Below are 68,061 nucleotides of genomic sequence, written 5' to 3'. Positions count from 1 at the left end.
AGAGTGGCGGCCTCCAAACAAGATGTTGTCCATTCGCCTTGGAGCTGCTACCCATAAACCAAGCAGCTTTTCCATAGGCTACTTGAGAGCTGTCTCTGGGACCCTGTCCAAGTGATGATAGAATTCAGCACCTCCTCACCAGGTCCCAAGTCAGTCCTACGGGAATAGAGGCTCCTGCTTGTGCACATATCCTCCTTGCATTTTCCTGGTAGCAGGATCCTGTAGAAACTCTTTCACTATTTGTTAAACTGTCACCACTATGTATATATGTATTTTTAAATTTACATCCAAGTTAGTTAGCATATAGTGCAATAATGATTTCAGGAGTAGATTCCAGTGATTCATCCCCTATGTATAACACCCAGTGCTCATCCCAACAAGTGTCTTCCTTATTGCCCCTTACTTATTTAGCCCACCCCCCACCCACAACCCCTGCAGCAACCTTCAGTTTGTTCTCTGCATTTGAGTCTCTTATGTTTTGTCCCCCTCCCTGTTTTTGTATTATTTTTGCCTCCCTTCCCTTAATGTTCATCTGTTTTGTATCTTAAAGTTCTCATATCAGTGAAGTCATATATTTGTCTTTCTCTGACTGACTAATTTCGTTTAGCATAATACCCTCCAGTTCCATCCCTGTAGCTGCAAATGACAAGATTTCATTCTTTTTGATTGCCGAGTAATACTCCATTGTACATATATACCACATCCTCTTTATCCATTCATTCATCAATGGACATATGGGCTCTTTCCATACTTTGGCTACTGTTGATACTGCTGCTATAAACATGGGGGTGCATGTGCCCCTTAGAAACAGCACACCTGTGTCCCTTGGATAAATGCCTAGTAGTACAATTGCTGGGTTGTAGGGTAGTTCTATTTTTAACTTTTTGAGGCATCTCCATACTGTTTTCCAGAGTGTCTGCACCGATTTGCATTCCCACCAGCAGTGCAAAAGAGTTCCTCTTTCTCTGCATCCTTGCCAACATCTGTTGTTGCCTGAGTTGTTAACTTTAGCCATTCTGACTGTTGTGAGGTGGTATCTCATTGTTGTTACTGCTTTTTAATGGAATTCTTCTGGGCATTGTCCTCTCCATTAGAGTGTTTTTCCAACATTAACCAAGACTACATGGATATATCAGGCTCAAGATTATTATATGTCCTTCAGACATAGGGTAGTTTTAATTAATGTTCAGTAAGGGGGACCTGGGTGGCTCAGTCGGTTAAGTGTCCGACTTTGGCTCAGGTCATGATCTCACAGTTGGTGAGTTCCAGCCCCGCATCGGGCTCTGTGCCGACTGCTTAGAGCCTGGAGCCTGCTTCAGATTCTGTGTCTCCCTCTCTGTCTCTCTGCCCTTCCCCTGCTCATGCCATGTCTCACTTTCTCTCTCTCAAAAATAAATAAACTTTGAAAAATTAAAAAAAAATTAATGTCCAGTAGCAAGCTAGTAACTTTGAATGGAAATACTCTAGTTCACTTTAGTAATCACTGAGAATCACTCAGAGGCTTCTGCTGTAAGCTCCAGGACCTGCTGCGCATAGTGCTACTGGACAGAGTACGCCTTTGCACTGCACTCCAGCTTGTATTGTATGCTGTTTGAGCTTGGGCAGTCTTATTTTCACGTACCCTATCCAATTAGTATTGCTTATAGGGTGGATTGACATGCCTTCTGCTTTATAGTACTAGATAGAGAAGCGCTCCCCAGTCAGACATAATACCCATTCTCATGAAACATTCAGGCAAAGGAGACAGACTCTTCACTTAAAGATCATTTAAACATTCCAGTTCCCACCCCGAATTTCTACCTTCATCCTGTAATCTCTTATTTTTCTGTATTTTTCAATCTAATCATAGGCCACATTAGTGCATCAGGAACAGGTTATCGTGCCGCCTTTGCATGTGGCTCCTGTGTAATGGAGTCCTGGAATCTTCTGCTCTCTATCCCCTGATCGTTTTACCCACTCTTATGTACAAGGCTTTGGATCCCCAGCAAGGGGTCAGGTCAAACTACCTTACCTATCTTGTCAATTTTATCTCAGGTAATTTGCCTGACTGTTCCTGATCAGAGTTTTCATTGTGATCTTTGCTTTCTTACTTTTTAAATTCTTCCAAACTGGGGTAATAAGAGCCATCTTATTTGGGGCTTAAAAAAAAAATATATATATATATTAATGTTTACTTACTTATTTTGAGAGAAAGAGAGAGAGTGCACAAGTAGGGGAGGAGCAGAGAGTGAGGAAGAGAGAATCCTAAGCAGGCTCCACGCTGTCAGTGCAGAGCCCAATATGGGGCTTGAACTCACGAACTGTGAGATCATGACCTGAACCGAAATCAAGAGCCAGATGCTCAACCAACTGAGCCACCCAGGCGCCCCTTGTTTGGGGGCTTTTTAACGTTGGGGGCAAGCATGGGGTCTCTTTGGTTTACCCAACCTTCCATAGTGCTGTTTTAAGACCTGTATTTTAACTTCATCAATGTTTTATTTATCCCATTGCTTAATAGACATCTGTATTAGGATTCTCCCAGTCAATGGATAAAGAAACTGTGGTTTATATACACAATGGAGTACTATGTGGCAATGAGAAAGAATGAAATATGGCCCTTTGTAGAAATGCGGATGGAACTGGAGAGTGTGATGCTAAGTGAAATAAGCCATACAGAGGAAGACAGATACCATATGTTTTCACTCTTATGTGGATCGTGAGAAACTTAACAGAAACCCATGGGGGAGGGGGAGAAAAAAAAAGAGGTTAGAGTGGGAGAGAGCCAAAGCATGAGAGACTCTTAAAAACTGAGAACAAACTGAGGGTTGATGGGGGGTGGGAGGGAGGGGAGGGTGGGTGATGGGTATTGAGGAGGGCACCTTTTGGGATGAGCACTGGGTGTTGTATGGAAACCAATTTGACAATAAATCTCATATATTGGAAAAAAAATGAAAAAAAAAAAAAAGGATTCTCCCAGTCAAGTATCTTGGAACCATGTCACCCAATCAAGTTGACACATAAAATATACAAGTCCATACTTTGTCTACTTGCCACTGATAATGCATCTCCTTAAACCGTACTTAATTTCCAAATAAAAGCAATACCAGGGTCATAAGTTTATTTAAAATTATTCAACTATCCTGAATACAGCTGAAAACACACTAGTGTTACTGCCCTTCAGACCCAAAGACACACACTGACAGAAAGTGAAGGGATGGAAAAACATTTACTATGCAAATGGGAATGAAAATTTAAAAAAGCAAGTGTAGCAATACATAGACAAAATACACTTTATTATTTTTTAATTTAATTTAATTTAATTTAATTTAATTTAATTTAATTTGACTTTTTACTTAAATTTTAGTTAGTTAACATACAGTGCATACAGTCCTAAAACTATTGGTTTTAGGAATAGAATTCAGTGATTCCTCACTTACATATAACACCCAGTGCTCATCACTAGTGCCCTCTTTGATACCCATCCCTTATCTAGCCCATCTCCCCACCTCCTTCCATCAGCCCTCAGTTTGTTCTCTATCATTAAGAGTCTCTTGTGTGGGAATGCAAGCTGGTGCAACCACTCTGGAAAACAGTATGGAGGTTCCTTAAAACACTAAAAATAGAGCTACCCTACACCCAGCAATTGCACTACTAGGCATTTAGCCACAGGATACAGGTGTGCTATTTCGAAGGGACACATGTCCCCCATGTTTATAGCAGCACTATCAACAATAGCCAAAGTATGGAAAGAGCCCAAATGTCCATCGATGGATGAATGGATAAAGAAGATGTGGTATATATATATACAATGGAGTATTACTTGGCAATGAAGAATGAAATCTTGCCATTTGCAGCTATGTGGATGGAACTGGAGGGTATTATGCTAAGCGAAATTAGTCAGAGGAAGACAAAAATCATATGACTTCACTCATATGAGGACTTTAAGAGGCAAAACAGATGAACATAAGGGAAGGGAAACAAAAATAATATAAAAACAGGGAGGGGGACAAAACAGAAGAGACTCATAAATATGGAGAACAAACTGATGGTTGCTGGAGGGGTTGTTGGGGGGGGATGGGCTTAATGAGTAAGGGGTGTTAAGGAATCTACTCCTGAAATCATTGTTTCACTATATGCTAACTAATTTGGATGTAAATTTTAAAAAATAAATAAAATAAAAAAAGAGTCTCTTGTGGAAAAATAAGATAAAAACATAGAGGGAGGCAAACCATAGGAGACTCTTGAATACAGAGAACAAACTGAAGGGCGATCAGAGTGGGGGAGGTTAAATGGGTGACAGGCATTAAGGAGGGCACTCTTCAGGATGAGTACTGGCTGTCATATGTAAGAGATGAATCACTGGGTTCTACTCCTGAGGCCAAGACTACACTGTATGTTAACTAATTTGAGAATAAAATAAAAAGTAAAACAAAAAATAAATGGATAAAGAACAAGGAATGAGTGAAGTGAAAAAAAAGAGTCTCTCATCTTTTGTTTTTCTCTTTCCTCTTTTTTCCCCTTCTCATATGTTCATCTATTTTCTTTTTTTTAAGTTTATTTATTTTGAGAGAGGGAGGGGCAGAGGGAAAGGGAGAGAGATTATCCCAAGCAGACTCTGTGCTGCCAGTGCATAGCCTGATGCAGGGCTCAACTTCACGAACTGTGAGATCATGACCTTAGCCAAAATCAAGAGTCAGACACTCAACCGACTGAGCCAGTCATCTGGTTTATTTCTTAAATTCCACATATAAGTGAAATCATATAGTATTTGTCTTTCTCGACCTGACTTATTTCACTTAACATAATACACTCTAGGTCCATTCACGTCATTGTAAATAAAAAAGAAAAATATTTCATTTTTGATGGCTGAGTAATATTCCATTGTATATATATGCCACCTCTTCTTTATCCATTTATCAGTTGGGCATTTAGGTTCTCTCCATAGTTTGGCTATTGTAGATAATGCTGCTATAAACATCGGGGTGCACGTACTCCTTCGAATCTGTATTTTTGCATCCTTTATGTAAATACCTAATAGTGCCGTTGCAAAATTATAGGGTAGTTCTATTTTTAACTTTTTGAGGAACCTCCATACTGTTTTCCAGGTAGGTACACCGGTTTGCATTTCCACAAGCAGAGTAAGAGGACTCCTCTTTCTCCTATCATGCCAACACCTGTTGTTTCTTTGTTATTAATTCTAGCCATTCTGACAGGTGTGAGGTGGTATCTCATGGTGGTTTTGATTTGTATTTCCCTGATGATGAGTGATATTGAGCATCTTTTCATGTGTCTGATGGCCATCTGTATGTCTTCTTGGACAAGTGTCTATTCATGTCCTCTGCACATTTCGTAACTGGATTATTTGTCTTTTGGGTGTTGAGTCTGGTAAGTTCCTTATAGATTTTTGATACTAACCCTTTATCCAATATGTCATATGCAAATATCTTATCCCATTATGTAGGCTGCCTTTAATTTTTGTTGATTGTTTCCTTCACTGTGCAGAAGTTTTTAACTTGATGAAGTCCTAATAGTTCATGTTTGCTTTTGTTTCCCTTGCCTCTGTGTCTAGTTAGAAGTTGCTCTGTCTGAGGTCAAAGAGGTTGCTGCCTGTGTTCTCCTCTAGGATTTTGATGGTTTCCTGTCTCACATTCAGGTCTTTCATCCATTTTTAGTTTATTTTTGTGTATGGCATAAGAAAGCAATCCAGTTATGTTCTGCATGTTGCTGTCCAGTTTTCTCAACACCGTCTGTTGAAAAAACTGTCTTTTTTCCATTGGATAGTCTTTCCTGTTTTGCTGAAGATTAGTTGACCATATATTTGTGGGTCCATTTCTGGGTTCTCTATTCTGTTCCATTGATCTATAAGTTTGTTTTTGTGAGAGTACCTACTGTCTTGATGATTATAGCTTTGTAATATAACTTGAAGTCTGGAATCATGATACCTCCAGCTTTGCTTTTCTTTTTTAGAATTTCTTTGGCTATTCAGGGACTTTTTTGGTTCTATATAATTTTAGGATTGTTTTTTCTATTTTTGTGAATAATGCTGGTGATGTTTTGATAGGGATCACATTAGACATATTTTTTAAAAAAATTTTTTTTTCAACGTTTATTTTATTTTTGGGACAGAGAGAGACAGAGCATGAACGGGGGAGGGTCAGAGAGAGAGGGAGACACAGAATCGGAAACAGGCTCCAGGCTCTGAGCCATCAGCCCAGAGCCCGACGCGGGGCTCGAACTCACGGACCGCGAGATCGTGACCTGGCTGCAGTCGGACGCTTAACCGACTGCGCCACCCAGGCGCCCCTGATAGGGATCACATTAAATGTGTAGATTGCTTTGGGTAGTATAGACATTTTAACAATGTTTGTACTTCTAATCCATGAGCATGGACTGTTTTTCCATTTCTTTATGTCCTCTTCAATTTTTTTCATAAGTGTTCTGTAGTTTAAGAGTTCAGATATTTTCCCTTTTGGGTTAGGTATCTTATGGTTTTTGGTGTAATTATAAATGGGATCGATTTCTTGATTTCTCTTGCTGATGCTTCATTACTTGTGTATAGAAACACAACAGTGGGGTGCTGGGTGGCTCAGCCAGTTAAGCGTCCAACTCTTGATTTAGGCTCAGTCATGATCTTATGGTTATGAGATCAAGCCCTGTGTTGGGTTCTGTGTGAGCATGTAGCCTTCTTGGGATTCTCTTTCCTCTCTCTCTCTCTCTCTCTCTCTCTCTCTCTCTCTCTCTCCCTCTGCTCCTCTCCCCTGCTAGCACTTTCTCTCCCTAAAAGAAAAAAAAAAACCCAAAAAACAAAACAAAAAAAGAAATGCATCATATTTCTACACATTGATTTTACATCTTGTGACTGCTGAATTCTAGCAATTTTTGGTGGAGTCTTTCAGGTTTTCTACATGGAGTATCATGTCATCTGTAAATAGTGAAAATTTGACTTCTTCCTTGCTGATTTGGATGCCTCTTTCTTTCTTTCTTTCTTTCTTTCTTTCTTTCTTTCTTTCTTTCTTTCTTTCTTTCATGTTTTTTTTCAATATATGAAGTTTATTGTCAAATTGGTTTCCATACAACACCCAGTGCTCATCCCAAAAGGTGCCCTCCTCAATACCCATCACCCACCCTCCCCTCCCTCCCACCCCCCATCAACCCTCAGTTTGTTCTCAGTTTTTAAGAGTCTCTCATGCTTTGGCTCTCTCCCACTCTAACCTCTTTTTTTTTTCTCCCCCTCCCCCATGGGTTTCTGTTAAGTTTCTCACGATCCACATAAGAGTGAAAACATATGGTATCTGTCTTCCTCTGTATGGCTTATTTCACTTAGCATCACACTCTCCAGTTCCATCCGCATTTCTACAAAGGGCCATATTTCATTCTTTCTCATTGCCACATAGTACTCCATTGTGTATATAAACCACAATTTCTTTATCCATTCATCAGTTGATGGACATTTAGGCTCTTTCCATAATTTGGCTATTGTTGAGAGTGCTGCTATAAACATTGGGGTACAAGTGCCCCCATGCATCAGCACTCCTGTATCCCTTGGGTAAATTCCTAGCAGTGCTACTGCTGGGTCATAGGATAGGTCTATTTTTAATTTTCTGAGGAACCTCCACACTGTTTTCCAGAGTGGCTGCACCAGTTTGCATTCCCACCAACAGTGCAAGAGGGTTCCCGTTTCTCCACATCCTCTCCAGCATCTATCTTTCTTTCTTTCTTTCTTTCTTTCTTTCTTTCTTTCTTTCTTTCTTTCTTTCTTTCTTTCTTTCTTTCTTTCTTTCTTGTCTTATTGCTGAGGCTAAGACTTCCAGTACTATCTTAAATTGTAATGGTGAAAGTGGACATCCCTGTCTTATTCCTGACTGTAGAGGAACTGTAGAGACTGTTTATCCCCATTGAGGATGATATTATCTGTGGGTTTTTTGTATATGAACTTTATGATGTTGAGGTATGTTCCATCTATACTTTCTTTGTTGAAGGTTTTTTCTCAAGAATGGATGCTGTGCAAGCACCTGGGTGGCTCAGTCAGTTAAGCTTCAACTTTGGCTCAGCTCACGATCTTGCAGTTTATGAGTTCAATCTCCGCATCAGGCTCTGTACTGACAGTGTGGAGCCTGGAGCCTGCTTCGGATTCTGTGTCTCCCTCTCTCTCTGCCCCTTCCCTGCTCACACTCTTTCTCTCAAAAATGAATAAGCAGTAAAATATATTTTAAAAAAAAGGAATGGATACTGTATTTTGTCAAATGCCTTTTCTGAATCTATTGACAGCATCATATGGTTCTTATCCTTTCTTTTATTAATGTGGTGCATCACATTGATTGATTTGTGAATATTGAACCACCTCTGCACCCCAGGAGTAAATCCTACTTGATCATGGTGAGTAATTCTTTTAATGTTGGATTCAATTTGCTAGTATCTTGCTGAGAACTTTTGCATCCATGTTTATCATGGATATTGATCTGAAATTCTCCTTTGTAGTGGGGTTTTTGTCTGGTTTTGGAATCAATATAATGCTGTCCTCATAAAAGGTGTTTGGAAGTTTTCCTTCCATTTCTATTTTTTGGAACCGTTTGAGAAAAATAGGTATTAACTCTTCTTTAAATGTCTGGTAGAATTCCCCCGGGAAGCCATGTGGTCTTGGACTATTGTTTGTTGGGTAATTTGTGATTAATGATCAATATCTTTGCTGGTTATGGGTTTGATCAAATTTTCTTCTTGTTTCAGTTGTGGTAGTTTGTATGTTTCTAGGAATATATCCATTTCTTCCAGATTGCCCAATTTGTTGGTGCATAAATTTTCCTCGTATTCTCTTGTGATTGTATTTCTGTGGTGTTGGTTGTGATCTCTCCTCTTTCATTCATGGTTTTGTTTATTTGGGTCCTTTCTCTCTCTCATAAGTCTGACTAGGGGTTTATCACTTTTATTAATTCTTTTAGCCCCTAGAGTGAAAGCTTCAGGACATGTGTTTACCTTACACCCAGTCACTCCTCAGGACACTCTTCAGAAGCTGGTCTGTGTTGCGATCTATTCACCTCCTGAACACTGCTGGTTCAGAGTTTCCTGGGTACCTGAAGGGTGTTACACCAGTATGGAACTCAGTATGGAAAACTGTAATCCTTAAATTTCTGTATGATTTAACTTTCTTCTTTATAAGTCTTGCTTTATAGTAATAAAATTATTTTAATTAAAAAATAATTCTTCCAGAGAACCAGCTCTTAGTTTCATTGATCTGTTCTACTCTTTGTTTGCTTCTATATCACTTATTTTTCTCCTAATCTTTATTATTTCCTCTTTTTCTGCTGGCTCTACACTTTATTTGCTCTTCTTTTTCTAGCTCCTTTAGGTGTAAAGTTAGGTTGTGTTTTGCTTCTTGAGGTAGGCATTATTGCAATATACTTCCCTCTTAGGACCACCTATGCTGCATCCCAAAGGTTTTGGACTGTCATGTTTTCATTTTCACTTGCTTCCATGTATTTTTAAAATTTCTTCTTTAATTTCTTGGTTAACCCATTCATTCTTTAGTAGGATATTCTTTAATCTCTATGTATTTGTGGTCTTTCTAAATTTTTTCTTGTGGTTGACTTCAAGTTTCATAGTGTTGTGGTCTGAAAATGTGCATGGTATGATCTTAATCTTTTGTACTTGTTGAGGGCTGATTTGTGACCCAGTATGTGATCTATTCTGGAGAATGTTCTTTGTGCACTCGAAAAGAATGTGTATTCTGCTGCTTTAGGATGGAATGTTCTGAATATATCTGTTAGGTCCATCCAGTCCAGGGTGTCATTCAAAGCCATTGTTTCCTTGTTGATCTTCTACTTGGGTGATCTGTCCATTGTTGTAAGTGGGATGTTAAAGTCCCTTACTATTATTGTGTTATTATCAATGAGATTTTCAATGTTTAGTATTAATTGATTTATATATTTGGGTGTTCCAAGTTAGGGGGCATAATATTTATAATTATTAGATCTTCTTGATGGATAGACCCTTTAATTATGATATAGTGCCCTTCTTCATCTCTTGTTACAATTTCTGTTTTAAAATCTAGTTTGTCTGATATCAGTACAGCTACTATGGCTTTCTTTTGATGTCTGTTAACATGATAGATGGTTCTCCATCTCCTCAGTTTCAATTTGTAGGTGTCTTTAGGTCTAAAATGAGTCTCTTGTAGGTAGCATATAGATGGATCTTGTATTTTTTATCCATTCTGATACCCTATGTTTTTTGATTGGTACATTTAGTCCACTTATATTCAGAGTAATTATTGATAGATATGAACTTAGCCACTGCCATACGGTGTTTCTGGTGATGTTTTCTGTTCCTTTCTAGCCTTTGTTGCTTTTGGTCTTTCTTTCCCACTCAAAGCATCCTCTTTTCCCTTTAACATGTCTTGCAGAGCTGGTTTAGTGATCACAAACTCCTTTAGATTTTGTTTGTCCGAGAATCTGTTTATCTCTCCTATTCTAAATGACAGCCTTGCTGGATAAAGTATTCTTGGCTGCATGTTTTCCCCATTCAGCACCTTGAATATATCATGGCACTCCCTTCTGGCCTGCCAAGTTTCTGTGAACAGACCTACTGCAAATCTGATTTGTCTTTTCTTGTAGGTTAATGACTTTTTTCTATTGCTGCTTTCAGGATTCTTTTCTTGTCTGTGTATTTTGTGAATTTGACTATGATATGTCTTGGTGTGGGCCAGCTTTTATTCATTTTGATGGGAGTTCTCTGTGCTTCTTGAATTTTGATGTCTGTTTTCTTCCCCAGATTAGGGAACTTTTCAGCTATCATTGCTCAAATAAACCTTCTCCCCCCTTTCATTCTGTTCTTCTTCAGGGACTCCTATGATACCAATATTAATACATCTTAAGGGATCACTGAGTTCCCTAAGTCTACATTCATGATCTAATACTTGTCTTTACCTCTTCTTTTCAGCTTCATTATTTTCCATAATTTTTCTTCTATATCACTGATTTTTTCCTCTGCTTCATCCATCCTCATTGTAATTGCGTCCAGTCAGTTTTGCATATCAGGTATAGTACTTTTTATTTTGGCCTGAGTAGTTTTTAGTTATTTTTTCTCTTCAGTAAGGGACTGTCTAGTGTTTTCTATGCTTTTTCAAGGCCAGCTAGTATCTTTATGATTGTTGTTTTCAATTCTAGTTCAGGCATCTTATATCAGTTTTCATTAAACCCCTGGCCATTACTTCTCCCTGTTCTTTCTTTTGGGGTGAATCCCTCCATCTTGTCATTTTTTCTAGGTCACTTCTTTTTTGTGTGAATGTTAGGAAAGTCTGTTATATTCCTGCTCTGAGAATAGTGGCTATATTAAGAAGAGGTCTTATACCGTCTTGGGCCTGGTGCTTCAGGAGGTGTTTCAGATTGTGCATTCTGCTGTTGTGTTTTGGCTGTTCCTTCCCTCAGGTCAGTCCTCTGCAGAGTTTCTTCTTGCCTGTGTGTGGGGTGTTTGGACCTTGTCCACTGTGTGGCAAATTTTAACCAGGTATGTTTTGGTCTGCTTGGTAGAAGAAGCTAGATCCTGTTTTCCCTAGAGCTGAAGCTTTGAAGCACTCTATGATCATAGACTTGGTGCATGCCAGGGGTTTGTGCTGGTATTCTGGGGGAGGGGCCTGCTGCACTGATTCTCTGGTGGACATGCCCTTCGTGGAAATGCACCTGCAGGACACAGGGGGATGGGGCTTTGTGTAAGCCTTCACTGGGGGGTACTGTGTTGCTCACTGAAGTCAGTCAGTGCTGATGGGGGGGGGATGGCATCGTTCTGTTCTCTCCTCCAGGGAGCAGGGAGTTCACGCCTGCCAGTCTTCAGAAAGCCCCCACAGAAAAGCACACAATGACCCCTCTTGTGTCCCTGGTTTCCATCAGATCTCTGCCTTCACCCTGTCTGTGTCTAAGCTGTCTGTCTACCAGGCTGCACAGTACTCCCATGTTTCATCTCAGGCATGCAGCCGGGTTTCAAAACTCCAGATTTTAAGGATCCGTACAGCTCAGACTCATACTGAGCCTCTGGGAGGATCTTGCCACACTGTGATCTGTGCTGGTTTGTCCCAGAAAACAGTTGCATGAACGCACAGAGGTTTGGTGTTTATGGTAAAGTGCAGCAAAAAGCTGGTACCAAGGTTTGCTGCCTTCAACCGGTGTCTTTGTTCCTATGCTAGTGAACAGGGCAGCACTTTGGTGGTGCTAGTTCTTTTGTCCTTGGAGATGCCATGCCACTACTCCCAAATACACTCCTAGAAAGGCAACTGTTTCAACCTGAGCGATCCAAGGGATCCTCAGACTACACTGTCTGCTCCTGGGTCTCCACCCTCCTTCCCTTCCAGAGCACTACTGAGCCTGCCAGGCAAGACCCCAGTGATGGTGCAGATTTCTAAAACCTCAGAATTCGAGCTCCACTGCTTATAAAAACTTGCAATAGTGAGCCCCTCTCCTTTGGTTTTGGGAAGTGTTTTTCTTGTGCAATCCCCTACGCGTGCTTTCTCTCTCTCTCTGTCTGGCTCCTCTCTTCGTGACCAGAACTCTCTCCCCTCTACAACACCTGAAATTCTCCCCCCATCCCATCAACTTTCCATAGCTCCTATCTTCCATGATGTGCTGTTTTTCTGCCTCTGGTTGTGTAGTCTTTAGATTAATTTCTTGGGTGTTCAGAATGATTTGATCTTTATCTAGCTGTGTTCAAGGGATAAGGTAAGCTTAGGGTTGCCCCTACTCCTCTCCCATCTTAACTCCTTCTCTTGCAAATTATATATCTGATAAGGGGTTAATACCCCAAAGATATAATTAACGCATACTGTTTAACATCAAACCTCCCAAACAATATGATTAAAAAATGGGCAGAAGATGGGGCATCTGAGTGGCTCAGTCAGTTAAGCATCCAACTTCAGTTCAGGTCATGATCTCATGGTTCAGGAGTTAGAGCCCCGCATTGAGTTCTGTGCTGACAGCTCAGAGCTTGGAGCCTGCTTCAGATTCTCTGTCTTCTTCTCTCTCTGCCCCTCCCCAACCTGCACTCTCTCTCTCTTTCTCTCTCTCTCTCTCTCTCTCTGTCTCTCAAAAAGTAACTAAACATTAAGAAAATTTAAAAAAATGGGCAGAGGATTTGAATAGACATTTTCCCATTGAAGCAGGCAAATAGCCAACACACAAATGAAAAGATGTTCAAAATCACTACTCATCAGGGAAATGCAAATCAAAACCACAATGAGATATCACCTCACACCTGTCAGAATGGCCAACATTAACAACTCAGGCAACAACAGATGTTGGCAAAGATGCAGAGAAAGAGGATCTCTTTTGCATTGCTGGTGGGAATGCAAACTGGTGCAGCCACTCTGGAAAAGAGTATGGAGTTTCCTCAAAAAATCAAAAATAGAACTATCCTACGACTCAGCAATTGCACTACTAGGTATTTATCCAAGGGATACAGGTATGTTGTTTTGAAGGGGCACATGCTATAAACCAAAGTAGTCCTAAGAGGAAAGTATATTGCAACACAGGTCTCACTCAAGAGAAAGAAAAGCCTCAAATACACAACCTAACCTTATACCTAAAGGAGTTAGAAAAGGAACAGAAAGCAAAGCCTAAAGCCAGCAGAAGGGAAATAATAAAGACTAGAGCAGAAATAAACAATATAGAAACAAACAAAACAAAATAAAACAACAACAAAATAACAGAAACAGATCAATGAAACTAAGCTGGTTATTCAAAAAAATTAATAAAATTGACAACCCCCTAGCTAGACTTATCAAAAAGAAGAGATATAACCCAAATAAATAAAATTGTGAATGAAAGAGGAGCGATAACAACCAACACCATGGAAATGCAAACAATTATAAGACAATATTATGAACAATTATATGCCAACAAACTGGGAAATATGAAAGAAATGGATAAATTCCTAGAAACATACAACCTGCAAAAAAACTGAAACAAGAAGAAGTAGAAAATTTGAACAGATGCATAATTAGCAAATAAATTGAATCAGTAATCAAAAATTTCCCAACAAACAACAGTCCAGGGCCAGATAGCTTCCCAGGGGAATTTTACCAAACATTTAAAGAAGAGTTAATACCTATTCTTCTCAAACTGTTCCAAAAAATAGAAATGAAAGGAAAACTTCCAAACTCATTCTACAAGCTTAGCATTACCTTAATTCCAAAACCAGACAAAGACCCCACTAAAAAGGAGAATTATAGACCAATATCCCTGATGAAACTGGATGCAAAAATTTTCAACAAAACACTAGCAAATTGAATTCAACAGTACATTAAAAGAATTATTCACAGGGGCGCCTGGGTGGCTCAGTCGGTTGAGCGTCCGACTTCGGCTCAGGTCATGATCTCACGGTTCGTGAGTTCAAGCCCCGCGTCGGGCTCTGTGCTGACTGCTCAGAGCCTGGAGCCTGTTTCAGATTCTGTGTCTCCCTCTCTCTCTGACCCTCCCCCGTTCATGATCTGTCTCTCTCTGTCTCAAAAATAAATAAACATTAAAAAATTAAAAAAAAAAGAATTATTCACAATGACCCAGTGGAACTTATTCCTGGGCTGCAGGGCTGGTTCAATATTTGCAAATCCATCAAGGTGATACACTCATTAATAAAAGCAAAGAACAATATGATCTCAATAGATGCAGAAAAAGCATTTGACAAAATACGCCATCCTTTCTTGATAAAAACCCTCAAGAAAACAGGGATAGGAGGAACATACTTCAACATCATAAAGGCCATATATGAAAGACCCATTTGGAATTCTCTGTCTCTCTCTCTGCCTCTCCCCCACTCACTTTCTCTCTCAAAATAAATAAACAACAACAAAAATATTCTCTCTTTCCCTCTGCCCCCTCCCCAACTCGTGCAAGCACTGTCTCTAAAATTAAAATAAATCTTAAAAATAAAATACAACTAAGGGGCACCTGGGTGGCTCAGTTGGTGAAGCATCTGACTTCAGCTCAGGTCATGATCTTGAGGTTCATGAGTTCTAGCCCTGAGTCAGGCTCTGTGCTGACACCTCAGAACCTGGAGCCTGCTTCGGATTCTGTGTCTCCCTCTCTCTCTGCCCCTCCGCTGCTTGCACCTCTGTCTCTGTCTCTGTCTCTCTGTCTCAAAAATAAATAAAACATTTTTAAAAATCTAATAAAAAATAAAAACACAACTATGAATCCTCTATTTTATTCCCCCTTTGCTTCTTTGTTTTGTTTTTTAAATTTCACATATGAGTGAAATCAATTAACAAAGAGAAAAAGGGAGAGAGAGAGAAACAAAGAAATAGACTGTTAACTATACAGAACAGACTGATGGTTACCAGAGGGGAAGCCGGTGGAGGGATGGGTGAAATAGTTCGTGGGGATTAAGAATTACACTTGTGATGAGCACAGAGTGATGTATAGAATTGTTGAATCACTGTATTGTACACTTGAAACTAATATTACACAGTATATTAACTAAGTAGAATTTAAAACTTAAAAAAATTTTTTTAATATTTATTTATTTTTGAGAGAGAGAGAGAGAGAGACAGAGTGTGAGATGGGGAGAGAAAGAGAAAGACACAGAATCCAAAGCAGGCTCCAGGTGCTGAGCTGTCAGCACTTAGCCAACGTGGGGCTTGAACTCACAAGCTACAAGATAATGACCTGAGCTGAAGTTGGATGCTTAACTGAGTGAGCTACACACAGGTGCCCCTAAATTAAAACTTAAAAAAAAAACAACCATAAAGGAGACACAAATTATATATATATATATATATATATATATATATATATATATATATATATATAAAGTGCAACAACTTAGGAGCTTTATGAGTCTGATTGCAATATTCTTAGACACATTTCTACACCAAGGGGCTAACTAAAATCACCACAACCAGAGCGAGGCCAGTGAACGAAGCTGAGTGGATCGCAGGTCACGAGTCTCCCTATCTCCCATGGGCAGGACAGCGTCTTCTCTAGACTCTGGTTTGGAGCTTCCTCTGGAGGCCTCAGAATCCAACCCTGACCCTCCACCCAGGGAGACCCCGCAGGGATTCCTCCACTGTTGAATTGGAAACTGGTTGTGACCAATCACCACCCCCCATCATTGAGGCAGGCAGGCAGGGGGGGTGCTTCAAGGGAGTGGGACTATGTGCAGGGCTGACTTTGGGGGCATGGTCTGGGTCTCACCTTCCAGGTGACCTATGGTTGCCCGGTGGGTTCGTGGGTTCTTATGGACCCCTGCTCAGTAGACATTGGCAGTTTGCCTACAACTGTGCCTGAATGAGGACCTGTGTTCCTGAACCGTGGCGGACACACACAGGTCACCTGCCACAAGTGGCAGGCGGCCAGTGTGGCGGAGCATCAGAGGAACTACCTGGAGGTCAAGTGCATGCGTGGTATAGGCTCCGTACGTACCTGGAGAAAGGGAAGGAGAGGTTGCAGCGCGCAGTTGGGAGGGTCACCTCAGCACTTCTGCGATCTCTCCAGAGACTAGGGCTGTGCTCCCTGGAAGAGGGGAGGAAAATGGAATAGATGCCCGAATACCATAGGTCAGGAGTCGAGGGATTAAGCCTTGGCTGTTCAGATCCTCTGCCAGAAGAGTGACTAACTAGCCTAGAGGTCCAGCTCTTCTCTCAGAAACAATGAAGGGATCCAGTCCCCCAGGGATGGAGGAAGAAACCATCCATCCCTGCAATAACCAACTAGCAATACCCTCTGGTTCTCTGTTAGCAGCTTTAAGAATTGTGGGGGACTTTCTCTCTCAGGCCTTGTTCTCTGCCCCATGTACTATGTGTTTGAACTTTTCTGAGTCACTCTGCTTCCACCCAGGTCAGAAGCAGAAATCCTTTTCTTCCCTCAGAGAGCTATAGCCTCCTAGTCTGTCCTGTCTTGTCTTCATCCTAGAACTTTTCAAGGAATAAGAAATGATCTCAGGTCCCTGTGTCCAGGCTGGCATCTGGGTTTTGTGCTCCCTTCCCCCACTTCAGTTGCCACATCCATTCTCAGGATAGTCACATGAATGCTGCTGGTGTGACCTATGACCAAAGCAATTTTTTTTTAATTTTCTGAGCCTTTTTCTCAGATTCCCCAAAGACACACATGACCTACCACCCCCTCTGACATGAGGTGACCCTGAGGTTCTGGGCCTTGGGCTACCCTGCAGAGATTACTCTGACCTGGCAGCATGACAGGGAGGACCACACCTGGACACGGCACTTGTGGACACCAGACTTTTGGGGGATGGGACCTTCCAGAAGGGGGCAGCTATGGTGGTGCCTTCTGGAGAGGAGCAGAGATACATGTGCCACAGGCAGCATGGTGGAACTGCCTAAGCCCCTCATGCTGAGACAGGATAAGGGGGGAGACCTGGACATAGACCCTCTTCTCAGAGGAATCAGGAGCTCTTGTGGAGAACTCCAGCAGGGTGGGGGCTGATTCCTGGGGTCAGGGCCCTCACCTTCCTTCCCCTCCCCAAAGTCACTTCTCAGCCCTCCATCCCCATCATGGGCATCATTGCTGGTCTGGTTCTCCTTGGAGCTGTGGTCTGGCATTGAGATCTGGAGGAAGAAGAGCCCAGGTAGGGAAGAGGTGGGAGGATCTGAGTTTTCTGACTCCACTGAAGGGTTTCAAGTCCAGGTGGCATATTGTCCTGCTTTGTTAATAAGAAGTACCATCCACATGCATGTGCTTGCTCCTTCTGGAGCTGACTGATGACACTCACACTTTTAGTAAATCACATGTGAAAGTGAAGGGCAAATTTTCACCCTAATGAATCTGATGATGGGGACCTGATTCCCAACAGTCATAGGACAGAAGGGAATTCCCCTGCTGAGGACAGACTCCAGAAGTGCAGTTGGTCTGGTCCACATACATGTACTTTTCTTATGTTTTCTGATCCTGCCTTGGGTATGGTTAAGAGTTCTGGAAACTTTCCTGGGATCCAGGACTAGGGAGATTCCTTTAGGACATCATAGCTTTCTCCCTGGCCTCTGTCATGATGTCTTCTTCCCACAGGAGGAAAAGGACTGAGCTACTCTCATGCTGCATGTAAGTATGAAGGGGGTGATCCCAGAAACCCTGGGATAGTGTAGACAGGACCCCATGGGGAGCTCACCCCCCACCATAGCTCCTCCTTTAGTCTCATTTCCCATGGCTCTGATCATGTCCTGTTTGTTCTACCCCAGGTGATGACGGTGCCCAGGGCTCTGATGTGTCTCTCACAACTCCTAAAGGTAAGGCCCTGGGAGACCTGAAGTGTGGGGTTGAGCAGAGGGGGCACGACTGGGTTATGGGGATTCTTTGAGTGGGACATTTTGAGCATATGGTGGGCTGCTCATAATGTCACCACTTAAAGCGACTGACTTGAATTTGTTCATGATTATTTTCTTTCACAGTGTGAGCCAGCCACCTTGTGGGGGACTAAGTAATACAAGGTTAGTTCTCAATCCCACTCCCCATTGTGACTTCAGGAATCTCTGACTGCACTTTCTTTCTGCAAAGTGTGTCTGAATGTGACTTAGCATAATGAGAGGAGGTGGAGAGACTGGCCCAACACGCTGCCCACCACGACACCTCCCCACATTGACCTTTGCCCCTTTCTAATCTACTTTCTTGTTCTAGCAGAGGCAGGACTAGATGTCTCTATCTCTGTCTTAACTTCACATTGCACTGAGTTGCAACATTTTTTATATTGAAAATAGGAATCTGAATATAAATTTGGTTTTTTTTTCCACATTCTTATCATGGGGGGGTTGCTTGATGGGTTATTTAAAAGAGATGATTCCTTACATTTGAGAAAAGAAATAAATGGAAGCACTGAGAACCTTCCAGAATACACATGTTTGCTGTGCTTCGTCTGTTGCATGTGGTTACAGGAGAGGCTGTGAGGCACCAGCATGGATGGGACTGTGACCAGTTGGTGCTCAGTGCATTTTGGGCTTTGACATGGTCACTCCTAAGCAGAGTCATTTTCTCTGCTCCTTTGTCCTTGTCTCTTCAGTGGAACTTTGTCCCACCAGGATCTGTGATGACAGGGACTGGGACATCACCCAGGCCTGTGCTGTGTCCAGGACAGAGATAGTTTATGTGGCCAGGTCAGCCTAAGGTCAGGCTTGGGTTAGGCCCTCAGCCCCCATCTTTGAATTTTTGATTTTTTTTCCTTTGTTTCCTTAAAGGATTGTGCCCATTCCTGCTCTTATTTTGAGCAATGGGGAACACTTATAGACTGTGTGGTTATGAGAGATCCAAACACCAAGAGCTCCTGAGGCTTTGGGTTTGTCACATATGCCACTGTGGAGAAGGTGGATGCAGCCATGAATGCAAGACCACACAAGTTGGATGTAAGAGTTGTAGAACCAAAGAGGGCTGTCTCCAGAGAAGATTCTCAAAGACCTGGTGCTCACTTAACTGTGAAAAAGACTTTTGTCAGTGGCATTAAAGAAGATACTGAAGGACATCATGTAAGAGATTATTTTGAACAGTATGGGAAAATTGAAGTGATTGAAATCATGACTGACCGAGGCAGTGGCAAAAAGAGAGACTTTGCTTTTGTAACGTTTGATGACCATGACTCAGTAGACAAGACTGTCTACAACACCATACTGCGAATGGTCACAACTGTGAAGTAAGGAAAGCTCTATCTTTTTTTTTTTTTAATTTTTTTTTTCAACGTTTATTTATTTTGGGGACAGAGAGAGACAGATCATGAACGGGGGAGGGTCAGAGAGAGAGGGAGACACAGAATCGGAAACAGGCTCCAGGCTCTGAGCCATCAGCCCAGAGCCCGACGCGGGGCTCGAACTCACAGACCGTGAGATCGTGACCTGGCTGAAGTCGGACGCTTAACCGACTGCGCCACCCAGGCGCCCCAGGAAAGCTCTATCTAAGCAAGAGATGGCTGGTACTTCATCCAGCAAGGAGATCGAAGTGGTTCTGGAAACTTTGGTGGTGGTCATGGAGGTGGTTTTGGTGGGAATGACAACCTGATAGTCTGTTATAGGATCCAGCTCTTGTCTACACCAGTTTATACTTACAAATAAGTGGAGTGGCATTGTAGGCCAGTGAAGTGACTACTCAAAATGTCTTTTCCCTGTGTTTGTTCTTACTAGATTTTAAAGATCCAGTCTGTGCACTGACATTTTATATTAATTTTTTATACTTCCTCATACTTGGATATATTTCTAAGGAAAGGATCCCTAACATTTATCCAGTTTTTTTTGTTGTTGTTTATTTATTTTTGAAAGAGAGAGAGAGAGAGAGAGCGTGCACAAACGGGGGAGGGGCAGAGATAGAAGTGGGACAGGGTATCTGAAGTGGGCTCTGCAACTGACAGCAGTGAGCCCGAGGAGGGGCTCAAACTCATGAGCCATGATACCATGACTTGAGCCGAAGTGGTACACTCAACCAACTGAGCCACCCGGGTGCCCCTAACATTTATCAGTTTTTATGTAACACCTCCAAAAAGCTTTTTTTTTTTTTTTAAATCTAGTTTCTTAGTTTAAAGATAGTTCTATTCAAATGTGGTCTACAAATAGCTGATCAGCAAATTGTTTAGTAGACTCAAGGGAATAATATAAATCCTTATATTTTGCTTATAAGGAAACCTTTGTAGAGCTTTCCAGTTTACTCTCACTCTCCAGTTCTCATGGTGGGCTGGTAACAAAACATTGTAGACTGGTATAGACTAGCGTTGGCTCACAGACTACAAATAGCTTTAGTTTAGATGGACTTGCTTCCTAGCACCTGTCCTGGTCAGGTAAATACTAGTTATTATCATTATTTAAAAATTTTTTTTAACGTTTATTTATTATTGAGAGACAGAGAGGCACAGAGCATGAGCAGGGGAGGGGCCGAGGGATGGAGAGACACAGAATCTGAAGCAGGCTCCGTGCTCTGAGTCGTCAGCACAGAGCCTGATGTGGGGCTCAAATTCACAAACTGCGAGATCATGACCTGAGCCAAAGTCGGACACTTAACTGACTGAGCCACCCAGGCGCCCCAAATACTAGTTATTATTAAGAAGTTAATGAGGTTCCATTTTCAGTAATGTGGTCTTTTTTAATTGCAGTATAGTTGACACACACTGTAACATTAGTTTCATGTGTACAACATAGTGATTTGACAACTCTACGTGATGCTATGCTCACCACAATGTATAGCTACCATCTGTTATCATACAATGCTATAACCATACCACTGACTATATTCTCTATGCTGTAGCTTTCACCCCTGTGACTTAAATAAAAGCCTGTACCTCACAGTTCCCCTTCACCCATTTTGCCCTTCCCCCACTTACCTCCCCCTGACAACCATCAATTTGTTCTCTATGAGTCTGTTTCTACTTTTGTTTGTGTTTCTTCATTTGTTCTGTTTTTTAGATTTCACAGGTAAGTGAAATCATATGGTATTTTTCTTTTTCTGCCTGACTTATTTCACTTAACATAAGTCCATCCATGTTGCCAAAATGGCAAGATTTCACAATTTTATGGCTAAGTAATATTCCACTGCATATATACTCCACATCTTCCTTATTCATTCATCCATTGATGGACACTTAGGCTGTTTCCATAACTTAGCTATTGTAAATAATGCTACAATAAATATAGGAGTGCATGTATCCCTTTGAATTAGCGTTTTTGCTTTTTCAGGTAAATACCCAGTAGTGGAATTATTGGATCATATGATATTCCTATTTTTAATTTTTCCACAATGGTTGTACCAGCTTACATTCCCACCAACAGTGTACAAGGGTTCCTTTTTCCCCACATCCTCACCAACACTTGTTATTTCCTGTCTTTTTTATTTGAGCCATTCTGACAGGTATGATATCTCACTGTGTTTTTGTTTCTTTTTTTTTTTATTTATTTTTTTAATTTACATGCAAGTGAGTTAGCATATAGTGCAACAATGTTTTCAAGAGTATATTCCTTAATGCCCCTTACCCATTTAGCCCATCCCCCCCCCACAATCCTTCCAGTAACCCTCTATTTGTTCTTTTATGTTTTGTCTCCCTCTTTGTTTTTATATTTTTGCTTCCCTTCCCTTATGTTCATCTATTCTGTGTCTTAAAATTCTCATATGAGTGAAATCATATGATATTTGTCTTTCCCTGACTGACTAATTTTGCTTAGCATAATACCCTCTAGTTCCATCCACCCAGTTGCAAATGGCAATATTTCATTCTTTTTGATTGCCAAGTAATACTCCATTGTATATATATACCATGTCTTCTTTATCCCTTCATCCACTGATGGACATTTAGGCTCTTTCCATACTTTGGCTATTGTTGATAGTGCTGTTATAAACCCATTTTTTCCTTGTTGATCTTCTGTTTAGGTTATCTGTCCATTGCTACAAGTGGGGTGTGAAAGTCCCCTACTATTATTATATTACTATTAGTGGGCTTCTTTAAGATTTTTATTAATTGAGGGTGCCTGGGTGGCTCAGTCAGTTGAGTGTCTGACTCTTGATTTCGGCTCAGGTTATGATCTCATGGTTTGTGAGATCAAACCCTGCATTGGGTTCCATCCTGATGGCGTGGAGCCTGCTTGGGATTCTATCTCTCTCCTCTCTCTCTGCTTCTTCCCCCTCGCTTGTGCTTTCTCTCTCTCTTTATCTTAAAATAAAATAAACATTTAAATTTGTTATTAATTGATTTATATATTTGGCTGTTTTCACATTAGGGGCATAAATATTTGCAATCGCTAGATCTCAAAAAAAATTTTTTTAATGTTTATTTTAGAGAGAGAGAGAGAGAGAGAGAGAGAGAGACAGAATGTGAGCAGGGAGGGGCAGAGAGAGAGGGAGACACAGAATTTGAAGCAGGCTCCAGGCTCTGGGCTCCGGGCTATAAGCACAGAGCTTGATGTGGAGCTTGAACCCACAAACTGTGATATCATGACCTCAGCCAAAGTCAGACACTCAACCGACTCAGTCTCCCAGGTACCTGGAAATTGTTAGATCTTCTTGTTGGATAGACCCTTAATTATGATATAATGCCCTTCTTCACCTCTTGTTACAGTCTTTGGTTTAAAATCTAGTTTGTCTGATATCAGTATGGCTACTCTGGCTTTCTTTTGGCATCCATTAGTATGATAGATGGGTCATCATCTCCTCACTTTCAATCTGCAGGTGTCTTTAGGTCTAAAATGACTCTCTTGTAGGCAACATATATATGGATCTTTTTAAAAATCCATTCTGATATCCTATGTCTTTTGATTGGAGCATTTAGTCCAGTTACATTCAGAGTAATCAGTGATGGATATGGATTTGGTGCCATTGTATTACCTGTAAAGTTGTTGTTCCTGTAGATTGTCTCTGTTCCTTTATAGTCTTTGTTGCTTTTGGTCTCTCTTTTCTTCTCAAAGAGTCCCCTTTAATATTTCTTGCAGAGCTGGTTTAGTGTTCATGAACTCCTTTAATTTTTGCTTGTCTTAGAAACTATCTCTCCTTCTATTCTGAATGATAGCCTTGCTGGATAAAATATTCTTGGCTGCATATTTTCCCCATTTAGCACATTGAATATATCATTTCCCTTCTATCTGCCAAGTTAGTGGTCTGCTGCTAATCTTATGTGTCTACCCTTTTAGGTTAAGGACCTTTTGTCCCTACCTGCTTTCAGAATTCTCGTTTTCTTTGTATTGTGCAAGTTTTACTTCTATATGTCTTGGTGTTGACCTGTTTTTGTTGATTTTGAAGGGGTTCTCTGTGCCTCTTGTCCTTGAATGCCTGTTTCATTCCCCAGATTAGTGAAATTCTCAGCTATAATTTGTTCAAATAAACCTTCTGTCCTTTCCCCCACTTTTCTTCTGGAACCCCTATGATATCGATATTATTGTGCTTTAAGGAGTCGGTGAGTTCCTTAAATATACATTTGAGATCTAACAGTTTCCTTCCCCTCTTCTTTTCAGTTTCATTATTTTCCATTTTTTTAAGAGAGGGAGAGATAGCATGAGTGGGGTTGGGGCAGAGAGAGAGAGGGAGAGAGACAGAATCATAAACAGGCTGCATGCACCAGTGCAGAGGCCTACACGGGACTCCATCTCATGATGCTGAGATCATGACCTGAGCTAAAAACAAGAGTTAGATGCTGAGATACCCAGGGGCCACCATAATTTTATCTTCTATGTCACCTATTCATTTTCTGTTTCTTCCATCCTTGTTGTGATTATATACAGTCAGTTTTGCATTTCAGTTATAGCATTTTTTCTTATTTTGGCCTGGCTAGTTGTTAGGTCTTTTGTCTCTGAGGCAAGGGCTTCTCTGGTGCCTTCTATGCTTCTTTCAAGCCCAGCTAGTATTCTTATGATTGTTGTTCTAAATTCTTGTTCAGATATATTGCTTGTATCTGTTTTGAGTAAATCCATAGTTGTGATTTCTTTTTGATGTTTCTTTTGGGGACAATTCCTCCATCTCAGCATTTTGTATAGGTTTCTGTCTTTTGTGTGTTATGAAAGCTTGTTATGTTTCCTGCTCCTGAGAGTAATGCTATATTAAGAAGGGGTATTACACTGTCCAGAGGCTGGTGCTTCAGGAAGTGTTTCTGGTGTATGCTGGGTGCTCTTGTGTTTGGCTGCTTTTTCCTTCAGGTTAGTTCTCCGTAGTGTTCTTCCTTGCTTGCAGTGGGGAGTTTTTGGACCTTTAACTAGGTGTGCTTTGATTTGTTAAAATAAACCTGATTAAAAAAAAAAAAAAGAAAGAAACCTGAGCCATTGATGTTCTATTGTGTTCCTCTGCCTATAATCTCTTGTCCCAGGCATCCATGGGTCTGCATTTCACCTATAGCTTTCACAGGTTTTAGCACTTATCATTACCTTCTGCAGATGTTCCCAGCATGAGATATATATTATACTAGGTTTCCCTATGTGAGTTCTGAGTCAGATGAAACAGAGAACAATCCCTTCCCTGGGTAGCCAAGAGGTTAGAATGTTGAAAGTAGGTTCTACTTTGTTCCTTCCAGCCTGCAGAAAGAAAGTGGGAATTGAGCTCTTTGTCCCAAATGCCCCATGCCATCCTGGAGTGGGAGTTGGACAAAGATGAGTAAAATGTCACAACATTTCCTACCATTTTGAATGTTACTTTTCTTGACTGGATGTTTGCTTGGTGGCTATACCTCTTTGAGCAATTTCCAGAATTCCTATATAGTTATTTTTGTCAGTCTCTACTTATTGTTTCAAACATTTTTGTGGAGGAATAGGGCCTAGTCTACAATCTTACTGATGTCCTGAGCAAGATTCTTCCCTTTGTATTGCAATATAATAATTCAGAGCTTGATATGTAGATGAACCCGAATACCAGAAATATCAATGTATCAGTCAAGTTACCTCGAAAAACTGAATAGTATCAGGGAAATACAAATCAAAACCATACTGAGATTTCACCTCATGGCAGTCAGAGTGGCTAAAATGAACAAATCAGAAGACTATAGATGCTGGAGAGGATGTGGAGAAATGGGAACCCTTTTGCACTGTTGGTGGGAATGCAAACTGGTGCATCCACTCTGGAAAACAGTGTGGAGGTTCCTCAAAAAATTAAAAATAGATCTACCCTATGACCCAGCAATAACACTGTTAGGAATTTACCCAAGGGATACAGGAGTGCTGATGCATAGGGGCACTTGTACCCCAATGTTTATAGCAGCACTTTCAACAATAGCCAAATTATGGAAAGAGCCTAAATGTCCATCAACTGATGAATGGTAAAGAAATTGTGGTTTATATACACAATGGAATACTACTTGGCAATGAGAAAGAATGAAATATGGCCTTTTGTAGCAACGTGGATGGAACTGGAGAGTATTATGCTGAGTGAAATAAGTCATACAGAGAAAGACAGATACCATATGTTTTCACTCTTATGTGGATCCTGAGAAACTTAACAGAAGACCATGGGGGAGGGGAAGGAAAAAAAAAGTTAGAAAGGGAAGGAAGCAAACCATAAGAGACTCTTTAAAACAGTGGGGCGCCTGGGTGGCGCAGTCGGTTAAGCGTCCGACTTCAGCCAGGTCACGATCTCGCGGTCCGGGAGTTCGAGCCCCGCGTCGGGCTCTGGGCTGATGGCTCGGAGCCTGGAGCCTGTTTCCGATTCTGTGTGTCCCTCTCTCTCTGCCCCTCCCCCGTTCATGCTCTGTCTCTCTCTGTCCCAAAAAAAAAAAAAAAAAAATTAAAACAGAATAAATTGAGGGTTGATGGGGGATGGGAGGGAGGGGAAAGTGGGTGATGGGCATTGAGAAGGGCACCTTTTGGGATGAGCACTGGGTGTTGTATGGAAACCAATTTGACAATAAATTTCATATTTTTTTTTTAATTTTTTTTTCAACGTTTTTATTTATTTTTGGGACAGAGAGAGACAGAGCATGAACGGGGAAGGGGCAGAGAGAGAGGGAGACACAGAATCGGAAACAGGCTCCAGGCTCTGAGCCATCAGCCCAGAGCCCGACGCGGGGCTCGAACTCCCGGACCGCGAGATCGTGACCTGGCTGAAGTCGGATGCTTAACCGACTGTGCCACCCAGGCGCCCCTAAATTTCATATTAAAAAAAGAAAAACTGAATAGTATATATATTTATCTTATAGAAATATATTTATATTATATATTTTATATATAAATATTGATAAACATTGATATAGATATAGATGATATAGATATAGATGTATCTCCCAAATCTTTATCCCTGAAAGGTCTGGGTCATTAATAGTCCTGCCTGAATAGTTTTCCATTGACTTTAATTAGAGGTCATGATAGTACTAAGTGATGCCCTAAGTTATCTTCTCTATTTTAGACATACTCTTTCTTAGCATCACTGTGTAGTAGCAGCTCAATTGCCCTTGATAATCATGATCAATCACTCCAGTCAGTACAGTAATTACTGTCTTTGAGTGTTTAGAGGCATGACGAGCCAAAGTGGGTGCGTGGTAGTCTTAGATTCCATTTCAATGGAATCATTGCTGTGTCTTCTAGTGAAAGCATTCCTCTCTTTGGAACTGATACCTCTAAGCCACATAGCATAAGGTCATGTGGATAGGGAGCAAAAATGTTGCTAGTGGATCCCTAAATAGTGAGTGGTGTCACTTCCATTTCCACATCCTTGATTTTTGAACCTGTAAATCCTGGCTATGAGAGAAATGGCAGCATATATTGGACTCTGTTTAGAGCCTCCTGGAAAACATTGCCCCAAATCTGCAAGGGATTAGCACCTAGATGGCATTCTGAGTCTTCAAAAGGTCATTCTCCATTCTATCAAGCCAGCTCCTTCAGAATAATGAAGAACATGGTAAAACCAATGAATTGAATGCCCATGAACACCTTGCCATACTTTATTTTCTGGAAATGAGTTGCTTGATCAGGAGCAGTGCTGTGTGGAATACCATAATAGTAGGTGTTGCATTCTGTAGTCCATAGATGTTGTTTGGCAGAATCATTGGCAAAGGCAAGTACATATCCAGAGAAAATGTCTATTCTAGTTAGAGCAAAATGTTGCATGTTCCATAATGGAAGCAAGTCTAATGTAATTAACGTGCCACAGGTATCTGGATAATTACCCCAGAGAATATTGTCATATCAGGGACTCAATGATGGTCTCTGCTGTTGGCAAATTGGGAACTCATCAGTGGCTGTAGCTAGGTTGAGATTAGTGGGGAGAAATCTATGTTGCTGAGCCTATGTATAATCTCCACCCCTGTCATCATGGCCACTTTGTTCATGAGCCCATTAAGCAAAGAGGCTGACAGGTTTCCATAGGATGAGTCATCTTATCCACTTTATTAAAATCATCCCTTTCTGAGGTCACCTTTTGATGGGCATTTGCATGGGACATAAATATCTTTACATTTTTGTCCCCAGAGAATTCTGTCCACACACCTATTGCCCAGTTCTTCTTGCCACCAACTTTTCAGTCATGTTCCTTTCAAGTCCATCCAGTCAAAGCACTGGCCATAGCCTATGAATTGGTATACAATCACACCTCTGGTAATCTCTCCTTCCAAACAAAATGTACAACCAGCTGCATTACTGGGAAGATTTTCCCTCACAACTGTCCTTAGGAGATGACCTTGAAAGGGGCTGTCATGCTGCTATTCAGTTTTGTAGTGCCTGTGTACTATGCAGAGCTATCTATAAACCAAGCCTGACTTTTCTCTTCCTTAGGCAACCATGTGCAGTGAATTAATAAATCCAGGCTGGGAGAGATTAGGTAAAAATGTAGAAGGAATTGGGGCAGTGGACATTTGATCCATTTCCTCACATAATTTACACATGTCTTCAGAGCCTGGTTGAGCCCAATACCATTATATTTGGTGATGGAGTGCTGCTATATACAACCAACTTTATGGTTTGGTGAGTTGTACAAACCCAGTTCATGATGGGCAATTCAGATGGGGGACAAGTTATTCTCAATTGATGGCAGAACTTTGCCCCTAAATCCTGTGTGCACACTGTTATTCACACATAGGGGTCTCTGCCAAAGGCTCCAAAGAGTAGCTATATCTGTCACAATTCAAGCATGCGTGGACCTGCAAGATTATATAGTCCAAGTGGCAAAGCAGCTTGTAACCAGCCTGTACCTGTAGTTCTCTTGTTCTTGGCCCTGCTCAAAACTAACGGTTTTTCAGATCACTCAGTAAATGAGCTAGAGTACCACACATAAATGAGGCATATGCTGACCCCCAAATCCGAAGCGGACAAGGCATTATGCCTCTTTTGCGGCTGTAGGAGGGGTCAGATGTAACTACTTACCTTTCACATTAGAAAAGGTATGTTAACATGCCCCAGAACACTGGACCCACTACAAATTTCATTTAGGTGGAAGGCTCCTGAACTTACCAGATTTATTTCCCACCCTCTAACACACAAATGTCCTACCAACAAGTCTGTAACAGTTGCTACTTCTTGATCACTAGATCCAATAAGCAAAATGTCATGAATGCAATGTACCATTGAATGTCTTGTCGTAGGGAAAGGTGATCAAGATTTCTGCAAACTAAATTATGACATAAGGCTGGAGAGTTAATATACCCCTGAAGTAGGACAGGGCAGGTATATTGCTGGTCTTGCTAGTTGAAATCAAACTGCTTCTTGTATTCTTTATCAACAAGTATGGAAGAAAAAAGCTTTTGCCAGATTGATAGCTGCACTCCAGGTAACAGGAAATATGTTAATTTTCTCAAGGAAACCACATCTGGCACAGCACCTCATTGGGGTCACCCTTCTGATTAAACTTATGATACTCCACTGCCATTCATCAAGACTTATCTGTTTTTTGCATATACCAAATAGGCAAGTTGAAAGGGGATGTTGTGAGAAACACTACCTCTGCATCCGTATGTCTTTGATGGTGACACTAATCTCTTTATTCCCTCCAGGAATGCACTATTGCTTTTGGTTAACTCTTTTCCTAGGTAAAGGCCTTTCTAGTGGCTTCCACTTAGCCTTTCCTACCACAATATCCCCGACTCCACAGGTCAAGGAACCAATGTGAGGGTTCTTCCACTTGCTGAGTAGGTCTATTCAGATTATGTATTTCAGAGCTGGGGGAAGTGACTAAGTTCAAGACTCACAAGGCCTGCTGTGAGATTGACCTGAGCTAAAACTTCATTCATCACCTAACCTCCAGACTGTGACCGGTAGCCCACAGTGCAGTTTTGGGTCTCCTGGAGTTAGTATCAGCTCAGAGCCAGTGTCTAGTCTTCCCTCAAATATCTGATTATTTCCTTGTCCCCAGTGCATAGACACCCTAGTAATATGCCATAGGTTCCTTTAAGGAAAGCTGGGACAAAGATTAACAGTATAATTTTTTTGCAATATACCAGTGTCATTCATAAAGTGGATCCAGTCCCCATTTTGTTCATAGGGTCTTGGGTCTATAAACTGGCTCAAGTCTGGGAATTGACTGAGGAGGCTCTCTGTTTGGGTGATTCCATTTAGAACTCTGCTCACTAGATCTAGAACACTTCTGCTTATATAGATCAAATAAGGATTGAGTAGATTGCCCATTTGTTTAAATTTTAGGGACATCATCCATGGTCAACTAGCCACTGCCAGTCAGACTATTGTGATTAATGCTTTAAGTATGCTGTCCATTATGGCAACCCTGCATTTGGTGATTAAGTGCCTTCTCTTGGACCCTGCCACCCCAGGTTACAATGATCTTCATTGCCTTTAGGAGTCCCAGTTCAGGGGCCCCTGGCTGGCTCAGTTGGTTAAGCATCTGACTTTGGCTCAGGTCATGATCTTGAGGTTTGTGAGTTCAAGCCCTACATTGGGCTCTGTGCTGACAGCTCGGAGCCTGGAGCCTGCTTCAGATTCTGGGTCTCTCTCTCTCTCTGCTCTTCCTCCACTTGAGCTCTGTCTTTGTCTCTTTTTCTGAAAAATAAACATTAAAAAAAAAAAGAGTCGCAGTTCAGGGTAGTACTTCTCATGGTAATTCCTGACCTACAGAGAAGAGTGACCACAGAGTTCTTCAAGGAAGCTGGGGTTTCCCTCACAAACTGATTTCTCACATTCATGGTGAAAGATGTGTCCTCTGGACCCTCTTAACATGAATAAGCATGTATTATAAGACAAATGTATTCTAACATTCTAATTTCCCTAAGCCTTTGGGTATCTTCCTCTACATTATATAAAGGCAGTTCGGGCATTTCAAATTTCTTTAGTGTAGGCCACATTTTGGTCCATGTTTCAGTCAACCAAAATACAACCTGTTAGAACCTTGTCTATCTCCTTAAGCTACAATATTGAGTCCAGAATCTCTTCTAGTGGGCTCATGTCAATAACTATAGACTCACCCAACTTTACATTTCTTCTACCATAACTCCAGACCCCTAATGTTCATTCCCACACATATTGCCTGGATTTCTTTCTTCTTTCTTTCTCTCTCTCTTTCTTTTTTTTTTAATTTTTTAAAGGTTTATTTATTTTAGAGAGAGAGAAAGAAAGAGAGAGAAGCGGAGAGAGATAGAGACACAGAATCTGAAGCAGGCTTCAGGCTCTGAGCTGTTAGCACAGAGCTGGTCACGGGGCTTGAACTCACAGGTCATGAGATCATGACCTGAGCTGAAGTCAGACACTCAACCGACTGACTGAGCCACCCAGGCGCCCCACATGTTGCCTGGATTTCTGTCTGTATAAATTAGAAAAATCATGCAGTGCTTTTGGGGTGAAGCTCACTCCTAATGGTTTACATTATCAATCTTACCTTTCAGGGCCTGCTGGGACTAGAGTGTAGTTATAGGTCTATAAGCAAATGAGCGAGGGGTGGGAATCAGTCCTGAGAGGGGAATCAGCAGTGTCTTACAAGGTGACTACCTCAGGGGAGGCCATTACAGTGTCCATAGGCAAAGCAGGGTTAACTTCCTCAGATGGGGGTCAAAGGACTGATTCTACTGTTAAAGAAGACTGTGCAGAATTTGGGAGTTCAATGTCTCTAGTTATCAGGATCTGCCCATATGTTCCTATTCCAATTTTCAGGATCCCACTCCTTTCCAATAAATGCCCTCACTTTAACAGCAGACATAATATCAGTTTGGGAATTCAATTTGTAATTTATCCACTTGTGAGATGAGACTGCAGGTTTGGTGTTTGGAAAGTTAAGCTCTGACAACAGAAGATGAATTTTTGTTTCAGAGCAGACAGAAATTTTCAGGTGATTTACGTGGCCCTTGAGCTGGGAAGTTGAATCCCTGAGCCCATCCTTTCCTTTCCTTAATTTGTCTAACACAATTAGCAGCAAACAGTCAATCTTATTATGTTTGTTAGTTTGATGAAAGTGTTCTAATATATCAAATACATGGTCACCTATGTACTTTGCCTTTTATAAGTATTTGATTAGAGTATCTAGTTGTGACATTCTGAGTATCTCTATTGCCATGGATTGTCAAGTGCCCTTTTTACTACTTAAAATAAAGTCATTAGTGCCTTTAAATCTTATCAGATTGAAGAACCAATTCCAGAAACCCCATAATCATTTCAGGCCTTAATAAATATTAAGGAATTAGCTTATACAATTGTAGAGAGTGGCAAGCACGAACCCTGTATATGTTATCAGAATGGAAATTCGACAGGAGTTGGTGTGGTAGTTCTGAGGCAGAATTTCTTCTTCTCCGGAAACCTCAGTTTTTGCTCTTAGGGTCTTCAACTGAGTAGAATAGGCCCACTCACATTATCAAGGGTAACCTCAATTTACTTAAAGTCAAATGATTTCAGATGTTAACCATATGTGCAAACCCAATCCTAACATGTACAAAATGTCTTCACATTACCACTTAGATTAATGTTATTAAAAAACTGGGTGCTATAGCCTAGTCAAGATGACATAAAACTAATCAGCATACATAAGGTATGAAAAGGAGATAATCGTTCAGTGTGTGAGAAAATAATAAAAATTTAATTACTCCCTAAGCTCTAAGTAAGTTGTTTCATTGATTTGTGTTTAGCAAATGTGGGGATAAAAGAAATAGTAAACAAAAATTTATGTCCCTTAAAATTTCAATAAATTACAAAAATCCCTTCATGGGTGGCACTGTGTATACCCATCACATCCATCTGGTTTCACATGTAGAGACATTAACATTGGTTAGTGGGTTCAGGTGGCGACCACCTTATATCCAACCACTATAAAGTCCCCTCATCACTCTTTCAACTAATAGTCAAATATCCACTGATGATCTTTACCTATACTCATTACTTCATTAGGGGCTATAAAAGGATGATTTTTCCCTCATTCATTCTGAATTTGTTAATTGGAATCCTGTTGGAAAGATGATGCTTCCCCATCATTAATTTGGGTCCTCTGAAATAAATTTCTGACCAAAAAAAAAAAATAGGATAATGGCTTGAATTCCCTATTTATTTGTTTATTAAAGTGAGTTTGTAAACAAAAACAAAAAAGAAAAAAATATATAAAACAAAACAAAAGAAGAAAAAGGAGTTTGTGCCAAAAGTGATAAAAGATTCATTTATATTTTACTAATTCAAGTGTAAAACACACGGATCATCAGTAACAGCTTAATTTTCAAAAAATTAACACACCTCTTTTACAACCCATAAGTCAAGAAATAGAACATTACCAGCACCACAGAAAGCCTTCTCACACACCCCTCAATCACTGAGCTCTTCTTCCTGCCCCCAAATAACCATTAATCTGAATTTTAGCAACAGATTACTTTTTTCTGTTTAAAACTTTATATAGATGGAATCATACATTGTGTGTTGTGTGCATGACAATATTATTTGTGAGATTCATCTGTGTAATTGTGGGTAGCTGTCTTTTGTCCATTTTTGTTACTTGTGTAGCATCCTATTATGTGAACATGAGTCAGTTTATCCACTGTACTGCTAATAAATTTTGGGATTGTTTCCATCTTTTGACTATCACAACCAAAACTGCTTTGAATAATACATCGATGTTTCACATATTTTGTTGTTGTTGTTGTTGTTGTTGTTGTTGTTGTTATATACCTAAAAGTGGAATCCACAAGTATAGGGAAGGTGAATCTTTATCTTTGGAAGATAAGGACAAGCCAATTTTCAAATTGGCTGAACATATTTATTCTTTTCAACAGCAGTGCTCAGCTCTTTCACATCCTTGTCAACAGTTGACATTGACAGATTCTCTCATTTAGAACATTATGGTTGGTGCATAGTGGCTTTTAATTTTGGGGAAATTTTTTTTGACTCAAAGGACACCGAGTCTATATGCTCAATGTGGAAATAAAAGAATGTCACTGGATCATTTCACAAGGTCATGTACTACTTATAGACTTGCTCTTAAGGTCAGTCACTAGACTGGAACTTACAGGCAAACCACAGACTGAAGATTCTAACTAAAGAAGGGAGTAAAAATATTAAAAAAAAAAAAAAAAGAAGGGAGTAAAGACTATGCCTTACTTTGTCATGCACTATATTGCAGAGAGAGAGAGTTCTTTTGCTTCAGGTTAAGGAAAGTCAAGGTGAACTATCAGGGCCCAGGGTAGTGATAAAGAGCTGATGGAAATGATTAAGGATGATGCAATACGTAGAGTTGCACACTGTCTAAATGCACCAGATAGTGTCAGTTCCTATGGTGAATTTCCTTCACTGAAAAAGCCTGGGGGAAGAAACAGGCCTCAGAAAAAAGGCTTAAGATGGTAATAATAAAACAACAGCCAAAATAATACTAACAATTATATAGTGCTTTGCACATGTTAAGACATTTCACCCTTTTAATAAATGACTGGTGTCTTTTCCAGTTTTCAAGATGAGCACACAGGTACAGAGAGTTTAATTCACTTATCTAAGGCCACACAAAAAGTAAATGGTGGAGCCTGAATTAGAACCCAGGCAATCTGGCCTCAGGGCTCTGCTCCTGACTCTGTACTATCCATTGAATCAGGTTTGGGGGTTGGGGGATTCATGCAGAGAGATTCTGGGAAAGGAAGAAAAGGAAAAGGGGACAGGTAATCTTATTATCATCCAACAGACTTAAAAAAAAAAAAAAGCATGTCTGGACTAATGGGATACATCCTACCCTGTTGCTGAAAATAAAATAATGAAAGCCTGAACATGTCTAGGTTCGGATCTCAAAATCTTCAGTGCACATTGAGCATAATGGCTCGGTAGGGAAGCCCAACTTAGCAGAGATCCAAATGGTGGGGACTGCAAATCATTCTGGGAGTTACCCTTAGTTTTTACACACCTGTGTCAGGTATTTATGATTGCTTTAGCAAAGCACAGATGACACAGAATTATGTCTAGTTTCCCCTGGGTTTTGAGGTTGTAGAGAAGCCAATCAGGTTAGTTAATAATCTACATTTATATTATCCACACCAGTGGGTAGGGACCTTGTATTTGGCCCCAAGTCCAAGGCATTCAGAGGCCAGACCATGAGGTTCCAAACCCTCCTTCTGCTCCACTCTGGAGCCCATTTACTGATTATGGTAAATCTGGAGTCATTTTACTGATTAAGCTCACTATGGGCTGGTGAGCATGGAGTCTGGAGAAACTGATAACGAGAAAGGAGGAGCAAAGGAAGGCTATCTGAGTGGGTGCTTGGGCAAAGAGAATAGCCCATCTCTACTTCCTCCCAAAGCCCTGGACATCTCCTCTTCCCTACACCTTTCTACCCTTTCTGTCCTCGTCCCCTAGCTCTCTTTCTTCCCTACTTGCCTTCTCCATCAACAAAAATAAGTTGCCTTTCCTTGGAGAAAAGTTCACTCTATGAAGTAGGGAGAGCAAGAAGGATTGCCTGGGGCTGGAGCAGCCAGATGACCTTGATGGTTCACCTAGAGTGTCCCAAGATCAAGTGTCCAAGGTAGAATGGGCCAATGATTGCTCCATGGGTAAAGAGAAGCCTCAGGGAAGACGCTTACAGAGCCATGTTTGCATTTGAGCATCTCCAGTTTAAGGAGGCAGATGTGAAGCAGAACCCTGCCCTCAGGGTTGCCCTCTCCCTAGGACTTTTTCCAGGCTTTTACTTTCCACCCCCCACCCCACCTCCTTCAGTTTCTTCTGATAGTTCTCATGACTCATATGCACTTTTGTTGGGATTAGATCTTAGGATTCTGGAAAAGCCCATCAAAGTTAGTGGAGGTTTGTGTTTATAGAAGTGGGTGGGGATTTCAGAGTTAGTTCTCCACAGATATTGAGATGTCTGGAGAAGCTGGTGCAAGCAGTTCCTAACCATCTTTCTACTCATTTGGGGATCCCTGACCCTGACTGAAACCCAGGCCGTCTCCCTAACTCTGGTTCCTTATGTCCACCCTGTCCCTCTCCTGGCCTCTCTGTCTTTCTGTCCCTCTCATCTGTCCCAGCTGCACAAAGCAATAACAGGACCCCAGGGATGCCTCTCTGAACAAAGGTGGGGTGCAGAAGAGAGCCCAGGGAGTAGCAGAGCCAGAAGGCGGGAGGGTGGGTTCACAGCCCACTCCCTGTTGGACCCCAAGGTAACTGTTTCCACCCCTGGCACTCACTGCCTGGTGTATTTCCACACCATGTCTGTCCACCTGGCATAAGCAAGCCTGGCTTCCTGCCACTGCCTTCATGGACCACAAACAGTTCCGGCACTTGGACAGGCCACTGTGCTCATCACAGCATGAGCTGTGGGCAACGTGGCTGGAGGACAGGAGACCTAACTATTGAGATCAGAAGGATAAGGGTACAGAAATACTTCTGTAGTGTTAGCGGTGCCAGCAGAGTTTGGACTGTCCAGCAAGGCTTGTGAGTGATGTCGAGATTCTTGTAAGGACAAGCTGGGCTTTCCCAACTTTAGAACAAAGGGTTTTCACCATGTTGTGTCCCGGGAATGCACTGACCACCCTTCCCCCTATCAGCCTGGGAAATGTGTGTAGCATTTTGCTTCAGCTGTCATATTCAATCTGGTTTGTCACTGATTCTTGGTCCCTGGTCTCAGTCTTATAGATGTTGGTGACCCCAATGGGAGCTTCTCCAGGGGACACTTTTAGCTCCTTAGAATGGTGAGGATTTCATCTCTCTGAAGGAGGACTAACAGTATGGACGATGGCAGGCAGGTTGGCTACTGAGGCCAAGGACGATGGAGGAAAGATAATGGAAAGATCTTTTGCAAAGATCTTGAGGTGCTACTTGACTCGTGTGTGGGCTCACAACTCCACCTGGAGGTCACAAATGAGCTGCTGCTGCCCTAAGATTCTGGGGGGAACCCACCACATCCATGGTCACCCGTTGGGGAAGGAAAGAGTCCTCTGTTGGCCTCACTCAAGGGAGGGTGGGGACAGGACTGACCCCTGCATCCACATCTTGTCCCGACAGATAACTGGGCTATGTGAGATTTCAGACATATTTTCTGTGGGTAGCTTGCCTAGAATGACCCCAATTCCATTCATGTCCTTTTTAATGAAAGATCCTGAGGTTTGAGTAAGGTCAGAGAAAGGGCCAGTGAGAGAGAAGAAGGGAAAGTGAGTGACCGCAGAGAAACAGAAGGTCCCTTTGGCCTCATAATTGAATATGGGACCAAGTATACACGGGAGACTCTTTGTCCTTCCCCTCTGTCCCCAGCGTTCCCCTCTTAGACCTGTGATCCTTACCCTGACCTTGTGAGCTGGTGCCCACTCTGATGTTGCCCCATCTGGATTAGCTTTCAACACTGTACTCTGACATTCAGCCTAGAGAGTAGTTTGTCTTCTGACTACTGGTTAGGGAGGTAATTTAGGAACTCATGATCCCACTGAGAACAACTGAGAAAGCCTGATGAAACATAGTTTATCTTATTAAAATTTTCAACATGTAGACACAGTGAAGAGGCCCAGCCAACATCTAGGAGAGGACTGTAGCCTGGAGAGGTGAGGTCAGGGAGCCCAGAGCTCCAGATTCACTTTTGCTCTGAGGACATCAGCCAAGACTGAGGAGATAAGCAAGAAATCCATCCGAGCTTTTGGCTGCTTTGTGGTGCTGAGCAGAGAAAGACGTGAAAGCCTGGTGCCTAACAGGAGTGAGACCCTGATAGACTAACCCCCACAGTAAGTGGTGATTCTAAAATGCTGCTTCCTGGGGCGCCTGGGCGGCTCAGTCAGTTGGGTGGCTGACTTCACCTCAGGTCATGATCTCACGGTTCACAAGTTCAAGCTCTGCATCGGGCTCCATGCTGACAGCTCAGAGCCTGGAACCTGCGTCAGATTCTATGTTTCCGTCTCTCTCTGCCCCTCACCTGCTCATGCTCTGTCTCTCTCTCTCAAAAATAAATTAAAAAAAAATTTAAATGATGCTTCCTCTAACCAGAAGAGACTCTTTAAAAAAATTTTTTTTAATATGAAATTTATTGTCAGATTGGTTTCCGTACAACACCTAGTGCTCATCCCAACAGGTGCCCTCTTCAATGCCCATCACCCACTTTCCCCTCCCTCCCAGTCCCCATCAACCCTCAGTTTGTTCTCAGTTTTTAAGAGTCCAGAAGAGGCTCTTTTTAAAACATTTTTTTTAAGTTTACTTATTAATTTTGAGAGAGACAGAGACAGCGTGAGTGGGGCAGGGGCAGAGAGAGCGGGGGAGAGAGAGAGAGAATCCCAGGCAGGCTTCATGCTGCCAGTGCAGAGCTGACGAGGGGCTTGAACTCATGAAACTGTGAGAACATGACCTGAGCCGAAACCAAGAGTTGCCCGCTTAACCAACTGAGCCACCCAAGTGCCCTAAGAGACTCTTAATGATGCAGAGAGCAAACTGAGGGTTGCTGGAGGAGAGGTTGGTGGGGGATGGGTTACATAGGTGATGGGTATTAAGGAGAGTACTTGGGATGAGCACTGGGTGTTATATACAAGTGATGAATCACTAAGATCCACAATAGTATATGTTAACTAACTAGAATGCAAATAAAATTTTCAAACAAGCCATTTTTTTTTTCTCAGTTGAGTTGTTAACTAACAGTTCAGACTTTGAGGAACACTACGGCCACACTAGAAGACCAAGGTGGTGTTTTGGTTTTTTGGTTGGCTTGTTGGTTATTTAGTCCTCTGCGAGGGTCACATAAAAACTGATAAATGTTACAGACTCTCTCCCCAGAGTACTTCCATGCAGAGGGAAATAAAAACGTTAACATGACACGTCAGTGCACGCAGAGGCCCCCTGAAGTCTTACAGACCTAGGTGTTCTGTTGTCAGAGACAACGGGTGACGACATCTTGAATAATCATTTCAACACCCCCAATACCTTTCCGTATATTTGTCAGCATAAACTGGATTAGACAAAAGCTGGTCTAATAGTATCAGGGGAATGAGAGGAGAGATGCCATCTATTGGCTTGTTCTTTCAGCCGAACCTGAGTGCCTGCAGGGCACCGGATCAAGCTGCAACCTCAGGTCTGTGCTCTGAGAACAGCAATCAGCCATCCTTTCTCCAGCCCTCGCCCCCAGCACCCGAACTGCCATCCTGTTATTCGATTCTCACATTGAGAGTCTTCTTAGGAGGTAGAAGCCACCTCTCTGCACAGAAAAGGAACATCTATTTTCCTACCATTCTTCTAGTTAGACAGCACGAGGCTCCACTAGGCAGCTGACCATGTGCTGGCCCTGACTCAGGAGGTGGTGTCAGCAAGGCTAACACTGTGCAGAAAGCATTTGCACAGGAGCCGTGTGGGCAGTTACTACCTCCTGTTGCCAGGAGCAGCAGCAACGTCAGTCCTGGACTCAGGGCCCAGCGTCCTGCATCAGGGGAGTCGGTGGTGTGACAGGTGATGTCTGTGCAGAGCAGTAGGGGCAGTGGGTTCCTGTGTGGGCTTCAACCTAGGGTGGGATTATGTATTCCATTCCTGGCTCTGTAGCCCCAAGCCTGCACTGTGGCCTTCCCCAACATAATCTCATATTTAGAAAAAAGTTGGATTCCATTGTTCGCTCCAAAAAATTGATCAGGGGAGTAGTTGCAGAGAGCAAGCATTCAGAGGTGTTTGTCACACCAAACCGTGAACCACTCCCTAGTCCTCCCACTCGTCTAGACCCCAGGATACAACAATGACATGTGTCTCACAACATCACGTCTCCTATTGACAAGGTATGTGCTCCCCTCTCTTTACAAGGGAAAAGAAAACGTATTTAAATGTGGTTTTAATGCCCCTCCCCAGGCTGGCTGCTCTAATCGCTGACCTCACTGGCTCCAGATCTGGCTGAGCGCCAGGCTTCTCACAAAATGCACAGGCCTCTCCCCAGACCCACAGACTCAGAGTCCACTTCGCAAGATCAAGGAATCGCTAATTTAACGAGCCCTGCAAGTGAACCCGATGCATAGCCGTGTGGGAATCCTCATCTCCATTCTTGCTACTGAAAGTGTGATGTAAAGACCAGCAGAATCTCATACTCTACTCCACACTTTGTGAGCCTTAAGACGGTGTTTGGGGGAGTCCTGTGAACTGGGAAGTTTGGGACTCCCTGGTCTAGGTGCCTTTAAGGTGAAGCCAGGACTGTGCAGACTGCTCTGAGTGTGGGGTCTGATCGGATCTTTTGGAACTGGGGGTCCAGGGTTTGGTCCTTTTTCCTTTTTCTTCTATGGCCATCACCCCTTTGGTGACCTCATCTATGCTGAAGGCTCTAAACATCATCTACGTGGTGTCATCTCCAAAATCGGTTTCTCTAGCCCAGACATTTCTCCTAAATTCCATACTCATCCATGCTCATCTGACTGCCAAGTTGATTCTCTCACATTTCTAATAGACATCTCATCTCATGTCTCTTCACTGACTATCTGTGATGCCTCTCCCCAAATAGGCTCCTTCCAGAATTTTCCCCATCTCTGCTGACAGCAACTCCATCTTTCCACTTGCATAGTCCAGAATTTTGGGGTCCTCCCTGGCTCCTCTTTCTCATACTCAAGATCTAATTCATTAGATTGTGCTGTAAGGTCCATTTACAGATTGCTTCCAGAATCCCATCACTTCACACTCTTTCCACTGCTCACACCCCAGTGGAAGGAGCAGACATCCCCAGCCTGGAACACTGAGCTGGTTTCCTGGATTCAGGAATACTGAGCTGGATTCAGATCACTCACTGTGAGTGGTGACAATCTCACCCCACTGCATCCTCAAAACGTCCCACTCAAAGAATTCTCATAACCCAGTCGTGTTCCCTCTGCCCAACCCCTCCCCACTTGAGGTCCTCCAGGATCTTACTTTAGGAGCCATGAGAGACACATCAGAGCCCTGGGTACGGTCACTGCCCGGGTTAATACAAACAGGATGAGGTCAGGAGATGAGACTAAAGGAGGAACTATGGAGTGGGTGAGCTCCCCATGGGATCCTGTCTACACTATCCCAGGGTCTCAGGGATCACCTCCTCCATACGTACTTGCAGACTGAATGTAGCTGCCTCCTTTTCCACCTGTGGGAAGAAAACACCGTGTTTGAGGCCATTTAGGAGGCAGGGCCATGAGGTCCTAGACCTAGTTCTGAACCCCAGGGAAACTTCCAGAACTGTGGCTACAGATTGAGGGCAGGATCAGGAAACATGAAGAAAGTACCTGTGTGGGGAATGGAGAAACCGCCCTCCTATAGTCTGTCCTCAGCAGGGGCCTTCCTCTCTGTCCTATGACTGCTGTGAATCAGGTCCCCATGACCAGATTCATCAAGGTGAAACATTTGTCCTTCATTTTCACGTGTTTTGCTACAAAGAAATTGTTAGCATTCCACTCCACACTGGACTAGCACATGTGTGTGGGTGGTACTTCCCATTAAGTTGGATAGGAAAACTCAGAGTATAGCCTCTCCCTACCTGAGTGCTTCTTTCTCCAGATCACAGCTCTAACCAGCACAGTAACCACAGGAGAACCAGACCAGCAACGATGTCCATGATGAGAGGAGGAGGCTCTGGGAGAGAAGGGAGGGACCCTGTACCCCAGGCATAAGCCCCTACCTTGCTGAAGTTCTTCAGAAGGGACATCTCCCCGAGAAGAGGCTCTGTGCCCAGGTTTCCCTCCTTACCCCATCTCAGGTCGACGGGCTCCTGTAGCCCCTCGTGCCGCACATGGCATGTGTATCTCTGCTCCTCTCCAGGGGGCACCACCACAGCCACCAACTTCTGGAAGGTCCAGTCCCCTGCAGGCCTGTGTCCAGAAGCTCTGAGTCCTGGGTCAGGTCCTCCCCATCACGCTGCCAGGGTAGAAGCCCAGGGCCCAGCACCTCAGGATGACATCACTGTCAGAGATGGGGTAGTGGGTTACCTGTGTCTTTGGAGGGTCTGAGGAGAAGGGTCAGAAAATAAAAAAAAAATTCATGTCTGTCTTGGGCCACTGCAGCAGCATTCATGTGACCATCCTGAGAAAGGACAGTTCAACTGGGGTGGGAGAAGGGAGCAATAACCCAGACACCAGCCTAGGCATAGACATCTTGGATGATCTCTTCTTGTCTGGAAAGTTCTTTAATTAGGACAAGATAGCCTAAGGTAGGAGGCAGATCGGGGGGGGGGGGGGGGGGGCGGGCGGAGAAAAAGTATTTCTGGTCCCGACCTGAGGCCCAGTGACTCAGAAAAGCTGGAGTCCGAATTCAAACACATTGGTTTTGGGGTAGAGAACAAAACTAAGAAAGTCCCCATGGTTCCTAAAGCCGCTGCCAGAGTCGCTGATCAGTTACTTCAGAGATGGTTTCCCCCTCCATCCCCGAGGGATTGCATTCCTTAATTGTCCAGGGAGAAGCGTGGGCACTCTGGACAGGTTGCTCTTTGGTACCCAGTCTGCACACCAGAGCTGTTTCCTTCCTCTCTCCACCCCTGGAGTGGGGGGCGGGGGGCATTCTGGCATCAGTCCCATTTATCTCTCCTAATAGAGAGACACTGGCCCCAGGCTGAGGGAAGACTGGGGAAGTTCCTTGCCCCCTCGTCCCTGCGAGCTGCGGCATCTGCTCTCTGTTCTGCAGGTGCCTACGGAGACCCTCCACCCACTCTCCGTCCAGGTGGTTCCTCCAGCCCTCGGCCACACCGGCCACTTCCCACTTGAGGCGAGTGATCTGCCGGGTGAGGAGCGCAGGTCCTCGTTCAGGGCCCGTAATCCGCGCCGTTCTTGGAGAATTGACTGTACCCGCGGGGGACCCGCCTGTCCCGCCCCACTTCTCATCCAGAAAGCCCCAGTCCCGGTGAGACCCTGGCCCCGCCCCCGCGAGAAATCCCTGGGTTGTTCTTGATCTGAGCCTGTTCAGCTTAAATTGGAAACAAAACCCGAGCAAGCCCTCTGGGCTCTTTCCCGGTCTAGGGGCTTGTCGGTGGACCTCGGGGTGACCTTCGGACCTGGAAATAAGGGCGGACATTGGGATGGGGGTCGTGACCTGGACTCGGGCCCGCTCACCGGACTCGCTCTGGTTGTAGTAGCCGCGCGTGTTCTGCAGGCTCACTCGGAAAATCTGTGCGTTGTCCTTGTAAATCCGCGTCTGCTCGTCCCAATACTCCCGCCCCTCCTGCTCCATCCACTGCGCCCGCGGCTCCATCCTCTGATTCGGGGCGTCGCTGTCGAACTGCTCGAACTGCGTGTTGTCCACGTAGCCCACGGAGATGAAGCGGGGCTCCCCGAGGCCGGGCCGGGACATCGCTGTGTGGAAATACCGCAGGGAGTGGGAGCCTGCGGGCGCGGAGGGGCTGAGACCCCGCCCGACCCTCCTCCCTGCGCGGGCCAGGGTCCCAGGGGGAGGCGGCCGGGAGGGCAGGGGGAGGGGGACCAGAGTGGGTGAGAGCGGGGCCTAATCTGGGAGGGACGGGGGAGGACAGGTGGAGGGTGGGCAAGGGGCAGGTGCTGGTCTGGGGTCAGGGCGGCGGACAGTCGCCTTCCTCGGGGTCCTGCATCCCCGCGGGCGGTCCCCGCGCTCCTGCCCCGCAGAGGCCCTTTCCTCCCGACCCCGCAGTCACCCGCCCAGGTCGCGGTAAGAAGTAGGCCTCCCGAGAACAGGAGGAGGACGGGTTGTGGGGTCCATGCAGCAGACCCTCGGGGTCTTGGGAAAAGCTGAACGGAGCCTGTTTCCGAGAATTTTGTATGCGGCAACAGCGGTGACGCTAATTGTTTCTCTAAAACGGGAAACTCAATGGGAGTGCGCACTGGGCTTCCGTCATCAGTATCCAGGCAGGAGGACGTGACCCAGGCTGTGAGAAGGAGAAGTAAAACCAGGGGAGTTAAGGACTCCCTAACCCTGGCCTTCCCTGCGCCAGACACCGCCCTCGTGAGGGTACACGAAGAGTCAGGCCCTCCCGGGAGTTCTGAGACTTTGCCCTGACCTCTCTCCGCATGCACGGTGGTCAGGTGACGTTGTCATCCTGTCTTCCTGAGTCCTGGCCCAGGGGCTGTCTGAGGAAAACAGGGAAAGACACACAGGCTGGGCTCAACTCCTTTTCCTGCACAGTCCTTTCCGGAATATTCGCTGAACTGGATTCTCTTACCTCCTACCCCTTACCTTTCTTCCTCTGGATTATTCTAGAAAACTCACTCCCAGGGAATTCGATACAAGAGAATGAGCTCACCCTGGGGACAGAAAAGGAGGGACAGAGGTTTTCTCTTTAGACATGGAGAAGCTGTACCTGATTCCAGTTTCCTTCTTGTTGATTAACGCTAGTGGTAGCACAATGTTGGTAACCCCTGAACATCAGGAATCTAAACTGTAAATGTGATTTTGGCCCCACCCTACAGAAAAGTGACCATCCAGCACAGCAGTCAGACTCACAAAGCTCTTAAGTTTTCCCAAACAATGTATCAGTGACTCCTGTGTTTTATTCATTTTTGAAAGACAGAGAGAGACAGAGCACAAGCAGGGGTGGGGTGGAGAGAGAGGGGGGACACAGAATCCAAAGCAGGCTCCAGGTTGTCAACACAGAGCCTGACGCAGGGCTCAAACTCACAAACCGTGAGGTCATGACCTGAGCCAAAGTCAGATGCTCAACCGACTGAGCCACCCAGGGGGCCCTGACTCCTGTGTTTTAACATTACCTTCATTCCATAGCCCTAAGATTATCTGTGTGAATGCTGGCCATTTCCTCAGTCCATGGATACACAACTGTTATGTATATTTCTGCTGGAAGAGTGGGCAAGCTATAATCACCTCCCAGTTGCAAGTGTTCAGTGCAGCCAGATGCCCTTCACCAGTGTTCTTCCATTTCCTGTGTTTGAATTAATACTTAAATTATGTGCATATTGTTGGGGCACTTGGTATTGTTTTCTTTACCCTGAATATCATAAGGAGGCAATGGGTTTTCAGGGAGCGCCCAGAGTATAGTAAATAGTAGATGCAAAGAACGTCTTGCTACATCCTGTAGATAGAGATTTATTAAAAATCTGTATAACAATGTATTTAAATCTGAGAATTCCACTGCTTAGAATTCTTTCCCTCTGCTTCTTTTCCTCACCCTGTGCCTGCAGCCCTTCTCTCTGTCTCTCTCATCCCTCAGGCCCTCTCCTCCCCTTAGTCTCCACCATCCTGTCCCTCCTGGATTGTGGCCCTGGTGCCCTGCATCACCTGCTACCTGGGGCTCATCTCCCCACAGGGGAGTCTAATGTCCTGCTAATGTGAGTCAGCGGTCTTGCTAATATGAGTCAGGTCACATCATGTGTTCACTGAAAATGTTCCAGTGGCTCCGTCTCACTCTTGAGAAGCCTCTAGAATGTAGGGCACATGAGCACAGGGGCTTTGGGCTATTTTGGTGAAAGCTGTCTCCCAGCATAGAAAGCCATTCCTGGTGTATAGTAGGCTCTAAATTAATTGTTGTTGAATGAATGAATGAAATGTGACTATTAGTATTTAATTGCATCACATAAAAATCATAAAATGAAAAATACATAAGCAAAAATAAGGAAAGTTAAACAATTTTTTTTAAGTTTTTATTTTTGAAGGAGAGACAGAGACTGAGCATGAGTGGGGGGGAGGAGCAGGAAGAGAGGGAGACACAGAATTCGAAGCAGGCTCCAGGCTCTAAGCTGTCAGCACAGAGAGCCTGATGTGGGGCTTGAACCCACAAACCGTGAGATCATGACCTGAGCTGAAGTTGGACGCCTAACTGACTGAGCCACCCAGGCACCCCAAGGAAAGATTTTATTTCATCCATCTAGTGTGCATGAAGTTTCATAAATTCATTCCAGGGGCAAGACCTCTATGTACACTTGAGGCTGTGCAGTGGTTTCCTATTGCCGCAGAACAAATTCCCACAACCATAGTGACTTACGACAGCAGCCATCCATGTGTCCCAGTTCTGCAGGTCAGCAGTCCAGTGTGATGCTGAGGGTTCTCTCCGGTGTGTCACAGGCAGTGTTTGCACCTAGCGCTCAACATCCCCTCCAAGCCTGAACAGAGCTGTTGGCAGAATTCCATTTCCTGGAGCTGGAGGACTGCGGTCCTCTCCCTGCAAGGGTCCACTTCCTTGCACAATGTCAGTGGGATGCTGCTGTCAGCTCCTGTGGCCACCAGCACTGCTTGCCTGGTGGTCCCTTCCATGGTCAAGGCCTCCCTTGGGGTGCCTGGGTGGCTCAGTCAGTTAAGCGACAGACTTCAGCTCAGGTCGTGTGATCTTGCTCAGGTTCATGAGTTCAAGCTCTGCATCAGACTCTGTGCTGACAGCTCAGAGCCTGGAGCCTGCTTTAGATGCTGTGTCTGCCTCTGTCTCTGCCCCTCCCTGCTCATGCTCTGTATTCTTTCTCCCAAAAATTAAAAACAAAACAAAACAAAAAAACCTTTTTAAAATAAAATAAAAATTAAAAAAGGCCTCCCTCACCCTGAGTCCTGCTCATTCAGCCAGGCCTTCAGTCAGGAAGAACTCCATCCTGTTAAGGGCTCACCTGATGAGGTCAGGATTACTCACAATAACCCTCCACTTTTAATTCAGCTGATATGACCCTTAACTGCGCATGCAAAGTCCATTCACACTAGCACCTGGATTAATGTTTGATCCAACAACTGGGAGAATATGAACAACCTGAGGTTGGTAAGGGCATCCATCTTGGAATCTGCCCGAGACAGCCTGGTTCTTCCTTTTTCTCTAATTGGATCACAGTCAGAGACCAAAGTCCAAATAAATAGATTGTTTGAATGTTAATAGTATGTATTCTGTCCCCTTAGATATAGATATTCTTCTTAAATCTTAAAACTAATGGATGATTGTTTAACATCTCATAGTTAATTTAGAGCCAACAGAGAAAGAGAGAGAGAGAGAAACCCAGCTGGAAGCTGCCGTGTGTTTTATGTTCTGGGACCCAGAGTCACACACCATTACATCAGCCTTTTCTGTCTGAAGTGAATCCTTCAAGGCAGCCCACACCCAAGAGAAGGACATTCAGATCCACCTCTGGAAGGGAGGGTCTCAAAGGATTTAGGTACACGTTAAAACCAAAATTAAAATTAAATATTGTTTTTTGGATTTGGTAAGTCAAATCCTACTTTCACCCATTATTTTTATTGAATGCTTCAGAATTCTCTTTGGAAGGTAATAATGAGAAGTTTATATAAATTGAACATCCATAATAAATTTAACATGTCTCAGTATGTTTTTCAGTGAGATTTGGTAGAAGAGATTTAGGCATCTACAAATTCTAAAAAGCACTGTTACTATGTACCATTTTTTTTTCTTAAAAGCAGCTCTGTTGTCATTTCCATTCATTTCTTCTATTTCATCGGTGGTTATTCCTTTGTATGATTTCCAGCTTAATTTACATTGAGCAACAATGTACTTTTTCGTTCTGTGAATGTACTGAATCTAGGTGAATGTGAGGTTAATGTGCCCCCTCAAATCCTTCACAAGACAGAATTGCCTTGCACACTGTATGCAACATTGTATGCCAGAAATCAATCGAGATGCCAGTGAGCAAAAGATCAAATGCCCTATGTGTAGCCAAAGCTATTGTTGTTATAACATTCTGTGTCCTCTCTCTAACATAGTGCAGAATAATTGACCGTGGTTTTGTTCCAAATGCAAATAGTTCTTTCGAAGTATCTTTGAAACGAACTTTGGTATTTCATTTTTAATTTCCTTAGAAACATTAACCTGGAATGAATGGTTAACAAACTCCAATCTGAAAAATGACAGTTTAAGGAGTTCTGATACAGTAAACCCCTGGGCACCTGCACTGGGACAAGAAACAGAAGGAATGAAGCCCCGTGGACCACTGCCCAGTCCCATCCCCCCATGTGTAACCTCTGTCCTGAGACTCCTGGTTACAATTCCTTTGAGTTGCCCTAAAGATATTACAATAAGTGTATATATTTCCAAACAAAATATTATTAGTTTTTGCCTGTTTTTAACCTTTCTGTAAGTGAACACATGCTGCACATATTTTTCTGTGACTCAGTGTCTTCTCTCGTTGACTTCTCTCTGATGTGTGAGGCGTAGTTCACTCATTTTTACTGGTGTAAAGTTTTAAATTTTGTGACTCATTTCCTATTTATGTTTATGTGGTCATTCCAGTTTTTTCCATAAACATTACTGAACGTGTCTTCTGGGACACACGGGCCAGGGATTCCCCAGAGTGTACGATCAGGGTTAGGATTGCTGGACTGTATGCAGGATGTGCTGTAACCAGACCAGCACATGCGAACTTGATTTCCAAAGTGCTTGTGTCAGTGTAACCTTTCACCAGGCGTGTGCATGTGTCTCTGTTGCTGTTTCTATTGCTCTGAAAATGAAAACTGAGAGGCAGCTCTTTCACCTGAAGGGCAGGCAATAAGTGTGAACATTACTGCTTGGTTGCAGGACCGCCCAGGTCTGACCCTATTAATAACTTGATTTCCTTTACTTGTATTCCATATACCTAGTTATTATACTTGCAGCCTCTAAGTCCAGATATGCTTCCTCTCTGCATCACCATATAGTATTATTTTATTCGTTTGGAATCTTTTATTGTATATGTTTAGAATCATCCATAATGGAGACAGCGGAAGGGAAAAGTGGGGGCAGATGGACACAAGCAAAGACAAAAGACAATAGAAAATAAAAGCAAGAACAAGAAGAGAGGAATTGCAAACAGTGAGTAAAGACAACATTTTCAAAGTGCAAGGAAATAAAAGAGAGGTAGAATAAAATAAGTTTTAGAGAACTTTACTAGAGATCTATTGCTGTGTACCAGATGACCCCCCCAAATTACTGGCTTAAAACAACAAACACCTCTAAGCTCATGAGATACTACAAAGACAAATGCAATGGAGCAGAGGCTGATGGGAGGAGCTGGACAAAGAGGACGAATTTATAGATGGAATAGGCAGTAGGTGGTTGGTTTACAGATGGAAATGATTTTGTTAGTCCTCCTGGAAGCAGATGCCAAAACAAGACAGGGTTAAATTCATTGTAATATTATCAGAGGAAACACCTATCAGAGCATAGGAGAGGGAGACAGAAAATGCTGGAAGAGCCAGCAGACCGAGATGCCAGTCTGACCCCACATTATGGCCTGCAGGAGAAAGTTGTGTTGCACTATCACAGATCACCAGGCAACCTAAGTGAAGGTGAGCAAGGCTGGAGAGGAGTCCTCAGCTACAGTCAGCCCTCAGAGAGCCCCATGCCGCCTGGAAACCAGCCTGCCTTCATGTCCCTGCTGTGACCTGTTACTGTATAACCCAGCCCATGGGAAGCAGGGCCTCTGCAGAAATACTGCCATGGATTGCAGAGCACAGGTGTGGGGGCCCTTGTGGGCTACCTGGGAGTGTGACCCAAATCTTCCTATCTGAGGGGTCTGGGCCCTTGGAAATCAAGCCATTTTCAGGCTGGGTTCCTGCACTTGTCCCTTCATAGTTACAATGGGGTGAGGGAGAACCAGGAGGCACCGACGTCTGTCACCCAGGTTCCCCCTACATTGCTCTTATCCCAGTTGTGTAAGAGGAGTCCCACCCCCTCCAGAGGATCAGGGTGGATTACTTCTGCCTGGAGAAGAGCAGACTCCTACCCTGGGCACAGGGAGTCCAAACATCCCTGGTGACAGCCATAATGTGTATGAGGTTCAATCGATCCTTATTCCAGGACCTCCAACCTGCCGTTCCCAGAACTACAGAGAAGAGGAGCATAACCTCCCCCAGTGGGTGATTGGAAGCAATGGTACATGGATTGATACCTGCTTCCACCCCTTGGTTCCTGGACTCACATACTCTTCCTATTGAGACCACAGCACCATATAGAGATGTCTGATTCCATAAATATGTTGCATCATGGAAAATGGCAGGGTTTTCCCCCTAAAACTGACATCTTGTGCCTTAGAAGGCCATCCAGCATTTTGTGTGGCCGACTAGATCTGGACCATCTGAAATGTGACATGACAGGTAGATCCCATAGTCATGGCATATCCTGTACCTGCTTCACTGCGAGGGATCTCCCAGCCACATACCGTGTTAAGAGCAATTCTGAGCCCATGGATCAGGCCTTTTGATAGCCCCTAGACAGTGTCACTGGCTCTGTGGGGAGGAAAGGAAAGCGCTCACATGGCATAGGTGTCTGTCCCTGTGAGGATGAATGTCTAGCCCTTCCAGGATGGAAGGGGCTCAATGCAGTCAACTTGTCACTTCATGGACAGTTGACCACCTGAAGAGATGGTGTTATAGCAGGGCCCAGTGTTGGTCTCTGTTTCTGACAGGGTGGACATTCAGAGGTAGCAGTAGACTAAATGCGAATCATTGCTGCTGGATTCCTATGTGGCTTTATCTCTGCCATGTGGTCACTCCATTCATGCGCCCATTCCACCGGTCCTGGGCTGACCACTGATAAAGGCTTGCTAAGGTCAACTTGTCTGCTTAGTGTTTCAGTGTCTCTTCAGGGGTGGATGATTTCTGATGAGTGTTAACATGTGATTCAGGCTTCAGTGCAGAGAAACCATTTCCATTTAGGATGGACTGCTGTGGACCTGGCTAATTTATGACTTAGTGTGTTATACAGAACCCAGCATATATGGTCATTTTTTAAAAGTTTATTTTGAGAGAGAGAGAGAGAGAGAGAGAGAGAATCCCAAGCAGGCTCCACACTCAGCATCACGAACTGTGAGATCATGCCCTGAGCTGAAATCCAGAATTGGATGCTTAACTGACTGAGCCACCAGGCGCCCTGCATATGATCAATTTCAATCATGTGCCTGCTTGGTGTCCCATGGACAAGCATTCTCTCTTCTCAGGTCCTGAAACACACCACGTGTTACCTCTAAAAGGGAATCTACTACTCTTTGTGGATGGCATGGGCTTTACTACAATACCTGAGGTGACAGCATGTGATTCTCCTACTAGTGCTTTCCTTTAGCTCCACACTGCATCCTTTCCCAGCATCGACCCTTCTACCATCAAGAGGTCCAATAGATGGTATCTGAATGTAGGATGGCCTGGATCTTTCTGTTCTGGTCCCACTCAAAGCTAGCATCTCTCTAGGTTATCCAGACGTGGGCCAAACGTAACACCTATGTGTGAAGTGTGTGCTGCTGGAACCCCACGTGTCCCCTGGGCCATGTCCTTCCTTCTTTGCAGTGAGAGATGCAACTGGCAATAATCAGTGTCTTACCTTGGAGGGAATATCCCTGCATGCCCCTGACGTCTAGATCCATAAACCTTAATCAGGTGGCTATTCCCTGCACCTTTAAAAAAATTCATTTACTTAATTTTTAATGTTTAGAAAATGATGGTAGTTAGCATCAATGACCAAATTTACCATAATTTTATTTTATTTATTTATTTTTTTCAACGTTTATTTATTTTTGGAACAGAGAGAGACAGAGCATGAACGGGGGAGGGGCAGAGAGAGAGGGAGACACAGAATCGGAAACACGGAAACAGGCTCCAGGCTCTGAGCCATCAGCCCAGAGCCTGACGCGGGGCTCGAACTCACGGACCGCGAGATCGTGACCTGGCTGAAGCCGGCCGCTTAACCGACTGCGCCACCCAGGCGCCCCCAAATTTACCATAATTTTAAAGCATAAAATGTAAAATTTACCATCTTAACCATTTTTAGGTGTACTGTTCAGCGTATTAAGTACATTTTTATTCCAAGGCAACTGTTAACACCATCTATCTTCAACTCTTTTCATATAGTCAAGACTGAAACTCTTTATCCATTTAACAAAAATCTGTCGTTATCCCCTTCTCACATCCCCTGCAAACTATCATTCTATTTCCTGTCTGTATGGATTGGCCTATTCTAGGCCCCATATGTAAGTGGAATCATACAGTACCTGTGTTTTGGTGGCTGGTGTATTTCAGTTAGCACAATCCTCTCAAGGTTCATTTGTGTTGTAGCGTGTGTCAGGTTGTTCCTTCTTTTTAGGGTCGTATTGCATTCCATTGTATGTATATACCGTATTTTGCTTATCCCTTCATCCCTTGCTTAATTCTTTTGGCTAATGTAAATAATACTGCTTCTAAGTATGGGCTTATAAATATCTGTTGATATCTCGTCTTTCAATTTTTGGGGGTATATACCCACAAATGGAATGGCTGGATTATATGATAATTCTATGTTTAATTTTTTGAGGAAGCTTCATACCGTTTTCCATAGTGGCTGCTCATTTTACATTCCCAACAGTGTACAAGGGTTCTAATCACTTTTCCTGTTCACTGGCACTTGTTATTTTGTTATTTTTAAAAGAGTAGCCATTCTCATGCGTGTGAAGTGGTATCCATGGACCCTCATTTGTCCCCCTGTACGAGGGCTGGAAGAAACCACTTCTTCCCCTAAGAACTGGTATCTCACTGTGGTGTTGATTTGCATTTCCCTAATGATTATTGATGTTGCATATCTTCTCAGATGCATTGGCCATTGTATATCTTCTTTGGAGAAATATCTGTTCAAGTCCTTGGACCGCTTTTTAATCAGGTTGTCTTTTTTCATCTCAGGAGTTGTCTAATGTGTTCTGAATATTAATCCCTTATCAGATTTGTGATTTGGAAATATTTTCTCCCATGTTTGGATTGCATTCTTACTCTGTTGATACTATCCTTTGATGCACAAAAGTTTTAAATTTTCATGAGGACCAATTTGTCTATTTTTTCTTTTGTTGCCTGTGCATTTCATGTCACATTCAAGAAATCTTTGTCAAATCTAATGTTGTGAAGCTTTGACCCATGCTTTTCTTCTAAGATTTTTAGTTTTGGCCTTTATGATGAGGTCTTTAATCCATTTTGAGATTATTTTGAATGTGGTATTAGGTATGGGTCACCTTTTTTCTTTTGGATGTGGGTATCCAGTTTTCCCAATCATTTGTTGAAATGATTGTCCTTTTCCAACGAATGGTCTTGGCACCCTAGTCAATAACCACTTGACCATATATCCAAGTTATTTTCTGGACTCTGTTATTCCATAAGTATGTATATCTATTTTTATGCCAGCACCACACTCTTTTGATTACTGTCACTTACAAAAATTTTTTTTAACGTTTTATTTATTTTTGAGACAGAGAGAGACAGAGCATGAATGGGGGAGGGGCAGAGAGAGAGGGAGACACAGAATCGGGAAGCAGGCTCCAGGCTCTGAGCCATGAACCCAGAGCCCGATGCGGGGCTCGAACTCACGGACCGGGAGATCGTGACCTGAGCCAAAGTCGGACGCTTAACCGACTGAGCCACCCAGGCGCCCTGATTACTGTCACTTTAAAGTAAGTTTCAAAATTACAAAATTCAAAACTAGGCCTTCAAATTTGTCCTTTTTCATGATTGTTTTGGCTTTTGGTGTCCCTTGACCCCAAATAAAATTCCATATGATTTTTCTATTTCTGCAAAATATATCATGAGATTCTGATAGGGATTGCATTGAATCTTTTGATCGTTGTGGGTAGTATTAGCAGCTTAATAATATTAAGTCTTTCAATCCAGAAAAGTCTTTCCATTTCTTAATGTCCTCACTGATTTCTTTCAGCAGGTTTCTTAGTTTTCCCTGTACCAGTTTTTGCCTCCTTGGTGAGGTCAGTTTTCCACATATTTTATTTTTATTCATGCTATTGTAAATAGAATTGTTTTCTTTTTTTTTTTAATTTTTTTTTCAACGTTTATTTATTTTTGGGACAGAGAGAGACAGAGCATGAACGGGGGAGGGGCAGAGAGAGAGGGAGACACAGAATCGGAAACAGGCTCCAGGCTCTGAGCCATCAGCCCAGAGCCCGACGCGGGGCTCGACGCGGGGCTCGAACTCCCGGACCGCGAGATCGTGACCTGGCTGAAGTCGGACGCTTAACCGACTGCGCCACCTAGGCGCCCCTAGAATTGTTTTCTTAATGTCCTTTTGAACTGTTCATTGTGAGTGTATAAAAATACAAATGATTTTTTCATGTGATTTTGTATCCTGCAACTTTCCTGAATCCATTTATGAATTAAAATTTTTTTTTTGCAGAATTAAAAAAAATTTCTACATAGAAGGTTGTATAATGAAACAGGGATAGATTTACCCCTTCCTTTCCAATCTGGATGCCTTTTATATCTTTTTCTTGCCTAATTGTTCTGGCTGTAACTTCCAATACCATATTGACTAGAAACGGTGAAAGCAGGCATCCTTGCCTTGTTCCTGATCTTAAGGGAAAATCTCTTAGGCTTTCAACACTGATATTAACTGGGGCATTTATAATTGGATTTTATTATGTTGGGGTAATTTCCTTTTATTCCTTGTTGTATAAGTCCTTTTATAATGAAAGGGTGTTGAATTTTTTCTTTGTCTGCATTAATTGAGATTATCATGTGTGTTTTTTTTTAACCTTAATTTTGTTAATGTGATGTATTACTTGATTTCCTATGTTGACACTTCCTTGAATTCCAGGAATAAAACTCACTTGTTCATGATGTATAATCCTTTTAATATGCTCTTAAATTCAATTTGCTAGTATTCTGTTGAGTTTTGCACCAATATTCATGGGGGATATTGATCTGTAGCTTTCTTCTCTTGTAGTGTGTTTGTCTGGCTTTGGTATCAGGACCATGCTAACTTTATAGAATGACTTCAGAAGAGTTTCCTTTTTCTTCAAATTTTTGGGAAGAGTTTGAAAAGGATTGGTGTTAGTTCTGTAAGTGTTTGGTAAAACTCACCAGTAAAGCCATGAGGTCCAAGGCTTTTCTTTGTCAGGTGTTTGATTACTAATTTAATATCCTTTCTGGTTATAGGTCTATTCAGATATTCTATTTTCTTATAATTGTGTCTTGGTAGGTTTTAGTTTCAGGGAATCTATCCATTTCATCTAGGTTTTCCAGTTTGTTGGCAAGCAATTGTTTACAGTGCTCTCTTATAATCCTTTTTATTTCTGTAGAATAGGTAATAATATCTACACTTTCCTTTCTGATTTTATTATTATTATTTTATTATTTTATTTTTTATTTATTTTTGAGAGACAGAGAGAGACAGAGAGAGAGAGAGAGAGAGAGAGAGAGAGAGGCAGAGTGTGAGCGGGGAAGGGGCAGAGAGAGAAAGAGGGAGGCACAGAATCCAAAGCAGGCTCCAGGCTCTGAGCACAGAGTCTGATTAGGGCCTGAATTCAGGAACTGTGAGATCAAGACCTGAGCTGAAGTTGGATGCTTAACCAATTGAGCCACCCAGGCGCCCCTCCTTTCTGATTTTAGTAGTGTGTTTTCTCTCTTTATGTCTTTAGTCAGTCTAGGTAAAGCTTTGTCAATGTTATTGATCTTTGCAAAGAATCAGTTTTTGGCTTCATTGATTTTCTTCATTGCTTTTCTATTCCCTGTTTTATTTATCTCTGATATAATATTGATTCTTAACTTTCTTCTGCTTGCCGTGAGTTTATTTGTTGTTTGTTTACTAGTTCTTAAGTTGTAGAGTTTGGTTGTTGATTTGAGATCTTTTTTGATATAAACATTTGCAGCTATAAATTTCCCCATAAGCATTGTGTTCCTGTATTCTATAAGTTTGGATATATTGAGTTTTGTTTTCAGGTGTCTCTAAATATTTTCTGATGATTTTCTTTGGTGGTATACTTGTTTTACTGTTAAATTGACACATCTGAACCAAAATATTCACAATACTTGATACACTTTAAAGAGAATCATGTACTATAGTCTTAGATGTAACCACAGAACAAGCAGAACAAAAAGCTTTAAAATATATCCATAGTGTGTATTATTTCAATATTCATTCATTTACAAGTTAGACTTTTTCTTTTTGTAATTCTTTAAAGTTATTTATCTAGTTCTTTATTTATTTATAGTGTGTGTGGGTGAGTGGGGAGATGGGCAGAGGGAGAGAAAGAATCTTAAGCAAGCTCCATGCTCAGCATGGAGCCCAAAGCAGGGCTCGATCTCATGACCAGGAGTTCATGACCTGAGCTGAAATCAGAAGTCTGATGCTTAACCAATGGAGCCACCCAGGTGCCCCTCTTTTCCTTTTTCTTTCATTGTTTTATTTGTTTATTTATTTATTTACAAAAATTTAAAAATGTTTATTTATTTTTGAGAGACAGAGAGAGACATGGCATGAGTGGGGGAGGGGTAGAGAGGGAGACACAGAATCCAAAGCAGGCTCCAGGCTCTGAGTTGTCAGCACAGAGCCCGACGAGGGGCTCGAACCCATGAGCTGGGAGATCATGACCTGAGCTGAAGTCAGATGCTTAACCAACTGAGCCACCCAGGCGCCCCACTGTGAATTATTTTTAAACATCAAAATGAGTACTGTATGAAATTTTAATTCTATAAAATCAAATGCTGTAAAATTATTGCCAACTGCTTTTGCATATCAGAAACAAATTTATAGATATTTTTATTTTATTTATTTAAAAAAATTTTTTTTTCAACGTTTATTTATTTTTGGGACAGAGAGAGACAGAGCATGAACGGGGGAGGGGCAGAGAGAGAGAGGGAGACACAGACTCGGAAACAGGCTCCAGGCTCTGAGCCATCAGCCCAGAGCCTGACGCGGGGCTCGAACTCACAGACCGCGAGATCGTGACCTGGCTTAAGTCGGACGCTTAACCGACTGTGCCACCCAGGCGCCCCTATAGATATTTTTAAACATCTCAGGGCACATGGGTGGCTCAATTGGTTAAGCATCTGACACTTAGTTTCAGCTCGGGTCACAATCTCACGGTTCGTGAATTCGAGCCCCACATCAGGCTCTGTGCTGACAGTACAGAGCGTGCCTGGGATTCTGTATCTCCCTCTCTCTGCCCCTCCCCTGCTCTCTCTCTCTCTCTCTCTCAAATAAACTTAAAAAAATATTTTGAAAACAGCTCAATGTACTAAGTCTTATCCAGGTGTACAACGTAATATTTTTTCAATAAAAAGCTGTATATCTAAAACAATTCAAGAACTCACAATAGAATAAACTGTTAAAAATGTGCAAGTTCACTAGACATGACCTACACTCTGTTGTATATGGATAGAGGTTTAAATGCTTATCTTATTGTAAAATACATTGAGTTTTTTGTATTCCTTGGTTATCATACATTGTCTCCCTTAAGAGGAGGTATGGTACTGTTATCTCCAGTTTCTAGTTCTGGTAATGAAAACCTCCATGAAGTCTGTTAACAATTCATTACTGGTACATTTATGAAGGCAGCTCACATGATTTGCAAACAAAACCTTCAGGCCTCGTGTTATTTACCAAAGAATTCAGTGCAGCAAGAAGAGAAAGCCCAGTATGCAAATTTACAGACTAATCTACAAATTAACCAGTTTCTGTGATCCAAACTGTGTCAAACTTTCAAGGTATTGTCCATAAAGTTCCATATCATTGTGACCTGCCCCTTCTACCCACAGAGGCTGCATTGGTCTTTGACAAGACTCAAACAATGTGAGGCCATGTGAAGGGTCAAGATGACTTCATCTTCAGTCCCGTGAATTAATACTGGAGAGGTTATCTTAGAGACTTTGTCAATGTTTGGGAATGCATCCAAACAGTAGGTCTTCATGGTATCAGGAAAAGTGACTGGCATTGCCGAGGTCAAAGGGGAATGAAGAATTATGCAAGCACTCTTACACCAAGCTGCAAGATCCACAGATGGTACTGTCCCTCTCTAATTTGGTCATTATAGAATCACATTTTCAGGGCGTTATCCATATCTTGTCCTAAGAGCAAGCCAAGCAGCTTCTATATCTGCATAGAGGTTCTTGTCTGATGGTTTCCCAGAACTTGGGCCATACCCAGAATAATCCTATGAGAGCATATGACAATTACTCTGTGATCCCAGTCCTATATAGAGTTGCTCATCTGACCACGATCAACAGCACTTCCATGTGAGAAGAATAAAGCGTACTTGACATTGGGTGAACAACGTGCAAACATGCAGACAATTCTGTTGCCTTTACTGGTTCTAGTCATGAAACACTAATAGCATCTCTTTGTTTAGAAGAGTGCTGCCAGTCTGCTGGTTGTGATCGGTGTAAAGTCCAGAGGCTTCCACGTTCATCATACATCAGCATATAAGTTGAATAAGGTGGCAAAAATGCTAATTTTGAAGCCATTTTCCCAGGAAAGGCGGACAGCAGAAGAGGCCACATAGTTCACTAAAGGAGAGGTTATTCTTCTATACCTGAGGTGTGGGGAGGAAAGGGCCAGGAGGGAGTCCCTGCCCATGCACTGTTCTCCACAAGATGCGACCCATGCTGCAGCCACTGCCGCCACCTCCCCTTCTGGCACAGCAGACACCTCTCCAGATGCAACCAGGTCTTCTTCACCCTTACTTTCCTTTCTATGCTCCTCCTCAGCCTCCTCTGTGGGGCCGGCTCTCCTGATGGGAGGAAGGTGGACATGGAACCGAGGGGGCGGGGGGGTGAGCAGAACTCTCGCTAAGGAAGGAGTTGGTCACTGACTTAAATGTTTTTTAAATAGTTCACTTGGGATTTCTTTGGGCCCATTGGTTAAGAGTGTGTTTAATTTCCTCCCTATTTGTATATTTTCCGGTATTCCTTTTGTTTTTGATTTCTAACTGCATCCCATTGTGGTTGGAAAAGATATTTTGTGTCATATCTCCTTTCAATACTGTTGAGTCTTAATTTGTAGTCTAACATATAGTGTATCCTGGACAATGTCCCATGTGCGCTGGAGAAGAACGTGTATTCTGTTATTCGTGGGTAGAGTGCTGTGTATGTGTGTGTCAGATCTAGCTGGTTTCTTGTGTTGCTCCAGACCTGTGTTTCCTCACTTTTCTTCTGTGGGGTGCTCTATCCAGCTTTGAGAATGGGACAGTGAATTCTCCAGCTACTATTGTGGGTCCCTACTTCTCCTTTTCCTTCTATTAAACTTTGATTCATAGATTTTGTTGATCGGGCATTAACGCTAAAAGTTTATCATTGTCAGATATTCTTGCTCTATTGAAACTTTGTTGTTTTGTCTCTTCTAAATTTCTTTTATTTAAAACCTATTTGGTCTGATATCAGTAGAAAATACTCCAGTTCTCTCTTGATTACTGTGTGCAGGGGATACCTTTTCTTACTTTTCACTGTCAAACTATTTGTGTTTTTCAATAAAGTGAGTCTCTTTTAGACAACATAGAGTTAGATCATCTTTCTGTCACCATTCTGCCAGCCTCTAGTTTTGACTGGAGTATTTAATTCATTTACATTCAAAGTAATTGCTGATAAGGAGGGACGTGTCTCTGTTATTTGGCTATTTTCTACATGCCTTATAAATACATTGTTCCTCATTTCTGGATTTGTTGTTTTAGTTTAGCTTTTTTAGTGAAATGGTTTAATTCTCTCTCATTTCCTTTTGCATATATTACTCTATAGACATTTTCTTTATGTTTGCCATGGGGATCACATCACACATCCCAAAAGTATAGCCCTCTAATGCGTATTTCTACAAGCTTATCTTCAATAACAGACCAAAAGTCTCATTTTATGCAGCTCAATCTGATCCCCTTGCAGTAATTGATGTCAGAAAATTACATCTTTATACATCATCCCAAAACATAGACTAATAATTGTTTTCGTGTTATTTGTTAAATCAAGTCAAAAACAAAAAGTGGAGTTACAATTCAAAGTTACAATAATAGCGGCTTTAAAAAAAATATCAGTCTTTTAAATCATGTAGAAAACAAAAACTGTACTTATAAAAAGTCACACTAAAACGATGTTTATAATTGCCCATTTATTTACCTTCACTGAGATCTGTATTTCTTCACACAACTTCAGTGACTGTCCAGTGTCCTTTCACCCTGAAGGATTCCCTTTAGCAAACCTTGCAGGGCAACTATGGGGAAATGAACTCTCTACCTTTGTTTACCAGAGAATGTCTTCATTTCTCCCTCACTTTGAAGACCCATTTTGCAGATATAGGATTCTTGATTGGAATATTTTTCTTTCAGCACACAGCATATCAGCCCATTGCCTTCTGGTCTCTAGGCTTTCTGATGACAAATCTGTCAACTTTTTAAGGAACCATTGTACTTGATGAGTCACTTTTCTCTTAGTGCTTTCAAGACTCTTTGCCTTTGGTTTTCGTTTCATTATAATGTGTCTTGGTGTGGATGTCTTTGCGTTCATCCTAAATGGAATTTACTATTCTTCTTGGAATGTTTATATTCATGTCTTTCATCAATTTGGATCAAGTTTTCAACCATTATTTCTTCAAATAATCTCTCTTACTTTATTCTCTATCTTCTGTCTGGGACTCCCAAAATGCATATGTTGGTCCCTTTTCTGGTGTCTCAGTGCTCCCTTAGACTGTTCACTTCTCTTCAATGTTTTTCATTTGGCTCCTCAGACTAGATAATTTCAACTGTTCTCTCATCAAGCTCAGTGATTCTTTGTTCTGCTTACTGTAGTCTGCTCTTGAATACCTCTAGCAAATTTTTCATTACAGTTGTTGTACATATCAGCACCAGACTTTCCTTTCAGTTTCTCTTCATGTTGTGTATCTCTTTGTTGATATTTTACTTTATTCATAGCTCAATGTTTTGACTTTTTGGGTCTTCCTTTAATTCTTTGAACATCTTACAGACTGTTGATTTAAAGTACTTGTCTAGGAGTGGCTGGGTGGCTCATTTGGTTAAGCATCTGACTTCAGCTCGGATCAGGATCTCATGGTTCATGGGTTCAAGCCTTGCATCGAGCTCCATGCTGTCAGCTCAGAGCCTGGAGTTTGCTTCAGATTCTGTATCTCTCTCTCTCTCTCTGCCTCTCCCGTGCTCACACTCTGTTTCTCTCTCCCCCTCTCTCAAAAATAAATAAACATTAAAGAAATTTTAAAAATTAAACAAAATACTTGTCTAGTAAGTCCACATTCTGATCTTTCATGGGGTATTTTCTGGGTTTTTTGTTTGTGGGTTTGTTTGAATGAATCTTATTTTCCTGTTTCTTTGTATAATTTTTGTTTCGTTGTTGAAAACTGGTCACCTCAATCTTATAATGTGGTAACTCTGAAAATCAGATTCTTCCCATCAGCAGGTTTATTTTTGTTTTGATTTTTGATTGTTGTAGTCTGTGTGCCAGAAATCAGCCTGAGGTGTAAATTTCAGCTCTTCTCATGTCATTTTTCAGCCTACACTTTTCCCTGAGCATGTGTGTGGTAATTTTCTACATCCCTGCTCACCTCCTCTACCAGTGATGTTCAGAGAGGCTCTGAGAGCACAGTGGCAATGCCCCTGGGTGGCCAAGGGCTGACAACAAAAGCCCTTATACCTGCTTAGCCAGGACATCCCCCAGGGACTCCCTGGGCTACTGCACCAGGACAGGACTCTACATAGGGTTTGGCTTGTAAATTGTTTTCCCAAATATACTCTGACTTTGATGCTTCCTCCCCACTGAGTAACCAGGGACTTTGGCCTTACAGAAGAAAAGGTCTGTAGGCCATTAAAGTTGGTTCCCAGATCTGAAGCCAGATCCACAAACATGCTGGATGTTCCAATGCATAATCTGGCACTTTCCATGGAGAGGACATTGGACTAGGAGTCCCTGTCACTTGTTCCTGCTGCAGCATTTGATGCTGGAGGCTGGGATACTGGTTCTTTATTTCAGTCATGTAAATGCCATAATCTTCACTCCTGACAACTTCAGGTCCCTCTGTCTGCTATCCATAACACTTGAGTCAGGAGCTCTGGTACCCAAGTTCAAATCTCATTTATACCCCGATGGCTAACCAAGGGGTTTGAGAGTGGCTAGCCAGGAGCTCCCAAGGGCCTCAATCTCTGTAGCTGAGCCAATGACCTACAACAGGAAAAGCCCCTTCCTGAGTCCCAGACATCTCAAAGGCATCTGGTGGTTAAGCACTGCTTGTCTACAGTGCCCAATGTGATTGAAATGTGAGGCACTGTGCATAGTCCTGGTTGCTTGCTCAGGCAACCAAGGCCAGCAGGCAGGCAGTAAACTCAAGTAGGAACATGTGCAGATGCATCCACACGTGTACAGGACCCACCACACCAAACACCCATAAACTTTCCTCTTTCCAGCCTTCAAGTAAACATTAAGGAATTCTGGTCACAGCGTTCATTCCCTCTTTCCTTCTCTTCCTTCCTTCCTTCCTTCCTTCCTTCCTTCCTTCCTTCTTTCCTTCCTTCCTATTTCCAAGTATATTAAGTGGATATCTCTGTGCCAATCTGTGTGTTAGGCTTGGTAATCATTTAATGAAACAGACAGAACATATATTCTCCTAATGCTTACAATCTGATAGAAAAGAGACAATAAATAAAACATAATAATAGTAGTACCTTATATGGTACAGCTTGATTCGGGGCTGGACCCACGAACCATGAGATCATGACCTGAACTGAGGTCAGATGCTTAACCCACTGAGCCACCCAGTACCCTCACTTGTTTTCCTCTCTCATCCCTTTTCCCAGCCCTTGCTGGTCTCTACCCATGATCCTTCAGCATCCCTCTGCTTCCACCACTCACCAGACAGCAGCAGGAAAGGGCCCCATGATCAAGGACAACACCCTGGAGCAGAACTCAATGTCTTCTTTCCTCTCAAGCTTCGACCCATCCCCCAGCAGAGTACAGGCTCTCCCTGAAAGACACGTCCCTGTTGCGTGTTGGTCCCGGCTGAGCAGTGGCACAAACACAGCTCCTTCTCTCCCTAGCTGTCCGGCTCCCCCCCTGCATAAACACCCACGTGCAGGTGTTTGCTTGCTGGCCCCTCTGCCACAGGCACAGACTCCACCTGCAGCTCAGCTTCCCCCCTCCTGTAGCACTGAGCCAGCAGCTCCTAACTGGAAGGCACATCAGAAAGCCCAGGTGAGCAGCAGGTCCCATCTAGAAGAAGTGGGCTGCAGAGGGGTCTGCACTTGACCTGACTCGGGAGCACTCCACCTTCATAGAAGCCTGACCTTGCCCTTCAACCTCACCCCTGGCCCAGGCTTGCAGACTGCACTTGGCCTTCCCTCCTCCTTCCTGGCCCACATGCACCTGGAATCACAGCTTCTTCCCAGTGCTGCTTGGTCCAGGCTGCCAGGGCCTTCTTGCCCCGATCCTAGCAGGGACTGGACAAGGCAATGCAGGCAATGCTGTAGCAACGTTCTTCTAAATGAGGTCTAGGTGGTAAGTGAGACTTCCTAGGTGATGCTGTCTGTCTACCCTCTGTATCCTGAGACTGCCACCACACCACCTCCCCCCACCACCCACATGGAACCCTCCCAGACAGGGGCCCCCTTGGAATTTCTGTTCCACTTTACATGCCTGGAAAGCTCACTGTTCAAGGAAATTCTTCCTATCAAAGTTAATTAGTGGAAATCACTTGTTTTGACACCAACATTTAAAGTAGGCATTTGAGAAATTAGCGCATGATTTCATGCTCTTTCTCCAGCAAGTGCACCAATGACGTATGAGGCAATCATTTTGATCCCAAGGAACTAGAACTGATGTTCCCTTGGGGAGGACCACCCCAAGAGATAGCAGGAACAACCACAGACCTGCATGGTCCTTACTCTGGTTGTGATATGGTCACAGTCCCTCAATGTGGGGCAGGATGACTAACCATCCCAGGCAGCCCCAGACTGGGCAATGTATAAACACATTAGGACCAATGTATAAACACATTAGGTTCACAAGTGAGAAGACAGTCACCCTCCATGATGGTCACAAATAAATGGTGGAATCAACAGAAAGTCCCCAGGCCCTGCACTCTCCACCTTTTCTTGTTTCATGTGTCACCTTGTTCTTTGACCAAACACAAAACGTGTTTTCCTATTTCCCTCCCCTCAAGCAGCTTGATTATGGGGAAATCACGTTGACCATCCCTTCCTTCAAATCTACAGGGCAGAGACCACCATAAGGAAGCGCTGGCTCAAAGAGGGCAAGGTGAGGCCATAGGGCACAGTCCACATGCTCTGCTCTAAATGGTCTTTTGGGCTGTGCCCTGAGAGGCTGGACAGGGAAAATCCTGGAGGCAGGATCAAAACAGAGGGCACAGCTGCCCCGAGAATGACTTGCCCCCCTCTCCCCAAATGGTCAAGGGGGCCTGCATCTCCTTTTGCATATGTTCCGAAGAGAAACTCCAACAAGAATGGGGGCAGGTGGAGGGAACCAGAAAAGAGTACAGGTGGAAGTGACCCAGAGGAACAATTCAGGACACAGGTCCTGGAGGAACAGTTTTAGGGGCTGCATAGTGGACAGAGGTGACCATCTGTGCTTAGGACTCATCTATCTGCTATAAGTGGATCCTCCCAGTGGAACATTATAGTCAGGGCTCTGGCACCACAGACTGACCCCTAGGTGTGGTCTTGTGGGTCTTTTTCTTGGATTCCTCATGATGGCTGGGGAGATTGGAGAAAGGGTGCACATAGGAAGGAAATAGGGTCATCAACTCTTGTCTGGATTCCTCCCCAGTGTTGAATTCCTCCCTGCTAGCTCTCTGACCCTTTCTTGCTTGTGCCCCTCTGATCCCATGATCTCCTGGGCCCTCTGCAGTCAGGACATAATTGCCATGCATCACCCCGGGGTGAGCCCTGCTGAGTCTGAGAGTAGAGAGAGGTAGGGTCAAGTGCTGAGCAGGGAGTGCAGCCCTCGCTGCCCAATCCTCAGCCAGAGCCAGAAGTGGCCATGCTCCACACTCAAGGCCCCGGTGACCCTGGCTGTGAGCAGGGCTAAGGGTGTGGATGCAGATGTGGCTCACAGGCCACCTCAGCACTCACACTTCTCACTCCTGTTACAGGAGCTTGTCGTCCCCTCCGATCTGTGCGGATACAGATGAGGGATCCCATACCCCAGGAAAGCCCCTCCCATCCCACCATCTGCCCAGACTCTCACCTGGGCTTCCCTCAGCTGCTGGTGATTTCTTCCTGCATGAAAGGACACACACAATAATGGCAATAACAAAAGCAACAGAAGCAACCATAGCACCCCAATGGTTGGTCATCCATTCTGGTGCACCAGGGCATTTCTTGGAAAAAGGCCTTATATTAACCTGGGATCCCTACTTTCCTCTCCCCACCCTGGTTCCTGACCTGATCAGGGCCAGAGCCTCCTCCATGATCACTGCAGTCTCACCTGAGGGTACACAGTATGCAATGTGGTTCCAGGGGCTTCCATGTAGCAAGAGAACCTCTGCTCCTCTCCCTGGGAAATCCTTATGACCACACACATCCAGTAGGTCCCCTTCCCATCAGGAAGGACTCCCTAAACTGCTGGGCATCTTGGCTCACAGGATCCTCATCCTGAAGCAGGTCAGGAAGATATTCCCGGGAGGGAAACTGAAAGCCCAGCACGTCACAGTGACCATACCCTCCAGGGCCTGGCTGCAGGTGACCTTTTACTGTTGGGGACACTGGGGAAGAAAGCACAGAGCCAGCCATTCACATGGCAGAGCACTGCTGCCCTCTAAGTGAGACAGAGAGGACAGGTTTGCTTCTTTCATCTTTCCAGCTCTGGCTGAAGCCATCATTGACCCCAGACTTTCTCCAAGTCCCTTCTGCACCCTACAACCCAATTCCTTTCAGCTGGCAGGAGGATGCACCTGGGATCCAGGCCTCGCTCTCACGGATTCTCATTTTGAGGCTGAGGAGGGGATATGGGGGGGGGGTGGGCTCCTGGGCTGAGGGGACTATAAGGGAACTCTCTGTGACAGGGTGGATGGAGCTTCCTCTCCTGCTTGACACCCACCTTCCTGGTTCAGTTTTCTGTCAGAAGGCCCATGGTCTTCCTGGACTAATGACACTGGGAGGGTGCATTTCCATCCCCACCTGTTTGGTGTCTCTATCCAGAGGCTGTAACAGCACAGGTGGGTCACGGTCCCAGGGGCCAACAGAACATATGTGCATCCCATAGGGCAGGGAAGGTTTCCTGGGACAGTGTTGTTGGGGGGAGGTCAATGGGCCTGGGGGAGGGGAAGGCCCTGCACCAAGGTTGAACCTGCTCTGCCCAGAAGTCCATCCAGGATTCCAGATATTTCTGCAGGCTTCCACCAAGCTCTCCCTGCACATAGGCTGAGGCAGCCTGGTTTGAAAGCCATCTGCATCATGATTTCCTTAGCCAAGGTCTGCGGCAAGGACCAGGGAACTGGCCATCCATGGGTCTTTGGGTCATAGGGGAGGAAAGAGCTCCCATCACAGCGGAAATGACCGAAGCTCCTTGGTGCTGTTGTTCTCTCGGATCTCCCAACCCCAGATCTCCTGGAGTGAATAGGAGCCTGCCCCCAGCCAGCAGTGACAAATCCCATCCAGTGTTCCTCTGCCTTCCCCTGACCAGTGACAGATTCCCACCAGAGGGGCCCCTCCCTGCTCTCCTCCACATCTTCCCTGTGCTGGGTGAGTGACGACCACCCCTGGGCTGAAGTCTACAGACCCTCAGTCTTCACCCCACTCCTGGTAAATCCAGTGGAAAGAGACAGGTTGCTGTTCTTGGCCTGGAACTTCCTCAGGAAAGGCTTCCCATCACCCTTGCCCCCACCCTGCACTCACCTCCTTTCTGGGCCTATAGGGCCACGGTGTCTGCCAGAATCTTTGTGAGGCTCTTCTCTCTCTCAAGTCCTTGGTCTCTGTGTCCCATGTCTTAGGTCCCAGGACTGCCTTGCCCACAGTCCCTGTGCCTCTGCCATGTGTATGTCATGTCATCATGCAAGAGGGCCGGGCCCTCTGAGCGTCCCACTGGGAAAAATCTCCAATGTACAGATCCATCCTGGGACAACACCGTGAGGTTATAACGAAGACTGAGGGAACCTGGCAAGGAGGAGACTGCAAATGAAACTGCCTCCTGGAAGTAACTGCTTGTCAAATGTTTCTCAGTAAAGCTCTGCTGTCCTGAGCTGCTTGAAGTCTTGAGGATGCAGAAAATGCACATGTACAAGGACAGAATAGAGGCTTTCCAGTACAGGAAGATAGGCAAGGAGCCTGAAGGAGAGGGAAGAAGGAATGGCAGTGGGGGCGGGGAAGGGGGGGGGGGAGATGTGCAAACATGCAGGACAGGAGCCAGGACAGGGAGGCACGGGCTCCTGTAGGTGGTGTGGGTTGGAAGTCAAGGCAGACGTTGGCCTGCAGGGAGCAAGGCACGGACAGGAAGGCCATGCTGAAGGAGAGGTTTTGTCAGCAGGGAAGGAAGGGCAGTCAAGGGCGGGGGAGGGGGGACAAGGCTGAGCGATGTTTGGCCAGGGCTGCCATGGTGCACAGGTGGGTGCTGGTGGGGTCCAGAGCCAGGGGCTGCTTCCTGTGGTGAAGACTCATCAGGAATGAGGTGGGGCCCCGGGGTAGGGGGGCAATGAGTGGGCTGTAGAGTGGATTGTGACCACAGGGAGTTTAGAGTAGCCCAGTGCCCTGGGAGAGGGGGGGAAGGTGTGGGCCTAGGCCCAGAGTGGAAGCGCGGCAGGATGAGGCCCCCAGGTGAGGAATGGGATGGACCTGCCAGTGTCCCTGGGGAGAGGCAGTCAGAGGGTCTCTGAGAGACAAGACAGTGAGCCCAAGGGTAGTCTATATTAGAAAGGAGGGGCAGTGGAAGAGAAAATAGACCTGACATGCCCCAGTGCATACCTTGGGGAAAGACCTGCATGGTGGGGGTGCTTCTGGGAGGAGGGCAGGTCAATATCTCCAAGGAGAGTTAAGGGGAGACTTCCAAACCAGGACAGGCAGGCTGGGAGAAGGTTGGCTGTGGGGAAAGTCTGGTGCTGACCACGTGGCTAGACAACCAGTTTGGAGACCAGATGTCAGGAGTGGGGCCCACTGAGGTCATGGAACCAAAGGATGGGGTTAGGGCCAAGGATAAGGGCAACGGGACCTCAAGCAGTTTTCTGGTTGGTGGGGGAGAGGGGAAGGCAGGAGCCAGCAGGGGAGGCTAGTGCTGAGGGTCTGGGAAGGGGGGACTGAATGTTTCAGAACAAACTTGAATCAGAGGCTGACAGGAGAGGAGGGGACTTGGGCTAGGATCCAGGAGGAGGGGGTGCTGATGGCAGGGCCCCATGGGAGGAGGTCCTGAGACAGGAGAGCTTGGTGAGGGCCCAGCATGTGGGCAAGGGGTGTGAGCAGGCATGGACCATAGGGAAGGGATGCAGAGGGACCAGGGAGACTGGGATTCCTGCGCACAGGGAGAGTGGAGGCCACGAAGGAGTGAGGGTGGGATGCAGAAGAGGGGACAGGACAGTGTGGGTGTTGACCCAGGATGAGGAAGGCCAAGAGACTGCACTGGAGGGGAGGGAGGAGGAGGGGCACCAAGACAGGGGACAAGTCTTGACAAAGCTCTGAGCACCATGCCACAGCCTTCCCCTTGGTGATGGCAGGAGGACAGTGGGAGGGAGAGTCTCTGGGCAAAGACTCCTCAGAAAATTAGCATACTACTGGAAGTCTTAGCTTCAGCAATGAGACAACAAAATGAAACAAAAGGCATCCAAATTGGCAAGGAAGTACTCAAACTTTCACTCTTCTCAG

General features: G+C 43.8%; 1 long non-coding RNA gene and 2 pseudogenes across 1 annotated transcript; 1 reads left to right on the top strand and 2 right to left on the bottom strand.

Moving 5' to 3' along the window:
- The first annotated feature begins 15,829 nt into the window (after positions 1–15,829).
- LOC122478608 lies at positions 15,830–19,485 on the top strand. The gene is made up of 4 exons (XR_006296115.1): positions 15,830–18,005; positions 18,143–18,190; positions 18,353–18,391; positions 19,133–19,485. It is a non-coding gene; the product is annotated as an uncharacterized LOC122478608 (long non-coding RNA).
- Positions 19,486–39,196: 19,711 nt separating this feature from the next.
- Positions 39,197–43,640, bottom strand: LOC122478609 (annotated as a pseudogene).
- A 12,964-nt stretch (positions 43,641–56,604) lies between these two features.
- On the bottom strand, positions 56,605–58,005 carry LOC122478611 (annotated as a pseudogene).
- Between the last annotated feature and the right edge of the window lie 10,056 nt (positions 58,006–68,061).

The sequence above is a fragment of the Prionailurus bengalensis genome, unplaced genomic scaffold, assembly GCF_016509475.1.
Source record: "Prionailurus bengalensis isolate Pbe53 unplaced genomic scaffold, Fcat_Pben_1.1_paternal_pri Un_scaffold_109, whole genome shotgun sequence".
In the NCBI taxonomy this organism is placed as follows: Eukaryota; Metazoa; Chordata; class Mammalia; order Carnivora; family Felidae; genus Prionailurus; species Prionailurus bengalensis.
Note: the sequence above shows the minus strand (reverse complement) of the source record. Positions and strands in the feature narration are given on the sequence as shown.